The 72,089-nt window shown below is 36.4% G+C and overlaps 3 protein-coding genes and 1 long non-coding RNA gene across 18 annotated transcripts; all 4 read right to left on the reverse strand.

Moving 5' to 3' along the window:
- Nucleotides 1-11,137: 11,137 nt before the first annotated feature.
- LOC110815882 (uncharacterized) lies at nt 11,138-15,000 on the reverse strand. The gene is made up of 2 exons (XR_002539934.2): nt 12,654-15,000; nt 11,138-12,574 (listed from the first exon to the last, which is right to left on the reverse strand). It is a non-coding gene; the product is annotated as an uncharacterized LOC110815882 (long non-coding RNA).
- A 2,363-nt stretch (nt 15,001-17,363) lies between these two features.
- ATBET12 (Target SNARE coiled-coil domain protein) lies at nt 17,364-42,901 on the reverse strand. 10 transcript variants are annotated; one of them, XM_088215228.1, is made up of 10 exons: nt 42,727-42,901; nt 34,905-34,943; nt 28,942-29,012; nt 28,206-28,362; nt 21,310-21,366; nt 21,143-21,202; nt 20,982-21,020; nt 20,200-20,302; nt 17,984-20,072; nt 17,364-17,903 (listed from the first exon to the last, which is right to left on the reverse strand). In XM_088215228.1, exons 4-9 carry the CDS (start codon nt 28,242-28,244, stop codon nt 20,065-20,067), a joined length of 306 nt encoding a protein of 101 aa, XP_088071354.1. In that variant the 5' UTR covers nt 28,245-28,362; nt 28,942-29,012; nt 34,905-34,943; nt 42,727-42,901; the 3' UTR covers nt 17,364-17,903; nt 17,984-20,064. The 10 variants fall into 10 exon arrangements, with proteins under 10 accessions (XP_088071354.1, XP_088071352.1, XP_088071353.1 ...); XM_088215226.1 differs by lacking the exon at nt 28,942-29,012; XM_088215227.1 differs by lacking the exon at nt 28,942-29,012 and having other exon boundaries at nt 34,873-34,943.
- Nucleotides 42,902-45,221: 2,320 nt separating this feature from the next.
- On the reverse strand, nt 45,222-48,086 carry LOC110815908 (plant/protein (DUF668)). Its single transcript, XM_022043883.2, has one exon. The coding sequence runs from the start codon at nt 47,526-47,528 to the stop codon at nt 45,708-45,710; it is 1,821 nt and encodes a 606-aa protein (XP_021899575.2). The 5' UTR covers nt 47,529-48,086; the 3' UTR covers nt 45,222-45,707.
- Nucleotides 48,087-67,816: 19,730 nt separating this feature from the next.
- Nucleotides 67,817-70,679, reverse strand: LOC110815810 (GRIP/coiled-coil protein). 6 transcript variants are annotated; one of them, XM_022043760.2, is made up of 2 exons: nt 70,302-70,678; nt 67,817-68,185 (listed from the first exon to the last, which is right to left on the reverse strand). In XM_022043760.2, exon 1 carries the CDS (start codon nt 70,532-70,534, stop codon nt 70,304-70,306), a length of 231 nt encoding a protein of 76 aa, XP_021899452.1. In that variant the 5' UTR covers nt 70,535-70,678; the 3' UTR covers nt 67,817-68,185; nt 70,302-70,303. The 6 variants fall into 6 exon arrangements, with proteins under 6 accessions (XP_021899452.1, XP_021899455.1, XP_021899451.1 ...); XM_022043763.2 differs by lacking the exon at nt 67,817-68,185 and adding an exon at nt 68,629-68,948 and having other exon boundaries at nt 70,302-70,679; XM_022043759.2 differs by lacking the exon at nt 67,817-68,185 and adding an exon at nt 68,629-68,925 and having other exon boundaries at nt 70,302-70,677.
- Nucleotides 70,680-72,089: the final 1,410 nt, after the last annotated feature.

Consider the following 72,089-nt stretch of genomic DNA (forward strand, 5'->3'; position numbering starts at 1 on the left):
TCCCTGACCAGTGGTATCTCCGGGAGAGCAAGTCTCCTACCCTCGTTCCCTGTTAAAGACATAGATAAACGGTAATTCTTGCATATATTCATACTAACATATCCTTCAATTTAACACTCATCTATTCATTGATTTTCCCATACATAAATAGATTCTTCGTTTGGCAATTTAAACACTACCCTCTTACGAAAACAATCTACATGGGCATGGTGGGCCGCAAGCCAATCCATACCCAGTATTACATCAAAATCTTGTATGTCTAACAAAATTAAGTCTACTTTTAACTTCTTCCCCTCTATCTCTACCGCACAAGAGTCAAACATTATATCAGTACATAAAGCGTCATTAGTTGGCGTAGATATTACCAATACCCGGTCCAATCCCCGAGGCTCTATCTTTAGTCTAGATGCGAACCTAGGCGATACAAATGAATGTGTGGCACCAGTGTCAATTAGTACTCTAGCAGGAATATTCGAAATATAAAGTATACCTTGTATTACTCCTAAAGTAGCGACCGCCTCCGGAACCATCATGGCAAACACCCGCCCTTGAACCAACGACCGACCAGACTCTCTTGGCAGGGGGCAATCTCGTATGAAGTGTTGTGTGCTCCCACACCGATAACAGCTTCGACTACCATTCATACATGGCCGTCCTCCATGGTTTTTACCACACCGTGGGCACATTCCGGCCATCTAATGACCCGGAACTGCCTCCTGAACCACTCTCTGCCTCTTCTCTGTTTGACTAGAAGATGGTGGCGGTCGTCTATAACTGGAGGGTCCTTTATTATTGTCAGTCTGTTCCTTATACAGTGCCTCTATCAACTGTGCCTTCTCCAATACCATCTGATATGTAGGCAATGCAAACATAGCCACTTGGTGATACAATTCTGACCGTAACCCCTTTTCAAATCGTCGGGCCTTCTTAGTTTCATTCATCAAGACTTCGGGCGCAAACCGGCCCAAATCTATATATCTCTCGGCGTACTCCACCACAAACAACCTCCCTTGTCTAAGTTCAGTAAATTCTGCTTCCTTTCGCTGTCTCAGAAAATCTGGGAAATACTCTGCATTGAAAGCTTCTAGGAAGACTTCCCAGGTGATTGGTGGGACCAAGGCCCCCTTTTTCAATTTCCACCAGCGTTCAGCGGACCCTCTTAACATGAATGTAGCCAGCTGTACTCTCTGTTCTGTAGTCACTGTCATCACCTCGAATAACTTTTCTGTCTCCTTTATCCAATCCTCTGCCACCAGTGGGTCAGACCCCCCATTGAAAGTATGAGGGTTCAACCTTCGGTATTTATCAATATTGCTCGTATCCACCACTCCTATGGAAACCCCTTGTTGTGGCACCGATGTTGCCTCTGACCGCAATTCTCTATCTCTAATCACGGTAGCTAAGCTCTCAACCACTCTGCAAAGCCGGTTAAAGTCTTCCTGCTGTACGTCGGACTGCGCTGTATGGGTTGCCGATGGACCAGCAGCGTGTCTCGGCTGTACGAGAGGGGGCACAGTATGACACGGGGCTGGCCCTTGAAATGCAGCGAGTGGTACATGGTGAAATCCCGGGGCTCGTCGTGGGGCCCCTGGGGTGCGCTCACGACGGGGTCGGCCCCTACCCTTCTTCGTCACCTCCCTCGACTCACCTGCATAATAGTGGCACCCATTATTAGTGCTCTGATACCAACTGTAACGCCCCGTTTTTTTTTTTTTTTTTTTTTTTTTCTGTTGGGCATAATTAACAAACAACCAACTTTCATAACCAAACGGTCATGCACAAGGAAACAATAGCATAATCCCTCATTCAATGATCAAGACAATCCTACAACCATGTACAAGACACCTCATACCATACAACCATACTCAAAATCTATGTTATCATCAATTCTACATATTCCATTCAGACAAAATAAAACGAAACTCCTCATCTTGTACTCTACACACTAGGATCGGAATCTAACGGCCTCGATCCGGACTCCATTCCTACATCATCTGTAAAAAGGAAAGAGTGAGTTCCTTTAACTCAGTACAGTAAAACTCAAAATACATGCGTGAAATGCAACAGTATAAATCCTATGCCTCTACCAATCGTTCACTACTGAACTCAACCCCTTTTCAAACCGTCCACACCTTGACCCCAGTAAGCCACGCACACACGCAATACCGTTCTCACACGTCACTAACATCGGTGACTCATGCTCATTATTCCATACCTCGACCCTAATAGGCCACGCACACACACAATCCGTCCACCCCTCGCCCCCAATCAGCCACGCACACACACAATCCGTCCACACCTCGACCTCAATAGGTCACACACACACACAATCCATTCTCGCACGTCACCAACATCGGTGACTCATGCTCACTACCCCACACCTCGACCACAATAGGCCACGCACACACACCATCCGTCCACACCTCGACCCCAATAGGCCACGCACAAACACAACTCGTCCATACCTCGACCCCAATAGGCCACGCACAGACACAACTCGTCCACACCTTGACCTCAATAGGCCACACACACACACAATCCATTCTCGCACGTCACCAACATCGGTGACTCATGCTCACTACCCCATACCTCGACCACAATAGGCCACGCACACCCACCATCCGTCCACACCTCGACCCCAATAGGCCACACACACACACAACCCATCCACACCTCGACCCCAATAGGCTACGCACACACACAACCCGTCCACACCTCGACCCCAACAGGCCATACACACACACAATCCGTTCTCGTACGTCACCAACATCGGCGACTCATGCTCCCTCCACTACCTCTCGACCTTATTAGGCCACACGCACACCAAGACTTCCCGCACACGCTGGTGATGTTCCCTCGCCAACCTTTAAATTTATAGCAACTATACCAAACCATCTCCCCTCACCACACTCCCGTTATACCCCTACCAACGTCTCCCTACTCTCTCGCCTTAAACCATACTCTATAGTCCCCTCCTATGCCATCCCAATCTCCAGCAACTACGTTCTTATCCCTCGCTAAACCAACCTCTCCCTACGGTTCCATAAGCCTCTTCCCTTACCCGAAACTTTTCATACATGTCAATTTCCATTCCATCGTCCCCTCCCTCTCACAGTCCGAACTCGCATCGTCCCACTCACCACGTACATCCCTCTCACCCTCGCACAGTCCGAACTCACTGTCACACTCCCCACACTCACCCCTCTTACCGGACACTCACCGAACTCATTCCTCCTGCTCATTCCGCTCGCGACTCTCTCCGCACCCCCGCTCCTGCACACGACTCCCTTCGTCATCTCGAATTTCCCCACACACGCCAAACTGCTCACTCCCTCTTCCTCTCAGTGACCTTCCCTCGGTGCTCACACTCACCGCACACAACCTTCTCTCTCTCTCTCTCTCATAGATCTCCCGTACGCCCCACGATTCCATCATCTCTTTCTCAAGGCCTCCTCCGTGAACGTCTTCGCCATTCCATCCTACACTCCACCTCTCAGCTCCGCCCAGCTACCTACGGACTCCCTGGCCTCGGCAACCTGCAAATAGCATCACAACTCACCCAATACCTACACAACCAAAGTTTTTACTGTACCTTCTATTTCCACTTTCCTTCCTCTTGCCGATCGCACCGTTCGTTGTCCGCGGCTCTCTTCTTTCCCTTCTCGCTCATCTCTGCTCCGACTCCCCTCTCTCTCTTCTGGAACCTTCTTCCCTCTTTTCCTTCCTCCTTCCCGCTCTTTTCCTTCCCTGCTTTTCTCTTTTCTTTTTTGTTTCCTCTCTTCCCTTTCCTTCCCGACCCCCATTCATATCCTACCAGCTTACCCAAAACGACATCATTTTCCCCTTCCCAAAACGACGTTGTTCTCCCCCTCCCAAAACGACATCGTTTTTCCCTCTTCAAAACGGTGTCGTTTCTTTTAACAAATTTTTTTTTTCTTTTCCCCTTTTTCAGTTATTACAAAATGAATAATGATTTTTATAGCCATCATAAGTTGCACGCTTATCACACTGCCAAAATCTTCCAAGTAGGATGTGACTAGCATGCATGAGCACAATATTACAATGTATTTTATCAGTGTATTGCCCAATAGAGAAGAAAACTAATACCTGCTTAGTCTCTTTCATCTCTGCATAATCAGTCAACCACTACAACTTATAAGGGTGAGAACGGCGCGTGCATGTCAACCCAAGTTTATCAACTAGAATAATACTAGCAATGTTGGTGCAACTTCCCATTTATAAGGCAACGAGTGTAGAAGATATTCTCTCTCTAATTACTTTTTTCAGACTTAACTTGAACGTCTAAAACTCTCTGGATAACCAAAGCTTCCCCCTGAGCTGAATATTCAACATTTTTCTCAACATCCTCCAGTGGTGGTATGCTATCATTATATTCGCTCTCGCAATCACTAGCAATATCAATTCCACCATCATCTCTCAATAGAGTGATCTTCATATTTGGGCATTGAGAAGCGATACGTCCAGTTCCGAGACACCTAAAACATTTAATTGTACTATATTTTTTAGATTAGTTAGGTATCTTACCTTTTATATCAAGTAATGCGGACTTTTCCTTCTTCTCGTTTGTTCCCTCGTTTTCTTCTTTCTTAGGCCATTCCGAACTGTAGGTAAAGGTGACATATGATGTGTCCTGCCTTTTGTACTTGAGTTGTCTCTCGATTTTTATGGCCATGTACCATGTCTTCCACCTCCATATAGTGTTGTAATTCAACCGTGTTGGCGATCTGTTGAGACCTCCAAGGAATCTCGTCATGGTTGCTTTAGGATATTCTTCTATATTGGCCCTAATTATGGCCATCTCCATCTCTTTGTGATAGTCCTCAACGGACATAGACTCTTGCGTTAAGTGTTGTAACTTTTGATGCATCTTTCTATAGTAGTAAGAGGGTACAAATCTTTTTCACATAATTGCTTTCATCTCTCTCCAAGAGGAAATTGGTCGCTTTCTATTATGCCGTCTAGTAAGGAGTAGTTGATCCCACCACATAAGGCGTAGTCAGTGAACTCTACCGCTGCTAGTTTGATCTTTTTTTCTTCATAGTAATTATGGCAATCAAAAACTAGTTCTACCTTCCTTTCCCACTCCAAGTATGCTTCAGCATCATTCCTACCCTTAAAATGTGGTATTCTTATCTTGATGGAGCTAATATTACTATCCCTCCTTTCTTCTCTCCTTTCCACTCTATTTTCTCCCTCATCATTATAGGACCCGGCCTCATTTTCAGGATGTTAAGTTCTAGGCCGCCTTATATTAGGATCCTGTGTCTTGCTTCACTTCGACCACTACGCAAATTATCTACTTTCTGACTAAATCGTGCTAATTCTGCATACATAGCCTCCATAAGGAGCATTATGTTAGCATAGCTTTGATGCTCACTTGACATTTTAAAAAGATTTCCTACAAAAGGGTTAATTAAAAAAAGTTTTTTTTTTCACCAATTCTCTCGTATCTCACTCACTTGGTTTTTATCGTCTAATAATCTCACACACTCTTGCCTTTTACCTTTCTATCTCTCACCCTCAAGTTGAATACTGGATAGATTTTTTTAAATCAAAGTATTCTCAAATATTGTTTTAAGACATCGTAAGGAGTCCTATAGAATAATACCACACCAATACTAGAAAAAAGAGTGTAACACACAGAGGAAGAGATAGTGTGTTATCAATTACGTTAAGCTCTAAGATACAATTTAGATGCTTAGATGTATAAGGGAACTAAAACTTAGAACAATAAAAAAAACTGAGAGTAAAAAAAAATGATGGTTTATAGAAGATGTAGGGATTCGGTATTACCCCAAGGGAAAATCCAAAAAATATTCCTACCAATCTATTTATTTCCTCCGGACTTTGTTAAGTTTTTGAGTTGCTGCTAATCTTTGAATACCTCCTCAAGTAATAACAGTGCAAGTGTTAAATTCTGATAACTTATACTAAATGTGTAACGCCCCGTTTTTTTTTTCAACGGCGTACGATCAACAATCCTATGACCCAACACGTCAATTTCATACTAATTGGAAGATATGTTAAGAGCCTGTGTTATTGATGTGGGGGGAGATTGGGAGGACATGTTACCCTTAATAGAATTTACATACAATAATAGTTATCACGCCAGCATCGGAATGACTCCTTATGAAGCTTTGTATGGTCGACCCTGTAGGTCACCAGTGTGTTGGAATGAGGTGGGGGAGAGACAGTTGTTAGGACCGAAAATGGTAGAGGAAACTACGGCTAAGGTTCTGGTGATACGACATAATTTACAAGCGGCTCAGAGTAAGCAGAAGGGGTATGCCGACCATCGTAGGAGAGATTTGAGCTTTGAGGTAGGGGATCATGTGTTCCTGAAAGTATCCCCCATGAAGGGTTTATGGAGATTTGGGAAGAAAGGGAAGTTAAGTCCCCGCTTCATAGGGTCGTTTGAGATCTTAGAGAAGGTGGGGCTGGTTGCGTACCGGGTAGCGCTCCCTCCTCAGTATAGTGGGGTTCACAATGTGTTTCACATATCCCTACTACGAAAATATCACCCGATTCTGATTCCGAATCATATTTTAAGGTGGGAATCATTACAGTTAGAAAAGGACTGGTCTTATGAAGAAGAGCCAATTCGGGTGCTTAAACGACAAGAGAGACAGTTGAGAAGCAGAGTGTTACCTATGGTGAAGGTACAATGGAGGAATCATGTGGCGGAGGAAGCAACGTGGGAGCGAGAGGACGAGATGAGGCGAAATTACCCAAGATTGTTCAAAGGTAAGATAACAAATTTGAGCGACCAAATTTTTGTTTTAGGGGGGGGGGGAGTATATGTAATAACTGGGGAAAAGAAAAAAAAAAGAGAAAAAAAAAGAGAAAAAAAAAGGAGAGAGGGAAGGGAAAACGACGTCATTTTGCAAAGGGGAGGAAACGACGTCGTTTTGGAAAGGGAAAAACGGTGTCATTTTGCAAGGAGGAAAATGACACCGTTTTGAGAAAAAAAAACTGGGGTGATTCAAGTAGGAGGCGAGGGAAGGCAGGAAGGAGGAAAGGAAGGAAAAAAGGAAAAAAGGGGAGCAGAGGAGAAGGGGAGCGGGAGAGAGAAAGAGGAGAGGAAGGAAGGTTCCAGAAGGAGAGAGGAAGGAAGCGGAGCGGGGAGAAGAGGAGATTGCGGACGGTGAGAGCAGATTCGGCCGCAAGGAAGAAAAATGAAAACGGGAGGTACGGTATGAACTCTAAATTTGTGTGTTGATTTGAGTGTGAAATGGTTGGATGTGTAACGTGCGTAGTCACGGGTTACGGAGGTAGTGACGTACGAAAGGGACGGGTGAGAATGTGTAGTGAGGTGGGGGAAAGAAAGTGGACCGAGGGAGGATCACGGAGGAGAGAGGGAGAAGGTGGCGGTACGGGTAAGGGAGAGAGATAGAAGCGCGGAATGAGTGGAGGCCATGAGAAAGAAAGGAAAGGTGCAAACGAAAGAGGTAACCGCGTGAGGATCGCGGGAGGAGAGAGTGAGAAGGTGATGATACGGACGGGAAACGGTGTGGGGGTGAGTGAGGGGTGTGAGCGATGCAGAGGGAGATAGGGAGACGTTGTGGTGTGAGGACGTAGTCGGAGGGAGAGATAGGTGGAGGCAGTGGGGGAAAAGCAGGGGAAGGGATGAGTCCGTGGAGTGAGTGAGGCGAGAAGGACGGTGTGATGTGATGGTGTGGCAGGTGGTTATAGCCGAGGGAGAGATAAGGGAAAGCAGTGGAGGAACGCTGGTGGGAGGAAGAACCCGCGGGGTGAGTAAGGTGAGAAGGATGGTGTGACGCGACGTTGTGGCGGGAGATTGTAGCAGAGAGAGAGAGTTAGGGAGGGGCGGGGAGTGAAGGTTAGAGAAGGGAAAGATCCACCGGATGAGGGAGATCCTGAGACGCTTTGGGAAGTGGAGTTGGTTAGTTGGAACCTTGGGGAAAGATAGACGGAGTGAGTGGGGGAAATTAGGATATGTCGCAGGTGTGCGTGCGTGGCCTGGTATAGGTCGAGAGGTGGTTAGTGGTCGTCGATATCGGTGACGGGAGAGAAGGACCAGTGTATGTGTGAGTGGCCTGATATAGGTCGTGAGATGGCTAACGGTCACCGATGGTGGTGACGGGAGAGAATGATCAGAGTGTGTGTGAGTGGCCTGGTATAGGTCGTGAGATGGCTAACGGTCGCCGATGGTGGTGACGGGAGAGAATGATCAGAGTGTGTGTGAGTGGCCTGGTATAGGTCGTGAGATGGCTAACGGTCGCCGATGGTGGTGACGGGAGAGAATGATCAGAGTGTGTGTGAGTGGCCTGGTATAGGTCGAGAGATGGCTAACGGTCGCCGATGATGGCGACGCAAGTGAATGAAAATGGTGTGTGTGTGTGAGTGGCCTGGTATAGGTCGGGGGATGGCTAACGGTCGCCGAAGGTGGTGACGGGAGAGAATGATTGGAGTGTGCGTGTGTGGCCTGATATGGGGTCGATAGGTGACGGATGATCATCGCTGTTGGTAATGGAAATGAGTGAGATTTGTGTGCGCGTGTGGCTCACTAGGGGTCGATTGGTGGTTAAGGGTCGCCAATCTTGGCGGTGAAGGGTATCCCTGGCACGCCTGGAGTGCCGTCGGGAACGGACGCCTAGGGTAGGTAGAATAGTAGGTGCAGGAGGGAAAGTGTTGAGTTCAGTAGTGAACGATTGGTAGAGGTATAGGATTTATACTGTTGCATTTCACGCATGTATTTTGAGTTTTACTGTACTGAGTTAAAGGAACTCACTCTTTCCTGTTTACAGATGATGTAGGGACGGAGTCCGGATCGAGGCCGTTGGATTCCCATCCTAGTGTGTAGAGTATAGGATGAGGAGTTTCGTTTTATTTTGTCTGAATGGAATATGTAGAATTGATGATAGCATAGATTTTGAGTATGGTTGTATGGTATGAGGTGTCTTGTACATGGTTGTAAGATTGTCTTGATCATTGAATGAGGGATTATGCTATTGTTTCCTTGTGCATGATCGTTTGGTTATGAAAGTTGGTTGTTTGTTAATTACACCCAAAAAAAAAAAAAAAAAAAAAAAAAACGGGGCGTTACAATAAGTTATTAAAAATAAATATGATTAGACATATAAAAATAATTATAATAAAATAAAATTTTGAAAATATTTCTATTGTTATTAGTAAATTCATGTTTTATGCGAAGTAAATAAATTTTTGCTATTTACTCTATTCAAAAATTACTTAAGGATTAAAAAAGGTGTTAAACTTCAGTAGTCAATATGTTCGTACGTATGATGTTTGGATCATTAATCCTCAAAAAAAAAATTATTTTATTTTATTATAAACGTAACTCAATAGATTATCTATAAAATATATATATATGACATAATTTCATTTTTTTTATGAATGATAAATCTTTTAACTATAATTCATATAACTTTATATGATATAAGTTTTTAGTAACGATTCTCATTATGCACGTGAGGTGCTAGAGTACTGACTTTTGTTGTACATATCAAATTATTCTAACAGTTTTTATTATTAATGTAATTGCTAGTTATTCCACTGAATTAAAGGATTTAAATTAGCAACAAAAAAAAAAAAAAGAAACAAAAGTATGTAATTACCGAGCAGTCACCTCCAATATGATACATTTAAATTTTTTGGCATTGTTAAGTAATAATTCCAAAAATTATGAGGAAGTTGACTTTAGCCACTTGGTTTAGTGGATTAATTCTTACTGTCAACATGTGAAAATTAATTTTTTTTTTTAAATAAAAATAAAAAAATCAAAGGTTGAGTTATTTTTAATTGACTCAAACTAACTAGACGAGGGAATTGGTTGAATTTTTTTGAATAGACAAAGAAAGAACACTAACCACTCATATGGTTAATAAAACCTTATGTTTTATTTTTATTTTTTCAATTTTATTTAAAAAAATATACACAAAATTATTTACTCTCTCATCTTTATTCACCTAAATTCACTTCAATATATTGGCAATTGCTATCTCTCCATCCATTATCCCACGTATATATTGAACAAAGGTTTACATATAGAAGGCTCTTTTACCTACCAACAAATCCAACAAAATACCCAAATAATCAAAGAGAAAAAAAAAAAAAAAAAAAAAACCCCTTAAAAACCCACGATCAAAAGATTAAAAGATAAACAAACATCGAAGAACTTGTGAAAATTGCAAAGAGTACGGTATGCGGACATATGAATAAAGTGATTTAAATCCTAAATCTTTGGAATTTTTAATCTTTTTAGTAAATTTAAATCCTTAAATCCCAGATTATATATTTCTAAAAGCAAGAGGAATTTTTTATAAACCTGATTTTCTCAAAATCAAATTTTTAAATACATCATTAAATTTTCAAAATTTTATTTATAATTTTTATTATTTTTCTTTATATTTAAGTTAATTTTTATTAGGATTTATAATTTATGCATATCAAGAATTAATAGGTAAAATTATACATTTAAGACAAGCTTATAGTTTATTCAGATTTTGATTTAAGATCAAGTAAAATTTATACCTTATGAAAATGTTTGACTCAAATTCTCCTGAAATTAAAATTGTATGATTAAATATTCTAATAATTCTGTAAATTCAAAATTATATTGAAACTGAAAAACTATCTAACTAAAAGTTTTTTTAAGTTTAAAATTGGCGTAATTAAAAATTAACATGTCAACAATTGTTTTGTTATTGGATTAAAAATTTACATGTTTAAATTAGTTTGTCACGTCTCGATACTCAATATGAGCTGCAATTCCTGTTTATGTCATTTCATGCAATGGACTCATAAAATATATACATGCGTAGATAAAAAAAATATAGTACAACCTAATATCTCATGTGATATGTACAGTAACTATACATACAAAATATGATGTCGGAATTTAGAGTCTAACAGAACAAAATAAATTTTTTCAAAAATGTACAAAATATACAAAAATAATAATTTTTTTTACAGGTTCTACTCATCTGGCAGCGATACTGCCTCTTTATTCTCCTCTGAAAAATATCATGGTGAAATTTAGTGAGCTTCACAAACTCAATAAGTATTCCCGTTCTTTCAATCTATATAAAATTTTATGCAAAATATCCGATAAGAAACAAAAACAATAAAAATATTTCAGTACAAAATTCATTTGTTATTTTCACTATTTCATATATTCCTGATCGATTTGATGAATTATCTCGAATATTACATACAAACTTCAAATGTATATTCTCATACTCTCGAAAAAACATAGATACACTCGAATATCATTCATCATCTCAAAATATAATCACACACATACAAAAGATCACAGATACACTCGAACAGTCATTTCTATGGTTTCATTGCGCGATGCCGTTTATGTCATCATCGAGGAAAGAGAAAATAGATTCTTCCATCGCATGGATAGCACACGCACAAAAATTATATAATGGCCACACCATGTACGTTTGCTAGGTGACCCACACTCACACAAATATTTATCCACGTCTGGATTAAGTTTCAGACTCTATCCATGTGCAGGTTCACCATGTCCGCTGAACGTCAGCCACACACACACACTCCCCTCATCGATTCAGACTAAACCAGAAGGTATTCAGGATCCTTACCTTATTCACTCCTACTCTCTCATTACAAAATTCTTAATTTGGTTAAATGATCATTTCATAACCTCAAATGTTTCTTTTCCTTTCTATTTTTACTTTTTTTTTCCAATTTTTCCTTAATTGGGAATATTCTTTTTTAATTTTATATTTCATCAATCTAAATAACTCTCAGTACATTGGGTCTCTTTTCTGGTTTTGTCTACTTATAAGGTTCTAATTGTTTAAGTTTACCAATCATAATTTGGGTTTTGTTTTTCTATCAAAAATTGGGTTAATGTCCGTTTAAATTTCAAAATTAATAATTTTTATAAAATAAATGCACCTTTTGAAATTCAAAGCCGGTTGAGATTTAGAAATAATTACACTCCTACGTATCTTTTCATATCCGCCTGAATGTCCAAATTTTCTTATACACACGATATAATTTAATTAAAATACTTCGAAATACTAAAAATTAATTTAATCAAATTACGGGTTCCAACGACCACCCAACGGAATACCTGAAATTATTGGGATCTGTACCCGAAAAATCTTTCGGCTCCCTGTTTGCCGAATCAGATTTTCATTTTATGAGAAAGACTTTTCAGCTTCTCAGACGGCAAATCGGATTTTCGTTTCCTGAAGAAGACTTTTTAGCTTCCCAAACGGTAAATCTAAATCCCAAAATGGTGGATCAGGTTCCCATGCTCGGGGAAGACCCTTCAACTTCCTGAATGGGTCGGCTTTGCCCATTCTTGAGGAAATCTCCTCGGTTCCAGTGCAGGTGGGTGGCCCAACCGAGCCCATGTGGCCAGCCCGACACCAGTCCTGCCCCATTGTCGCTTAACCACCACCAAAACATGAAAAAAATCATTTTACTTTTTGGCGTGGGAGATTTGGCCTCGACTTGGCTCTCGGTTGCCTCCTCTCGATCACCCCACGGCTTCCTTGCGTACTTGCAATTGGATTGATGATTTTTACACCTAAAAAATCGGTTAGTGAAAAATAGAATAGATTGAAAGGAAAATAAGGGAAAAAAAGACAAAAATGACGAACCTTTACCTCGCTTGCCTCAGTCTCCGCTGTCACACGGCATCTCGAGTCGTTCCCTTTTCCTCCTTCTTCCTTTTAGTTCAACTTCCACACTCTTCTGCCTCTGCCCCTTTTTTCTTTTCTTCTTCCCTCGCGACGGTCGCTCTCTGGCTCCCCTTCTCTTTCCCGCTCGGTCCCTCCTTTCTTTTATTCTCTTTCCTCTTTTTTCTCTCCTTTCCCTTCTTCTTTCTGGCCTCCCTCTTCATTTCCTCTCCTTTTTTTTTCTTCTTGGCTCCCCCTTGCTCGATAGATCTCATCTCTTCCCTCTCACTTATCGACTCTCTCTTTTTCCCACTCATTTTCGGTTTCTCCTCTAAAAATGAAGAAAAACCCTAATCTCTTCCCTTATATACCCATCTCCTTGGCCGTTGGATCTCACAAACTTGATCTGGGTTGTCCATTCTCCTGATTTCCTTTTCCCCTCTCTACTTCTCCTTATTTATGTTTTTGCCTCCTTTTTTCTTACCCACTTTATTTAGCTCCCTAAAATGAATTAAAAGCCCCAAAAATGAAAATTCTTTCATTTACATCCAAACTCCATTTTTTCTTCTTTGGTGAATATTACAATTCTCTTATATTTATAAAAATTTAGTCCTCCAAATTTGATATGTCTCGACAATAGGTGAGAAAATCGAGTTCGTATCGAATCTTCAGTCTCTCAAGTAGCTTCTACTAGCGAATGATGTCGCTAGAATACCTTGACCATTAGAATAGTCTTATTCCTCAATGAATGTTTCTGTTTGTCCAATATTTCTATGAACATTTCCTTATAGGACATATATTCTTCAATAGGAACTTTTTTGTATTGGATTATATGCGATGGATCAGGATGGTATTTACGTAACATGGACACATGAAATACATCATGAACGTTAGTCAATTTTGGTGGCAATGCCAATTGATATTTAGTAAATCCAATTCTCTCCAGTATTTCAAATGGTTTAATGAAGCGAGGGCTTAATTTTTCTTTCTTCCTAAATCTCATAACGCCCTTCATTGGTGACACTTACAAGAACACATGATCCTCTATTTCAAATTCCAAACTCTTTCTACGATTACCTGCATAACTCTTCTGTTTACTTTGAGTGATTTAAAGGTTTTTCTTAATTAGGACAATCTTGGAGGTAGTTTCTTTAATTAATTCAGATCTAATTAATTTTTTGTCCCCAATTTCTTCCCAACACACAGGAGATCTACATGATCTACCATAAAGTATTTCATATGGAACTGCACTAATACTGTACTGAAACCTATTATTATAGGTGAATTCAATCAATGGTAGATGGTCGTCCCAATTTTCTCTCATCTCTAGTGCACAAGCCCTAAGCATATCTTCTAATGCCTGGATGGTTCTTTCCGTTTGGTCATCCGTTTGTAGGTGAAATAGTGTTGAATAATAAAGTGGTGCCTAAGGCTTGTTGAAGACTTGTCCAAAACCTAGAGGTGAAACGAGTATCTCGATTTGCTCGAACAATCATTTCTATAATTTCATCGCGCGATATCGTTTATGTCATCATCGAAAAATAGAAAAATGGATCCCCCCATTGTAACACCCACCAAAACCTTTTTTTTTCATTTTTTTATTAATAAATATAATTATTTATTTATTTAATTTATTTTATTATATAATATTCTATTTTAATTTAATGAAAAAAGGCGTAAAATTTATTAAGGATTAAATTAAAAATAATTTTGGAGAAAAAGAGTAAAAAATTGGGTTCGGGGGGTATTTTTAAAAGAAAAATAAGAAATTAGGAGTCAAAACATAATTTAAAAAAATTACACCACATGAGACGCCCAGTCAGCAGCCCTGCCCAACCCGGACACGCCAAGTGGCAGAGGCGCTGACGTGGAAGGCCACGCAGGGGGAGCCACGTAAGTGATCTACGTGCGCGCGATCAAACAGTTGAGGTCCGTTCCCACGTGCACAGGCAGCCCAAAGTGAATCGTGCACGGATGGCCCAGATTGGATCGCGATGAACGGTTCAAATTCACTCCCTATTTAATCACGATTGGAAGGCCCAGTTCAAAGCGATGGATGACCTAGATCAAAAGTGTATAGGTATAAATAACCTCATCCGCACCCAAACTCTAACCCTAGCCGCTAAAATTCCTCGTCGGAGAAGACAACCCAGCCGCTGGGGAGCCGACTGCCGCCACCCGTCGCCGCATCGGAACCCTTTTCGACCATTAAAAAAATTAAAAATTTCCCTTTTTGCACGAAATTCAATTTTAAACCCACCCATGACCAAATCAAAGTGAAAGAACCAGTTAATTGGCCGAAAAACGTCGATGAAGTCCGGCATCGCTGCCACGGAAAATTTCACAAACTGCCCCCGATGAGACCCTTCCCGATTCCTATTTCGCATAATTTTTTCATCGTTGTGATCACCGTTTTTTTTCTACAGGTTGACCGAAGCGAAACACCCAACCGCAACGTGAGCCGGAGGAGCCGCCGCACGGGAGAGCTCCGCCGCCGGTGAGTTTTAATTTTTCTTATTTTTTCGGCCTACCGAGGCCCTTTAGCGTGTGTATTCACAGGAATCGATGTAAAATCGGCCGAATTCGGCAAAAAACGATCCAAAAAGGCTGACCTGAGGCAGACCGCTGCCGAGCACGGCGGAGTCGCCATGCTGGATTTCTGAAATTGGCCGAACGGGACCTGAGACTGATTTTGGGTTTATTTAAAATATTTGTAGGTACTGTAAGCACGTTTCAGTTCCCGAAAAAAAATTTAGGGAACGCAGGGTCCGCCCGTAGGTGCAGTAAATAGTTTAGCTTTTCGGCATCAAATCGAGTAAGGACCCCTCATTCTATTCTCTATCATAGAATTGAAATTTAAATAAATAATAATACGGTATTTTGTACAAATTAAATAGACGTGCATAACTAATTATAGATTGCTAATGGAGCCTGAATCGGACATTGTTCTCTGTTAATTTATTTTACCATTTAAAAACATGATAGTATCTGATTTACCTATTTTATGGTTTAAATGCATGTATTATTGCGTTACCTGACCATTGTTTAATTTAAGGTTTGAGACATGATTACATTACCGGATGCATGTTTATTTATTTATGTGATTATGTTTGATTTGGTAATGGAGACTAAAGGAAAACAGGAAAGAGGTGTGATCAATAAACAGATGGAATGACAACCTTACTAGATACCCTAGGAGATGGTAGACGGACCGGGTACATGGAGAACCCTACTGTGAACGTTGTCTCATATTGGACGGGATATGGAGACTTGGTAATTTGGCGTTCATACCGAATGGGGTATGGGGACGACTCGCTTCACCCTCATATTGGACGGGGTATAGGGATGACCCGCTATACCGGACGGGGTATTGAGGTTTAATGTCTTTGCCATACCGGACAGGGTATGGGACGGCCCTGTAATTGAGATTGTTAAAGAAAATGGTTCACGTGTAGCGGGAACATCCCTATGAACCCCTATGGATACTAGTAGGCTGGTGAAATGAGAAACGGTTATGATTTGGTTTATTGTTAATAGATATGAATCTATGATATGTTCTATGTTAATGATTGTTTATAAAGTTATGATCTGTATGATATTATTGTCTTTATAGGTTGTTTTCATAAATTTCATTATGGTAAGTGAACAGTAAATAATTTTATGATTGATAAATGAATTTGCTAAATTTAGTGCTCCATTAGTTGTTTTAATTTTATACCAACTTTTACTTCTGTGCGGGTGATATAGTGTGATATCCTTACTGGGTTAGTGTAGCTCATCTTTTATTTAACCATTTCATATCAAGAAGACCTAGTTCCAGAGCCCGATCCACAGGAAGATTGCGAGTAGATACTAGATACTTTATATTTTTCATTACTTTTCTTATTTCTCGTGTTTCTTTCAGAGAATTCATTCCGAAATATTTGTTTAGGACTTTTAAGTTATTTGTGTAAGGGATGTAAATCTTAAACTTTTATGTCGCTTCCGCACTTAAATTATTATATATTTCCTTTTGAATTTCTGGGGTCGTTACAGATCGCATGGATAGTACACACACACAAATCACACAATGGTCATAACAGGTACGTTTGTTAAGTAACCCACACTCACACAAATGCCTATCTACGTCTGGATTAGATTTCAGACTCTATCCATGTGCAGGTTCACCATGCCTGCTAAACTTCAACCACACACACACACACACTCCCCTCCTCAATTCAGATTAAACGAGAAGGAATTCAGGGTTCTTATCTTATTCACTCCTACTCTTTCATTCTAAAATTTTTAATTTGGTTAAATGATCATTTCATAACCTCAATTGTTTTTTTCTTTATATTTTTACATTTTTATTTTATTTCTTTTTTTTTAATTTTTCCTTAATTGGGAATTTTCTTTTTTAATTTCATATTTTATCAGTCCAAATAACTCAGTTCAAATAATTCTCAGTACATTGAAATTGTTTTCTGGTTTTGTCTTCCTATAGGGTTCCAATTGTTTAAGTTTACTGATCATAATTTGAGTTCTGTTTTTCTATCAAAAATTGGGTTAATGTCCGTTCAAATTTCAAAATTCATAATTTTTATAAAATAAATGTACTTTTTGAAATTCAAACCCGGTTGAGATTTAGAAATACTTACACTTCTACACGTCTTTTCGGATTCGTCTGAATGTCCAAATTTTTTCGTACACACGACATAATTTAATTAAAATACTTTGAAATACTAAAAATTGATTTAATCAAATTACGGGTTCTAACCACCATATAACGTAATACCCGAAATTATCAAGATCTGTATCCGAAAAATTTTTCGACTCTGCGTTTGACGAATCAGATTTCCATTTTCTGATAAAGACTTTTCAGCTTCTCAGATAACAAATCGGATTTCTGTTTTTCGAGGAAAACTTTTCAACTTTCCAAACGGCGAATCGAAACCCCAAAATGGTGGATCAGGTTCCTGTGCTCGGGGAAGACCCTTCGGCTTCCCGAATGACTCATCTTTTCCTATTCCCGAGGAAACCTCCTCGGTTCCCGCGTAGGTGGGTGGCTCAGCCGAGCCTATGCAGCCAGTCCAATACCAGCCCCCCTCCCCACTGCCGCTCAACCACCACCAAAACATGGAAAAAATCGATTTACCTTTCAACGTGGGCGATTTAGCCTCGGCTTGACTCCCCGTTGCCTCCTCTCAGTCACCTCGCAGCTCCCTTGCATGCTTGTGATTGGAATGAAGATTTTTATGCCTAAAAAATTAGTTAGTGCAAAATAAAAATATATTGAAAAGAAAATAGGGAAAGAAAAGACGAAAAAGACGAACCTTTACCTTGCTTGCCTCGGTCTCTGCTGTCACACGGCATCTCGGGCCATTCCTTCTTCCTTATTCTTCCTTTCGATTCAGCTTCCACACTCTCCTGCCCCCGACCCTCTCTTCTTTTCTTCTTCCCTCGCGGCGACCGCTCTTTAGTTCTCTTTCTTTGTCCCGTTCAGCCACTCCTCTCTTTTCTTCTCCTTCTTCCTTTTTCTGTCCTTTCTCTTCCTCTTTTCGGCTTCTTTCTTTCTTTCCTCTCCTTCTTTCTTCCTCTCAGCTCCCCCCTGCTCGATAGATCTCCTCTCTTCCCTCTCACCCGATCCACTCTCTCATTTTCCCTCTCATTTTCGGCTTCTCCTCTCGAAATGAAGAAAAACCCTAATCTCTTTCCTTATATACCTATATCCTTAGCCATTGGATCTCACAAGCTTGATTTTGGCCATCCATTCTCTTTTAAAATCTTCTCCATCTGATCTCCTCAAGTAATCCGATCTGGGCCGTCCATTCTAATGATTTCATTTGCCGCCTTCCACTTCTCCTTATTTATATTTTTGCCTCTATTTTTCTTACATACTTTTATTTATGTTCTTAAAATTAATTAAAACTCTCAAAAATAAAAATTCTTTTTATTTACATCTGAACTCCAAATTTTATTATTTTTTCTTAGGCGGATAATACATATTTATTGTCAAACTAAAATAAAATTATTTAATTAAAAAAGTTTAGAATTGAATATTACATTTGATTCAACATGTATATATATATATATTTTTTTAAAAAAAAAAGCCAGGTCAAATACAATTGTTTCAAATGCTGATTTACATGGTACTTATTTTATCTCAAATGATTGTCGTTTTGCACCATCTTTGATTTATTGATTTAATGGGGTTGTAAGTATTAAGGGAGTCTAATCTATGTTTTCAATTAATGAGCATCTTGCCAATTTTTGTCGTTTCATTCTATTTCACCCACCAAAATCCAATTGCTTCTGCCATTAAGCTAATCAAAATCTTTTCGCATTGCCTTTCTTGGTTTACTCACGATTAATATTATTCATAGATAAAATCAACACCCTCGTGCAATACCTCTTGACTGTTTTTGTATATTTTTTAAATATAAAAACTTAATATTGTCAGAGACATGGTGTTTATTTTAGAGGGTGGTAAAAGTCAAAATCAAAATGTTGGGATGTGATTGGCTTCAGTGATTGCAAGTAAAATGCAATGAAGTGGGAAATAATGAGGGAGTCAACATCAACTCGATGGAGCATCCAAGGTGGAAACATTGCTAATGGAGTCAATTTTGATTGGACCTGCCCCAATTGATGCTCTTACCCTTTCAGCCCACAAACGTTTTTGCTCCAAAACTTCCTTTTTCATTATTTTCCTAATTTGGTATCGAAATCACCCTCCATCTTTTTTTTCATCACAAAAAACAACTACTTCACTCCCTCCGCACTCCAAATCACACTGCTTTGAAATAAGACTGATGGTACCAACCATATTAGTGGCTTATTTTGCGGATGTGAAAGCTGTTAGTTTCCAACGATAAAAAACCTAGCTACATTCCTCGTATCTTCTACCGGATCTTCTCTACTTCTCATCATGCAAGACACAAAAATGCAAACCTAATGTCTGATTCTCTGACTTTTGGGGAGGGAAACCTTATTTTTCTTTTCTAACGCGTGTTTAACTGTTCAGTGTTCTTTTTACTATTCTAGTATTATATGATGTATAAACCATTGAGATGTAATAAATATGATATTCACAAACGTTTTAGATCTGAGTCAGCTGCATTTCCTGTTGAGTTTTTGTAAGGGACAAACCAAAACCCTCCAAAGGGAGACGTACCGCCAACCTTTCAATTTTAAAAACTCTAATCAAACTCAGGACACAAACTGATTGCTTCTGCTTGGGGTTTGGTGGTAAGGCGCAAGCCATTCTCCCTCCCCCAATTAAATTAATGCTACAAAAGAACGTTTTCATAACAGTTGAAGTCACCAATATAGGCAAACAAGCCAGTCCACGTGTTCTTATATTGCAGTACAACAAAGAGTTAGGCTTTTTTACCATCTCTTTCTGGGGTAAGAACTCGCATTATACACCTGCAGTAACATGTTAACATCCCTAGTCATAGCCCGTCATTTGGCTTTCTATTTCATCTTATAGAAACATGCCTTGAGAAAATTAATTCTGCATCATACCAGACTCAATAGAGTAATAGTAGGATACCTGGAAACCATCTTTGTGCTTCTATGTATGTGACCTCCATTTCCAACACCAGACAGGCAGACAGGATCTTTAATTGTTTCAACAATAAATCTACCGAAACACCCTGCAGAATACACACTTGCTGGTATCAACAACAGAGACTTCAGGATGTGAAGGACAGCCCATATCCTTCATTCTAATATTTCTTGTACAACTAAACCAAATTAAACTGGACTACAAGACACTCAACATATCCATATCTCTGTTACTTGGAAAATGAAAAAAAAAAAAAAACATGCTATTATCTTTAAGAGTCCTCTCGATATGTAGTATGAAAGATATAAGACTCGTAAAAAACACAAGAGTTTGTACAAATGAAGCCCTAAACTGGAGGTGAACATCCATCCACTCAACTGAACATCCATTATGTCTAAATGGGATTATATACAGGTTGAAAATCCAACCATGAGGGCACATTATTTTCTTTACGACAGTGCGATAATTATACACTGCAGTCTGGGCATTAATTTCCAGCTGTGAAGCATAATTATAATTGCACTGGTTTGCATCAAATTGTTCAAAGTCTATTTGCACATATCAGTATCAACATCTGGAGATAAATAAATTCAACTAATCCCACACATTAAAATGCTTCTGTATCCCCCGAAACATAATATTTACAGATAAAATAAAATTAGGAACTAGGGGCTGGGAACGCTAGCATCCTGTGGCATCCTGTGGTAATTAGAGCATTACCTAATAAGAAAATATATAGTCAAGAACAAAACCACAAAAAAACCCACGAGTTTGCACATTCTACTATTTGATTTCTTCTCGAACACCTACAAAACAACAGCTTCATTATATTTGGTAATTTTTCCACCAGCAATGTGAATAACACAAATGAATAAACAAGTAAACAAACAAAGATAAAGACAGACGAGAATGAATCTGACTTAGGTACCATCTTGAATCGGTCCATGGTTACTGACATTACTCCTCTTGATGCATCCATGTTGTTTCCCTGGTTTTACAATGGAATCCACTTAAAACAAAGATTCTTCTGTTTCATTTTGTCACTAAATAGCTCTCTTTCAACTGAAGGTATCAAGTTAGTTGCAGAGTACGAACCATTCTGTCAAGCATTCGATTATGACTCTCAACCTCCTCATGTATGTCACCCGTTAACTGTAAAAAAGCAGTATAAAATCTCAGGAACATTTGAGAGGAAGAATAAAGATGCACGGGGAGGGAAATTTCAGGCCACAACTTCAATTCCTTTTGTTTATATCCTTCAGCTAAGCAACTAAACATCATGATATATTGTTTTTAAATAAAAAATAACATGTATATTAAAAAGGTACCAAAAAGAGGGGGTATCGCCCCGTAAATAATTTACAAAGTAGTTAGTATGTCAATGATATCCCCAAAATCTTCATCCTTTACAATATCATGACCAAGCAAACTAGACCCAAAATAATTAATCCACCTATTTCTTAATTTATACAACCTTAACTCTTTCCCATCAAAGACCCTACCATTTTTTTCTTTCCAAATAACCCAAAAAACAGACAAAGGAATCAAATTGGCAACATTACATTTGTTGATCAGCCCATTTCAAGCCCAGATTTCCCCTCTCACTTTCCCAGAAATCACCCAACTAATCCCCAAAAGCTGATAAATAATGCTCCATAAGCTCTGAGCAACAGGACACCATAGCAGCAGGTTATCACAAGATTCCTCATCACACATGCAAAGAGAGCATCTATCAATAATAACCTGTCTCCTTGCCCTTAAGTTGTCGAAAGTGAGTATTTTTTTCCTACACGCTTCCCATGCAAAGAAAGCCATCCTAGGGAGCACTTTAGTTTTCCATATTTGCTTAATAGGGGGTTCCAGACTTTCTTCCTCCTCCCCCCCAACCAGAAAGCTATAATATGATTGAACAGAAAAATTACCCCTTTTCTCAAGACTTCACAGAATCTCATCTGGTTCCTCTTGTATACGTTGCTTCTCCAATGTTATCAAAAGTTCTTCATACTCCTTGATTTCCCAGTCATTTAAATGTCTATTGACTCTAATGGACCAATCAACACAGCCATTACAAAGCCTATATGAATCAGCCACCGCCAACCTTTTCGAATATGCAATTTCAAAAATTCTGGGAAACAAATTCTGTAATCTATCCTCACCAGCCCACCTATCTTGCCAAAATCTGATTTTGTCCCCTTTACCCAATTGCCATTTGGTGCAGGAAAGGAAACTTGGCCACTGTTTCAAAATATTCTTCCACAACTCACACCCATGGGGCCTGTAGCCAGCCCCGGCCCCAACCGAATCTGGCCCACCCCACTGAAGAAACACAATTTTCCTCCAAATTTTGTCCTCCTCCATCAAAAACTTCCAAAGCCATTTTCCTTGAAGAGCCTTGTTCATGTAGACAATAGATCTTAATCCCAAACCACCCCTAAGAACCAGTTTTTTTATGTCCTCCCAACTAGCCAAGTGATACTTCCTATGCCCCTCATTATCTCCCCAAAGAAAATTATGTTGAATTGTTTCTAGTTTCTTCGCAATTTCTTTAGGGATTGTAAGAGTCGAGAAGTAGTAGATGGGGAGGTTGGCCAACGTGCTTTTTATTAAAGTGAGACCCCCACCTTTGGAAAGAAAGTTTTTCTTCCACCCAGCAAGCCTATTTTCAAATAATTCAATAACCAGATTCCATGTGCATTTGTCTTTAAATTTTGCACCCAATGGAACCCCTAGGTATTTCAAAGGGAACCTCACCGATTTGAACCCCAGGACTTTAGCAAAGTTGCTGCCATCACCATCACCACCTGTCCTGGCCAATTCAGATTTTAGCATATTAATTTTTAATCCAGAAACAGCCTGAAAACAATGGAGAATGCATAGCAGATGTAAGAGATTTCTGATATTCATATGGCAAAATATGAGGGTGTCATCGGCAAGAAACAGGTGTATAACATCAAGAACATTCAGTCTTTTCCCAACCTTAACTCCATTCAATAAGTCCAGCCTTTTAGCCCTGCACAGTAAACTATTTAAAGCCTCCATTGCAATGATAAATAGTAACGGGAAGAGAGGATCCCCCTGCCGTATCCCACAGGTCGCAGAGAAAAATTCAGATGGCCCCCCATTCACAATCACAGCAAAGGATGTAGTGGAAATGCAAGTTTTCATCCAACCCCCTCTATTTGGACCCAAAACCCGATTCTACCCAGCATGTAATCAATGAAATTACAGCTGACAAGATCATATGTTTTTTCCATATCCAATTTACATATCATTCCATCTCTTTTGTTTGCAAATAAATCATCAACCACCTTGTTAGCGGCCATAACAGCCCCCAAAATCTGTCTCCCTTCAACAAAAGCATGTTGACACTCCTAATAACCTTCCTAAGAACACTAGAGAGTCTTTTCACCAACACCTTTGCAATCAATTTGTACATACAGCCCACCAAACTGATCGGTCTGAAGTCACTGAATTCATTAGCCCCCTTTCTTTTAGGAATAAGAACAAAAAACATGGAATTAAGAGATTTTACGAACCTCCCCGATTGATGCAAATCTTAAACATCCCCATTACGTCCTCTTTAATTAAATGCCATAATTCTTGAATGAAATTCAAGTTAAAACTATACGGCCCCGGTGCTCTACTCCCATTAGAAGCTCTCAGGCTCTCCAAGGTCTCCTTCTCAGAAAAAGAAGCCTCCAAAAATTGAATGCTAGTTTCATTTAAGCGCTGGAAATTCAGCCCGTCCAGAGTAGACCACTGGACAAAATGCTCTTCATACATCTTAGCATAACAATTTTTGTCATCCTCTCTAATCTTCATTATTTCCCTTAATGACTCCGTTCCCCACCTGAATCTCACTAATGTAATTTGTTCTTCTCCTTTGCGAAGCAATAGTGTGGAAATACTTTATATTCCGATCTCCCTCTTGGATCCATTTCTCCCTAGATTTCTGCCTCCAAGAAGATTCATCCACTTTTAAAACCGATGCCAAATTCACTTTCAGTGAATTCCTTCTTGCTCTATCTATAGTCGAGAGGCCACTATCACCCTCTTTCATGTCAAGAACACTAATCTCCTCCATGATTTTGTTAAAATCCACGTCCTATTTTTCTATATCCTTTTTAATCCACTCTTTTATAACACTCTTAACAGCTTTGAGTTTATGGGCAACCCGAAAGCTGGCACAGCCCTTCACCGAAGTAGAAGTCTATACATGCTCCACCAAGGATTTAAATTTATCCTCCTTCTTCAACCACCGGTTATCCAATCTAAACAGCACAGGGCCCCATTGGATCCCATCCATCACCAAGCAAATTGGAAAGTGATTGGAAATGTGCCTCTGGAGGGTCTTTTGGCACACCCCCTCACCCCATTTGGGAAAGCAAATAAAAGGAAATCAGAAAGCAATCAACTCTGGACCTGCTTGTCAGGTTAGATCATGTCCATTGTCCCCCACCTAGAGGAATATTAATCAGATTCAATAGCTCAATGTTCTCATTGAATTCAGTGGCTTCCGCTTCCAAGGAAGAGAAATTGCTTCCACTTCGTTCCTCCCTTCTCAGAATCATATTAAAGCCCCCGCCCATGATCCTTTTCCCCCCCCATCTGTTCATGCATTCTGACAATTCTTTCCATAATAACCCCCTCTCCTCCCGATCACTCCTACAATAGACCCCAATATAATTCCATTCAGCCCCACGATTAATACATATAAATCTGCATGAGATAGTGCAATCCATAATCACAACCTCCTCACACCTAACATTGTCCTCCTTCCACAGAATCACCAACCCCCCCACCCACGCCCATTTGCAGGTACAACACTCCATTTCAAATTGTTCACAGCCCACACACTTTTAATAACCTCTACGTCAATACTTTCTATCTTGGTTTCCTGTAAGCATACAACATCCGGCTTCCATTTGCTCAAACAACCCCTAATTATCAATCTTTTACAACGATTATTAATGCCTCTAACATTTCAGGAAATAACTTTATTAATCATTTACCTCTGTCATCCAGTCCCCTTTCAACTTTGCTTTCCTTCTTTCTGCCATCATAATTTGTGAAAGATTCCAATCTTTTGAGTTCTCTGGATGTCCCACCAAAAGGTTTTTTCTTCCCTTTTATATTAACCATACCCTTTTCTTTTTCCTCCAAATTCTTCTTTTCTAAGTCAGAAAAATAAAAGTAAGGGCTTCCATACCTTCAAGGGAGACCCCGAAAACTTTACTAAACTTCTGAACATTCTGAGCCACCCACATAGAATAACCATCTTCTGTCCCTTCTACCAAATTAACATGTGCGAGGCTGATCTGTAGAATTTCTTCTATTTCCTGGCTGTACTAATGATTATGTGCCAGGGTGTCTTCCTCAACCGGCACCAACTCAAGTAGTCCGAAGTCCTCTACCTGTCTGGCCTCAGAGAAAAATTTACCTTCATTCTTGAAATCTTCTTTTGTAGATAAGACAGAGCACACATCGTCATCTTCTAACTCTTTTCGCACTAGCATCTTATACTCACCTCTTCTTTTACCTTCATCATCAACATCCATCTGCTCCGAACGACCTTCCTTTTTAGTTTCATTTTTCTCCTCACAAGATTCAAAAATCTCATTAGACAGCCCTACTTTAGTTAATCCAGAATGTTCTTCTCGAGCTGGGCTACTTTTCCTCACAATTTCTTTACCATTTTCAGTTGCACCTCAGGAGGAGTCTCCCTAGCTGGTTTTTCCATTTTTTCAGGTTTTTTGAATGGACGGTTACCCAGTTTGGACACCACAACAATAAGGTTCCACCACCCCTTCCCATCCACGCCCCTTGGGAAGAAGATCCTCTTTGCCCTTTGGTTCCCATGTACTGTCAATAAAATATAGTCTCCCCTCCTGTTTTGCCCGCTGATCAGCCACAGTTCATAATTTCTCCTCATGTAGTGTTTCACCCAAACACCTTGCTTCTTCCTCCACCAAAACTCATGTAGACCATCTAAAAACCATTCGAACTCCCCCTTGTTAAGAAATGTGGTCCTTCGGGACCCCTTCCCATTCTCATAAATTCTCAACCCCTCCGCCCTTTTGCCTTCACATATCAAGTCAAAATATCCAGTAGCATGATTGAAAAAGTGCATTTGCGATATATGCAACTAAACGTCATGATATATTCAACAGAATATCAATGTGATTCCCGAGTTAATAACTTGGTATTCTCTAGTATTTTGTAATTCAATCAGTTTGGTCAGCTGCTGATGCAATGCATTTTGCTCTGCGTTTCTGAGACTTTTAACTAATTGATTATGAGAACGGTCGACCTAAAAATCCTGCAAAGGTCATACTTCTGAGAGAGGTTTGGCGTTAAGATCTTTAGTGAAGGTGAATTTGGACTCACAGGGGAAGTGGCTCTAGAAATTCATGAATGAAAATGGTACCTTCTGGTGGATGTTGATTGAGACGAGTTTGTAACTGTGAATAAAGGGTAGTATACCAGATATATCAACCAGATCGCCCAGAAAAATAATGAGGAAAAAAATATGTATGGATAGGAGCAAATTCCAGGATTGTATCAGGTGGAGAGTTTACATGGGGGATAGAGTTAGTTTCTGGCATGATGCTTTGGTTAAGACGGGGATCACACAGAACAATTTCCCCATACCTATGATATTGTAAAACACAACAATATCTAATTATACAAGTCCTATAGAGACAATGAAGGGGAAGGGGAATGACAAATGGAAGTTATGAGAAACCTCAACAATTGGGAAGTTAATGATTTTAAGGCTCTCCTCCATACACTCGCTACTGTTATAATCAACGAGAGTAACAACCAACCTATTTGTAAACTCAATGCTAGAGGATCTTATCTGGTCAGCCTTCTATAATTATCTGACTAAAAATGAGGCTACAAACACTAGTTTTCCTTTTTAACAAATCTGAAAAATTAATACTCCACCTAGAGTTGCTTCCTTTGCATGTAAAACAAATCGTGGGTGTATCTTTACTATTGACAAGCTGATGAGAATGGGAAAAATACCATTCTTCTTTGGTGTCTGTAATCATATTCTTCTTTGGTGTCTGTTTGTGTATAAACTATAGACCTTGGTTTATGGGCTATAGGAGATCAGTTGGGTGATGGTGGTTCGGTGAGGGGCAAGATTTGGGTTTGGAAGGGTATTAGTGGAATAAAAAAACATGTGAGTCTTATTTCCCTTATTATCTTTTGGATAGTGCAGAAAGAAAGAAATAGAAGAACTTTTGAAGGATTGGAAGACAACTTTAATAGGATTGGAGATAGATGATTCCAGACCCTAAACATTTTGATTATTGGTTATCCTCTTTACACAATAGACGATTTTGAGGACCTTATTAATATTTTGATTGACATCTAAATATTTTTTGTACATGGAAACACCCTTTTGGTGCTTGTAAATGAATGAATTACAACATACTTTTTATCTCAAAAAGAAAAGAATGAAAAAACAATCCTAACTTTTCCTGTCATTATATAGTCTGAAACTCTTAAGACACGCAAAAGTAGGCACCCTTAGAGATTATGCTGACTTCGGAAAGACAAATAAGTTATTCTCACGTAGTGATCAAGTAAATGTTTACAAGAGAAGTGATAAAAATATGCTATCCTGACAGAAAAATCAAACTAAAATACAGTAAACATGCTGCTTAACAATGAAAAGTTATCCATGGATCCTAATCAATGAACAAGATTACAAGAAATTTCAGACATACTTGTTAGAACTGTGAAACATGAGAGAGTCCATACCATTCTAGAAGACTAATCTATTTGACTACACTATGTTAAGTTTAGATACTAACCAAAAAATGGACATAGCATCTTACACATGAGCCGAAGATTGTCAATTGAAGGAAAATATAATTGAACAGACGTTTGCAAGGATTATACACCATTAAGGCAGTTACCAACAGCTTACATACATATAATTGAATGATAAGATAGAAAAACTCATGGACAAAACTTACTCTCTTCAGAAGACTAACTCTGTCCTGCAAATTGTCCATCGCTTTGTCATTTTCAGGCTCACTAATTTCGTGAGAGTATGAAGAGGAGGCCCTAACTCGACCTTCCTCAAGGCCATCAAGGCCATCAAACAAAGATGTCCTAGAAGCACGATGCTCCCTACACAAAAGGATATTGAATTACAAGAAGTACACCACATAAAATGATGGTTAGCTACATGTTCAAAAGACCTAAAGAAAAAGGCTTTACAGCACAAATAAAAGTGGGGCAAAGAGCATATCTAGTTGAGTACTTATACTATATTAAAAAAAAGGGAAAAATAGAGAGAGAAAAGTTATGTAAATTTTTTAACTATAAGAGCTCAAGTTCCTTGTTACTTACCAATAACTTAAACTTCAACTTTTGAAAGTGAACGGTTCAAGTTCAACAAGTTATTTTAACAGTAATGCATCTAAGATATATAAATGGTACTAGGAACTTGCTAGCGCATGACTCTACACTGGTATAATTTTTGACCCTTAGACCATTGTTAAAATAGACCACACCTTATCTTATACAGTAATGATCGGAACAAACTTACTTAAATCATATAAACTCGAGTTAAGTAAAATAATTTAACTTTATTATTTATAAAAGAGTCGCAGAAACATTACATCCATTTAATGTTAAACATAAACATATGTACGAAACTCTAAATTTCCTTACATATATTACTAAACAAAAGTACGAAACAGCAACCTTAATATTAGAGTCTAACTTCAAAAATTTTCTTTATATCACCGCTCACTCTGCAACGGTACTTTCAGTATCTGGAGGGTGATAGAGGTGCGATAAAATATCACAATAAACGATATTATGAAATCACAACATAGTACATGCAATATATAATTTCTTTACACACAATAAAACATATATCATATAATTTTTCTAAAATAAATACGAATCAGAAGACGAAAACATAAATCAGAAAACAGATGCATGTGTATACTTCATCATTATTATGGAGGATCAATCAATTACTGTACATTATCTGTATGCACAGATATTTATCACTGGTTCTCCACGTACCCGAACACATAACAACATACATGAGTACCTTGAAATACTGTTATCCCCTGAACACGGAACGATTAGAACATGTAGATCAGATTGTTTCCCCATACATCCAAACACGGAACGGTTATGTATGGGTACACACTAATCACTTTGTCAATACACCCGAATACAGAACGGTTATGTACGGACAGATTGAAGTCTAACATAATGCAGCTGCTTTCGGAATAACTTCTTTCCATAATTAGTGATGCACACATATCAAAATCACATTTCGAAAACATAAAACGAAATGATATTTATATCGAAGTAAAAATTTAACAAATACTTACTTAACAAATACGGAAGACAAATTAAACACGTGCACATTTTTATACTGAAAACACGTAAAATATTTCAAAACTACGTAGGCTATGAATCCATAATATCCACCTACCTTAGATCCTTAGCAGTCGTAATCTTAATTCCGGCAAAATTCCGACTTTATTTACGACTTTTTCTTCTAAAAAATCCAGCAGAATTTTGAAATAATTTTTAATCACTTTTTTTACTCAAAAATATTCAATATAATATTCAAAAACTAATTTCAAAAATCAAAGAAAAACCTAACTTCAAAACTTAAGAAAAAACTTACCTTTATAATGGTCTATAACTTACTTTTGATCATGAGTCTTATTCCTCTTCTCTTTCTCTTTCTCTGCTCTCACAAATTTAGCAGAGTTTCTTCAAAAATTTTATCTAAAACCTCAAACACTCTAAAAAATTGCACACTTCATACTCCCTATTCTTCCTTCACCTCTATGCTTCTTATTATTTTTCTCTCATCCGGAATGTCTCTTCATCCCTTCTCATATCCCCTATTTATAGGAGTAGAAAGTTACGAGAAAAAGGTTGTCACCATTCCGTTATACCATTTCATGTAAAAGTTATTTATATCACTTCACCTAAAAAGTTACTATTGTTCACTATACCACTTTATTTAAAAAGTTCTCACCTTTTTCTTTTCATGCATCTTCATGTTTATTTCAGCTCTTTCATCTTTATCCATCATTTTTCTGTTTGACTTTAAACTATGTATTTAACCTTATTATATATTTTCAAACAAATATAAAAACTAAATTAAATATATCAAATATAAAAAATTAACTCGAATATATTTTCAATCTATCACATCCTCCCCCTCTCTCCTTAAAAAAAGAAATTTGGTCCTCCAAATTGGATTTACCAGTAGTCACCAACAGATGTAGGTATTTGGCCTTCATCCCCTCTTCTGGCTCCCATGTGGCTTCTTTAGTCGAATGATACTGTCACAGTATCTTTAATAAGGAGATTACCTTGGACCGTAATATCCTTTTTTTGCGATCCACTATCTGCACAGGAAGCTCAATGTATGATAAGTTACTCTGAAGTGCAAGAGTTTCGTATCGGAATACATGTGATGGATATGGGTGATATTTCTTCAACATCGATATATGAAAAACATTGTGTATGTTGGCTAACTCAGGTGGCAATGCTAAGTGGTAGGCGACAGCTCCTATTCTATCCAATACTTCAAAAGGTCCAATAAATCTTAAACTGAGTTTTCCTTTCTTCCCAAATCTCATGATCCCTTTAATTGGTGCGATTTTCAAAATACATGGTCGCCTATTTCGAATTTTAAATCTCTTTTTCAATTGTCAATATAATTTTTTTGTCTACTTTAAGCTATCAGAAGATGTTTCCTGATCAATTTCGCATTCTCTGTAGTTTCTTCCACTAACTCAGGTCCAACAAATTTTCGTTTCCCCAACTTCTTCCCAACTAATAGGTGATCTGCAGGGTCTTCCGTACAAAGCCTCACATAGTATCATTTGAATGCTGAACTGATAACTATTGTTATACATGAACTCAATAAGAGGTAAATGATCGTCTCAATTATCTCGCAACTCAATGACGCATGCTCATAGTATATCTTTTAGAGTTTGAATTGTCCGTTCTAATTGACCATCCGTCTGAAGATGGAAAGTCATACTAAAAGATAGCTTAAGCCCCATAACATTCTGTAAATTGGTCCAAAATCTTGAAGTAAAGCGGGAATCTCGATCAGAGACAATTGTTACTGAAATGCCATGCAATCTCACAATCTCTTTGATATAGACTGGCCAACTTGTTCAGTGGGGTCATTCATTCTAATTGCCAAAAAATGAGCAGACTTCGTTAATCTATCAACGATAACCTAAATAGTATCATGTTGAAATCTTATTTTAGGTAGACCCACCACGAAATATATGATAATATGTTCCCATTTCGACTATGCTACCGGTAAGGGTTGAAGTAATCCTGTTGGTCTTTGACGTTCAACCTTCACTTATTGGTAGGTGAAACATTTGGAAACGAACTCTTCTATATCCTTCTTCATCCCACTCCATCAGTATTTGATTCTCAAATTCTAATACATTTTAGTGTTGCCAAGACGCATGGCAAATTTAAAACAGTGCGCTTCTTCTAATATCTCATTTTTTAAACTATTATTATTCTGCATACATGCTCTGTTTCCAAATCTCAATACACCATCTTTCGATAGTCTGAATTCTGGTCTAAATTTCTTACTGACATCTTCCGTATCAAAATAGGTTGTACTTTTACATTGGCTAGGTATCCTCCTAATCTCTTATATCGGACATTCAAATTTAATTTCTGGAACTCCTCTACGAGCCTCCACTCTGAGGCCATTAAGTAGACAATAATGCAAGTACTCTTCCTTCTATATTGCATTAGCACACATCCCAATTCTTACTTTGAAGCATCACTGTAGATAGAGAATCTACCAGTACTGTTAGAAATAGTCAATATTGAGGTTGTCAACCACTTCTTCAATTCTTGAAAACTTTGTTCACACTTATCAGGCCACTCAAACTTTTGTCATTTCTAATGAGCTGAGTTAGTGGAGTAGCAATCGTTGAAAAATTTTCAATAAACTTCCTATAGTATCCAGCTAGACCGAGGAAATTTCGGACTTCAGTTACCTTTGTAGGCATTTTCCAGTTTATACTGCTTCCACTTTAATTGAATCTACTGATATTCTGTCCTTTGAAACTATATGTCTGAGGAAGGCAACTTCCTTTAACCAAAACTCACACTTCTTAAATTTGACAAACAACTTCTTTTTCCTAAGTATCCCAAACACTATTACCAAATGTTCCGCTTGTTCAGTCTCGCTCCATGAATAAATCAGTATATCATTAATAAAAACGATGACAAACTTATCCAAAAATAGCTGGAAAACTCTGTTCATCAAATCCATAAATGTTGCAGGAGCATTAGACTGAAAGGTATGACTAAAAATTCGTAATGGTCATATCTGGTTCTGAAGGCAATCTTGGAACATCCTCTTTCTTAATCTTTAGTTGATAGTATCCAAGACATAGATTAACCTTTGAGAATACTTGGACTCCTTAAAATTGGTCAAATAAATCATCGATACGAGGCAACGAATACTTATTCTTTATGATAACTTGGTTTAGTTGCCTATAGTTGATACAGAGTCACATGGTACCATCTTTCTTCTTCACAAATAGTGCTAGAGTTCCCTATGGTGATACACTTGGTCTGATGAAACCCTTATCTAATAATTCCTGCAATTGTTTCTTGAGTTCCTCTAATTCAGCTTTCGCCATTTGATACAGAGTCTTAGAGATTGGGCTCATACCAGGAATTAAGTCAATAAAGAACTCAATCTCTTAGTCTGCAGGTAGACCTAGAAGATCTTCTGGGAAAACATCGGAAAATTCCTTCACAAGTGGTACTTGTTGTAGATTGACTTCTCTACTTTTATTCTCCACTACGTAAGCCAAATACCTTATACATCCCTTCTCAAGTAATTGAGCTTGAATGCAAGATACGAGACATGGATGTTGGGGCTTCCTAATCTCTTTGAATTTGAAGGCTTTGTCATTGGAAATATTAAAAGTCACTGTCTTTCTATGACAATCTATATTGGCATGGTACGCAGCCAACCAGTCTATTTCTAATATAACGTCAAAATCATTCATATCTAAGAGTATGAGATCTACTGGTAATTCTCTATTGGCAATCTCCACAATACATACTCGGCATACTCAACTAGTGGTCAAATCCTTATTAGCTGGGCTAGAAACTACTTAAACATAATCTAACTGTGACTGTTCAATATTTGAATGTTGCGCAAACTCATGTGATGTAAAAGAATATGCAGATCCTGGGTCTATTAAGACCTTAGCAAAGGTATTAGAGATAGTGAGCATAGCTTGGATCACATTTTGGGAGGCTTCGACATCTCTCTCTGTAAGGGCATATACTCTTCCTTGAGTTCTTGACCTAATCTGCTCTTTGTTGATAGAAAACTCTTTGATCCGATGTTGAGTACTACCACATCTAAAACATCCATTTATCAGCTTATATCAGGGTCTGCTATCATGGTTCTTTCTACAATGGGGGCATATCTGCTCTAACCCTTGTGCATGGACTATGAGATCAGTCCTCTACCTTTATCAGATTGTTGTAGCTCATAAACTTTCCTCTTATTATTTGGTATAAATAGTCAAACTCGCTGGATCTGTTGTTGGACTAGACTTATAGTCTCTTCTACAATCTAGGTTCGTTCGCAATACTTCTTGATAATCATTAATCTTCAGAACGAAGATTTTATCCCAAATCTCCTTACATAGGCCTCTCTGAAACTTCCTGACTCTTAGGCTTTCATCTGCTACTAAGTTGGGTGCGAATCGAACCAGGTCTAAAAACTTTTTTACATATTCTGTCACCCTCATATTCCTTTACTTTAATTGTAGGAACTCCATTTGCTTTTATTCTCAAACAAGGTTAGAAAAATTCTTCTCGTAGAATGCCGCTCCAAAAGCTTCCCAAAGTATTGGTGTCCTCAACGATCCCTTCTTTAGGCGCCACCAATGTTCTGCAACTCCCTTGAACATGAATGTGGCTAATTGTACTTTTTGCTCTGAAGTAGAACTAAAAACATCAAATATCTTCTCCAACTCCATGATCCACTGTTCAGCTAAGATTAGGTCGGTTGCTCCAGCAAATGATGGTGGGTTCATCCCCTTAAATCTTTCAATGAATTTTCCATTATTTCCCTCCATCGGGTAGGTGTTACTAGTACTAGCATTATTACTGTTAGTAGAACTTTAGCTATAGATTACGTGTTGACTTACCACTGTAACCAAGCCTTCGACTATATGCATGAGTCTATCTAGACTCTACTCGATCTGGTCTTCCGGAACCTGATGTGCCTACTCTTTCGGTATCCTTGTCATTTCCTACATTCATGAAATTGAAATTTAAAGACAATTTCCCTATGTTTCACAACTCTGTCTAAGTCTCATGTAACCCTAAGCCTCGTATTCAACAGATGTCCTAAAACCGTGCTCTGATACCACTTGTAACGGACCACATCTCGTCTTATAAGGTAATGACCGAGGCATACTTAATTAAATCACATAAACTCGAGTGAAGTAAAATAACTTAACTTTATTAATCATAAAAGAATCGCAAACATCCTTTAAATGTAAAACATAAACATATGTACGAGTTTCTAAATTTCCTTACTAATATTATTAAACAAAAGTACGAAACAGCAACCTTAATATCAGAGTCTAGTTTTAGAAATTTACTCCGTATCACCGCTCACTCTACAGTGGTACCTTCAGTATCTGGAGGATGATAGGGGTGAAATAAAATATCTCAATAAGCTATATTATGAAATCACAACATAATACATGCAATATATAGTTTCTTTACACATAACAAAACATATATCATATAATCTTTCCAAACCAGATACGAATCAGAAGACGAAAGCACAAATTAGAAAACATATGCATGTTGTATATTTCATCACTATTATGGAGGATGAATCAGTTACCGCATATTATGTATAGACACAGATACTTATCACTGATTCCCCATATACCCGAACACGGAACAGATACATGAGTATCTTGAAATACTGCTACCCCTCGAACACGGAACGGTTAAGGCACGCAAATCAGACTGTTTTTCCATACACCGGAATACGAAACGGTTATGTATGAGTACACACTTATCACTTCACCAATACACTCGAATACGGAACGGTTATGTACGGTAAGATTGAAGTTTAACATAATGCAAGTACTTTCGGAATAATTTCTTTTCATAATGAGTGATGCACACATATTAAAATCACATTTCAAAAACACAAAGTAAAATAACACTTATATCAAAGTAAAACTTCAATAAATACTTACTTAACAAATACGAAAAACAAATTAAACATGTGCACATTTTTATACTAAAAATACGTAAAATACTTCAAAACTACGTAGGTTATGAATCCATAATATCCACTTACCATAGGTTCTTAACAGTCGTAATCTTAATTCTGACAAAGTTCTGACTTTATTTATAACTTTTTTCTCTAAAAAATCAGGCAAAATTTTGCAATAATTTTGGTCACTTTTTTCACTCAAAAATATCTAACACAATATTCAAAAACTAATTTCAAAAATTAAAGAGAAACTGAATTCCAAAACTTAAGAAAAAACTTACCTTTCTAACGATTTATAACTTCCTTTTGATCGTGAATCTTATTCCTCTTCTCTTCTTCTTTCTCTGCTCTCACAAATTTAGTAAAGTTTTCCCAAAATTTTTATCTAAAATCTTAAAATATTCTAAAAAGTCATACATTTCGTACTCTCTCTTCTTCTTTCACCTCTATGTTTCTCACTATTTTTCTCTCATCCAGAATGTATCTTTCTCCCTTCTCCTATCCTTTATTTATAGGAGTGAGGAGTTACGAAAAAAAAGTTGTCACCATTCCGTCATATCATTTCATATAAAAGTTGTCATTTTTCATTATATCACTTCACCTAAAAAATTATCATTCTTCACTATATCATTTCATTTAAAAAGTTCTCACATTTTATTTTCATGCCTCTTCATGCTCATTCCAGCTATTTCATTCTTATCCATCTTTTTTTTATTTGACTCTAAACCATGTGTTTGACTTTATTATATATTTGCAAACACATATAATGATTAAATTAAATATATCAAATATAAAAAATTAACTCGAAGATATTTTCAAACTATCACAATTATAATGTATATAACCTTGACTAAGACCATGAGAATTTGAATAATCGAGTTTGTGATACTCAATTTCACATTATAAAACATATAATTGCCGAATTATATATAAGGAATTGTATTTAGCTATTGTTAACTTAAGGTTTAGCTTTTGAACATGATGGCACATAACAGCAGCTATGTCATTTATGAATTTACTTTTACTTCAGTAGTTAACTATATAGGATTTAAATTATGTTTCTAACTTATGATTAGGTTTTGCTACTCTTAATATTCCAACAAAAGAAAAGGTTAGTAGCAAAATTAGTACATATACTTTGAGAAATTCTTCTTTTTTCTTTGAAATAAATGCTTTGAGAAATTCTCATCTAGTTCTATTTGGGAAATATTATTTAGGACTTTATAACATTTACAATCTCACCTTTGAGTTCATTATAGTTAATAGAAAGTAGTATGAAAATTGTATCAATATCTCGGTTAAGTGATTCAATCAATTTTAAGTGTGACACTTAAGAATTCTAAGTATGATATTTAAGTTATTCCCAATACCTATGTAGGTAAATTATCTCGAATTGTTTCTGAAAGATTTTTTTTTTGAAAGAGTAAATTACTCCTAATTTATCTTGCAACAATTGATATCAGAATCAATAAATTCTTTTGACACCCAAATTTAGGAAGGATCACTTCGTAAGATACAAAACAATTATCATGGTAGAATATTGATTTTACTGGCTAACCATAAAAAGAAGGCTAAGGCAACTGCTAGATGTTAAGTTTATCAAGTTTACAACGGGATCAAGCATATTATTGGCTTCTTTGCACCCTTCCCTATTTTCCATGAACCTTTGATGTATATAAGCATGGACTTTTTACTTAGTTCGCCAAATACAACTAAAAGTCAAGGATCAATTTTATAGAACTGAATCATTTTGCCCAAAATGATGGCTCATTATATATCATGTTCCAAGACCATGGACGCTTCTAACATGACCAATTGCCAAACTCTTTTTGAAAGAAGCAGTTCTCATGCAAGGCTTACCATTATCAGTTGTCTCAAATCATGATGTAAAATTTCTAATCAACTTTTCTCATACCTTGTGGAGTTGGACATAAACTAAGTATTTTACACCATTTCATCCACAAATTGATGGAGAAACTTGGGGTCGTAAATAGGAGTTTACGAGACTTCCTGCGCTATTGTGTTTGAGAAGACATTGGACCCTGGGACCTTGTTATTCCCAATGCTCTGTTTGCCTGCATTAGTTTTGATTCTAAGCTTATTTGAGTACTTCATGGATATAAGACCAAGAAAGCCCAGTAATTTGGTTCCCTTGCTTGTGGATGCTCATCTTAAGTATCGAAGCAAAAGCTTATGCTATATATGTCCATGAGACACATGTTGAAGTTACACGACATTTTGTTTTAAGCAATGAAGAAACAAGGCCTTTGTTGACTTTTTTTAAAGCAAAAAAGAAGAGATGTATTAACACCACATCAACGAGATGCAACATAATTACAGTAAGTTTTACAAATCAATCAAATGTTGATAAGATCTATTAAATCCCTTGCAAAAATATGAGAGTGGCCCTTAGTTAAAAACCAAAGGGTTTAGAAGAAACGACCAATGAACTTTGTCTGAGTTTCATGCTGTGTCAAACATGAATTGGTTGTGTACTTTGGACTCTGTTACATGGAATTTTCAACCCATGACAATGAACTTTATGGTCCATGGAAGTCGGGTTCATTGAAAGAGCTTTCAGCCTAATGGCCTCCTCCACTATTGTATCTTCTAAAGATCGTTCTATGGCATTGCAACAAATATTAGCAGAGTTCGATCTCATTTTTCAAGAGCCAAAAGCACTACATCCAGTTCGTGCATGTGATCATCACATCACTCCATTGTCGGATATTCTACTTGTAGTTGTGAAATCCTATCGTTATCCACATTTTCTAAAAGACAAAATCAAAACAAAAATAGTGTGACTCTATGTTACAAGGGACTGACTCGGCCTAGCCAATCTCCATTTTCATCAACAGTGTTGCTAGTTAAGAAAGCTTACAAAATTGGCCTTTCCACATGGATTTATGCCCTTAGTTCTCATACAGTAAAAGATAACTTCCCTCTTTAAGTAATCGAAGAATTACTTAAAGAACTTCATGGAGCCGCCTTGTTCCAAAAACTGGACCTTCATTCCGGATGTCACCAAATTAGAGTGGCACCCCAAGATATGGAGAAACTTCTCTCTGAATGCATCATGGTTACTTTCAATTTCTATTAATCCCTTTTGGCCTTACAAATGTTCCTTCTACTTTTTAGCCATTAATGAATCATACGTTTCATAAGCATTTGAGGAAATTTGTTATGGTTTCTTTGATAGTCTCATCTATAGTAAGTCTTGGATGGAACATCTACAAAATCTTCATATAGTTTTTGCTAATCTCCCATAACATCTCTTGTATTTGAAATCTTAATGTATCATGGCAAAAACTTCTCTCGCTTATTTATGGACATGTTATTTCTCAAAAGAGAGTTATTGATAATGAGAAAATTGCAGCCATGCAACAATGGCCTTCACCTCAATCCATTAAAGCCTTATGGGGATTCTTAGGTCTCACTGCAATTACCGCAAATTAGTTAAAGAATATGGTGTCATCCAATATGCTCAAGAAAAACTATTATGTATCATCCAATGATAGCCTTAATGCTTTTGAGAAACTGAAAACAGCTTACAAAATTGGCCTTTCCACATGGATTTATGCCCTTAGTTCTCATACAGTAAAAGATAACTTCCCTCTTTAAGTAATCGAAGAATTACTTAAAGAACTTCATGGAGCCGCCTTGTTCCAAAAACTGGACCTTCATTCCGGATGTCACCAAATTAGAGTGGCACCCCAAGATATGGAGAAACTTCTCTCTGAATGCATCATGGTTACTTTCAATTTCTATTAATCCCTTTTGGCCTTACAAATGTTCCTTCTACTTTTTAGCCATTAATGAATCATACGTTTCATAAGCATTTGAGGAAATTTGTTATGGTTTCTTTGATAGTCTCATCTATAGTAAGTCTTGGATGGAACATCTACAAAATCTTCATATAGTTTTTGCTAATCTCCCATAACATCTCTTGTATTTGAAATCTTAATGTATCATGGCAAAAACTTCTCTCGCTTATTTATGGACATGTTATTTCTCAAAAGGGAGTTACTGATAATGAGAAAATTGCAGCCATGCAACAATGGCCTTCACCTCAATCCATTAAAGCCTTATGGGGATTCTTAGGTCTCACTGCAATTACCGCAAATTAGTTAAAGAATATGGTGTCATCCAATATGCTCAAGAAAAACTATTATGTATCATCCAATGATAGCCTTAATGCTTTTGAGAAACTGAAAACAGCTATGACTACTACATAGGTTCTAGCTGTGTCAGATTTTTATCAGACTCTTATCATTGAGTGTGATGCTTCCAATAGATGTTTTGCTTTTGCTCTGCAACAAAATGGTCACCCAATTACTCTTTGAAGTCAACCATTAGCATCAAGAGATGTTGGAATACCCGGTTATGAGAAGGAGTTGATTAGGTTAGTCAAAATCACCTGCCATTGGCGTCCATAACTACAAAGACAACAGTTCCATATTCAACAAACCATTACAGCCTCAAACTCAGCAATACAAAGCCATTAAGAAAAATATGGTGGTTGATGCATTGTCACGTCAGTTTGAATTCGCTTCTGAATGCCTTGCCATTTCACTTCCTTCTATTGATTACTCTGAAGGATCCCGTGAGGAAGGTAAAAAATAAAATTCTCCCTCCCTTCAACAACTGGCCACAAGAATTCAATAGGTTGATTTGAATCAGAATTAATAGGTGCAAGATGGATTAATCTTATATAAGAACTGGATTTTTCTTAACCTAGATTCTTCTTTCTGTGAGTTGCCGATGACTGTCATTAATCAATTCCACAACAAGTATCAAAGACGCTCAAACACATTTTTATTGATTTCTATTGGAAAGGCATGAAGGTGAAGGTTAGAGATTTTGTTTGTTCTTGTATTAATTGCCAACTGAATAAAGTGGAAAATTTGCAACCACCTGGATTATTACAACAATTACCAATTCCTTCTGAAATTTGGGCCGACACCTCAGTTGACTTGGTCAAAGGACTTCCCACTTCTTGCGGCAAAAATGTACCTTTGGTGGTCGTGAACCGTTTTTCAAATATGCTTACTTTATATGAATCTCACACCCTTGTACTGCTATCACATTAGCTCGACTCTTCTTTGATCACATTTTCCACTTACATAAGACTAACAAAATCAATTGTTAGTGATTGGGATGTCATTTTTACTACTGTCTTCTGGAAAGAACTTTTCCGCATAAGTGGAACTAAGCTTGTTTTAAATTCAGTTTATCATCCCCACTCTGATAGTCAATCTGAGGGTAGTGAATTTTGGTGATATATCTTTGTTATTTTTTTAACATAGATGTATCTTTGTTGTTGTTGTTGTTTTTTTTTTTTTTTGAAAGAAATGTATCTTTGTTGTTTTACAAGACATCATCCTACTAAATGGGCTAAATAGATTGCTTGCACTGTATATGCTCACAATACCAGTTTCTATTCTTCTTTTGAGGCTACTCCTTTTGAACATCTATAGCCGGCCAGCCCATAGACTTCTTTCTTATTGTCCTGACTTATCTAAATTGGAAGCAGTTGATTGTGAATTAAAGAATCATGATACGGTGTTGGACATTCTAAAGAATCAATTAGTTCAAGCTCAATAAAGGATAAAAATGTGTATGATGCCCATCACTGGAAGTACAATTTCAAATGGCAGATTCAGAGCTTCCTAAACATCAATCCTGTCGCCAGTTTCTCCTGGCCAAAAGAGGGTACAGAAGCTGGCTCCAAAGTTTAATGAGCATTTCAAGGTGCCCCAACACACTGATGAAGTGCTACAAGCTGGAACTGCTGCCAAGTTCCAAGTTACATCCGATTATTCATGTCTCCTCACCCAAATCCTTTCAAGGAAAAAAGGATATTTCTCCGACTCTTCCAACTATTGAACAAGGCCTTCCTATTCCAACTCCATAAGCGTTAGCTTCTTGCTACCACAAAGGCCAACATGAGGTTCTTATTTATTTGGAATGACTTCAACCGGCGGAAGCTTCATAGGAACTTGCCGATTACATGGCTATGCACTATCCAAAATTTTGCTTGAGGATAAGTTCCATTTTAAGGAAAGAAGTGATGTTAGGAACAAAAGTGGAAAAATAACACCTTTTGATAAGGTGTACCAAAGAAGAAAGAAGAAATCATGTAACTAGTAGAAAAGTGTATGTGCTGTGTATTGTGTGTGTGTTTATGTGAATATTATGTATTGATTTATTAAGTAGGTGTATGGACTGCAGTAGGTTTGATATTTCCATTAAGTAGGATAGATATTAGTAGGAGAAAAATAGGGAGAAAACAGAGGGAAAGTTGGTTGTCTGGAATTAACTTCTAGAATAACTACTTCTTTTTCATGATGTACAAAAGCCATATATTATTGTCATTCAGTTTATACAGAAAAGTTACTGTAAAGTGCTTTGGTACTTCCTTACTTGAAAGATAGTACAATTCTCTCTAAACGAGCCCTTGAACTAGAATTGAAAATGAGGAAAGGAAGGAAAACTCAAAAACAAAAATAAAGATCTGTTAGAAGGAACCATAACACTGTCCTACGCTAGAAACACTTCCTAGACCTCTTCCCTCCTCTCCCTCTTCTTTACTCAAATTTTTCTCAAACAATCGCAAGAAAGAATATTCCTTCATCATTGGCATAGTATATGCTCAATCAGGCAATTCAACTATTCATAAGACATTCTCAACCAAAACTTGCAATGTAAAATGACTCGTTCAAAATAAATATTGCATAGCGTCCTTTTTATGAAAGGACATTCGCATATCATTCTTAATTATCCTTATAATTCCGGCAACATCACTTGTTGATTAGAACATAACGATAATACAAAACCAACTAAGTAATTGCACTTCACCATTACAATTGAGCTTCATCTTTTCACACGTGTTAACCCAAGATCATGGCTCTGCTCACGTATCATAGATCAACGGCAATACTAAGCATTAAAACCTTAATCCAGATATATTAAGAGGAGAAAGTAGAATCCGAAAAAAAAGATGCAACCGTTCTAGTTACTTTAGATTGATGTACAGAAGATGAAAAACAGCAGAACATATTCATTCTACAATGAAGAAGATTAATATTTTAAAAGATCCATTTATCGAAGAAATCAAAATATGATTTAGAATACGGGGATCAAGTGAATCCGTTAAATGGAAAATTCCAAGGAACGGATAAACGAACCTTCTATAACTCATGGCCTATAGGGTACGCCGTCCCTTTGTTCGTGTTAGCCGGGAAGAAAATGGATCTCACCCGAGAAATTGAGACGATGGAGAGAGGGAGAGAGAGAGAGAGAGAGAGAAAGAGAGAGAGAAACAGGTTGGGTTGTGTTCGGTTGACAGAAAAATTTCCGGTAGCTCTTATTTTGGGCCTAAGCTTGGAATGCGAGCCCAGTGACAGATAATGCATTCTAGTGGTGAAGTTGCAACAGATACTGTTCAGGATTCAAACGATGCCGTTTCTGGGTAAACTAAGCATCTGTTTTTCTTTTTTACTGTTTATTCCGTTAGGAGAGTTGATTATGTAATTAATAAAAAATGTGAACTTACAAACATATATATCTATATAATTGGAGGAATTATAGCACAAAATATCTTCCGAGAATAAAAGGTAACTCCAAGTGATTCTTTTTCCGGTGGTAAATTATGCTTAATACCACGTGATTGGTAAATCATGCATGAAGTAAATATGCATATGCATTTTTAATGTTAATATTCACGTATATGAATTATATATGTATACAAATGATACCATGTGGTTGGTAAATCTTGTACGGATATAAGTATGTATACGCTTTTTTAATGTTAATATTTATAAATCAAAGTGTAGTTAATAAAATTCAAAAAAATATATATTACAATATTATTGATGCTGAATGAAGCATGTATGTAGCACTTGATTACTTTTTTTAATTAATTTTTTTACTTTTAATTCTTATATTAATTTTGTTGTGCACAATTAAAATATAACATATTATATTTGTTTTTAAAGTAAAAACTTTTAAAAGTGGGAGTTGAATTCCATTATTAAAAATTCAAAAGGTAGATGATAGCAACTCAAACATGGCAGATTATATTTTAATTATACATAATGAAACTAGTATAAAAATTAAAATTAAAATTAGAAATCAATTAAAAATAAAATCAAAATTTAAGGATCATAGTAAAAAAAAAAATTTCAAATTCAATAGTGGATTTATTTTTTTATACCTTATATAGATACACGTATACACACACACACATTTATATCTATATTAGCAGAAATTAGAGCAATGAATGTTTTATTTATGAGGTTTTGGTGTTAGTAGGGGGAAGCATGAATTTTAGGTCATATATAAAATGTGATAGAGAAAGGTAGCAGAAGGGAAGGGGAGAGTTGATGAAATTTATTAAGAGAAAAAAAAAAAAAAAAAAAAAAAAAAAAAAGAAATTAATGAGACCAACATTCGACACTAAATGCATTTTCTCTACCACCTGCTTAATTGAATGCCCTTTCATGTGGTCATCATCTACATCTATCATTAATTCATTCCATTACCCATTCTTTCGTCTTGCTGAGGCGAGTGTGAAGTCAGAAAACATATCTACATATATATATATATATATATATGTATACTGAAAATGAGTAGATATCAGTGAATTAAGGCGTATATTGCTGCTGTATTATAACCAACATAAATATTAATTGATTACTACGAGCAAGCTTCACAGAATACATCATTACCCACACCACCATATTTCATGCCTATGCGTACTTTAGGAGACATCCGACTCTTTTTTTCATATCCACCACTAGACTGGGGACTAGATTCACTACTCACAAGCGCACTTAAAGTTATATAAAAACAAATACATGCAATATATATGTATATATATATATGCACACACCTATATGTATGCAATTCCTTTCCATTTGATATTTTTCTTTCGCATATATCTTGATTGTTTTTCTTTTCATACACGACCTGATGCAGATTTCATCATCCATCATAACAAAAGACTTGACAACATACATATATATATTATATGTATGTATCTTTTTTACAACGTAAACATCTCCAATTACTAGTTATAAATAGGAAGCAAAGAAATGAATAACCTCAAAATGAAAGCAAGCAACCACTGATTATCATCATCACAAACAACTTGATTCCTCTCCTACTGAGTATCACAAATTCTAAAAAGTAAGAGCACAAGATAATGCCTAAGAGGAAGGACTGACTGTGCATAAAAATTATATACACTTGATGCAGAAAATAATAAATAATCCCAATTCCATACATAAACAAAGGGGAAAGATTAAAATTTCCAATTGATGTTTTTCCACATATATCTTAAATGTTTGTCTTTCTTTCATTAGATGATGCATATGTCATAATCCCGCATCACATATAGGGAAAAATCAACGTCACTTGAAGACTAATCAAGTACAGGGACATGCAATATCATGTTTAACCACTGAACCTGTGATTTGAATGGTAGCCTCTGGACAATTATGGTATGAGGAAAAACCTATACTGAGACTGGAAAAGATCTATATACTATTTTGACTATTAACACAAGTATATAGCATGTAAAATCATCAATTAGCAGTTATAAACAGGTAGGTAGCTTGTTCCAACTCATTCATATACGTGAATAAATCTTAAGGAAAAGCTGACTTTACACAAAACTATATACATGTTCTCCAGAAGATACTTCTGATTTCATAAAATAATTGGAATTAGAGCAAATTTCAGATTGATCCCTTGTGATTTCATGCTTTCTAATTTAAGAACATCTCATTTTTTCTTTGACAACTCACTACCCCGTGGTTCAGATATTCTTTGTTTACTTCTCTTTGAATCTTCTGTAGCCATGAGCTAGTGAGTTTAACTAACATTTAAAATACAAGATAGTGAGTGGCCAAAAAAAAAAATTCAAAACTCCTCAAACCACAAGTGATCAAACTGAAATTTGCCCTCTGATTATATACATTAGAAGTTAGAACTTCGCATACCTTGAACCCAAATACATAATCGAGTACTCCCATATGCAATAATATATCTATTGTGTGCAAAGCTCAGGTATTCACATGCCGTGGATTTTCCATCTTCATAAATGTATCAAAAGTCCATTGAAAATGATCTAACCTCAACCCACTATTCAAGTCCAACAATTTCATCAGTTAAGATAAGAGGCTCCACATTGCAGCTGCCACTCCATGCAGTCCTCGAAATCAAAACTGCTCGCACAGTCCAGCAATGCATTTTGCTGATGCTCATAACGACATATGTAATTTAACCCAACAAGAAGATCAGAGATGGCTGCCTCTGTTTTCTCCCTGTCAGCGAAGTATATTGTCTGGAGGAGAAGAATATTGGTTCGTGTCACGATCTGCTGTTGCTCAAAATTGCGCTCGCTTTGCCATCTGATCATGTTATGCGCCAGAGGTGCCAGCCAGCTAAGTATACCTTCAAGAGTCTCCTTCCAATCGTGGGCGAGAGGGGCATCATATATTGCCAGATTCTTGACATACGACTTGAGCTTAGTCCTCAAAGACATTCTTAAGCTAGTTGGTAACATCTGGTACAAATCATCTCTGGCTTCTTCCCCAACTAAATGAGGGTAGCGAAGCAGCTTCTCTATAACAATTATGACATTTGCATAATGCAAGGCTAGAGCAGAGCCTCCAATAGTGGAAGGAGAAGCATACATAGTTAACCTACTTCTGGGTCCAAACCGGGCGTTGCCCATGACACCTTGTCTTTGATCTCCACTTCCAAAGTCACCAATTTGGGAGCGATTGAAACAAGAAGAATGACGTCGGGTTCCACCATTTGCAATAGTACTGCAAGAGCTCGAAATTTGGCTGCTTCTGTCATCACGAACAACAGCATCATCGTCATCATCATCGTCATCATCAAACTTTGAAACCGAACTGCTCAAGCTGAGGCAATCCGTGAAAAGTCTCCCGGGATTAGTCCCACAAGAAAAGTTGAAATCCTCTGCACGAAACAATGTTGTTGCTTCGCCTCTTCGTGGATCAGTGGGATGCTTAAAACTCGTTACTCTTTTCACCGCCACAGCTCTTTCAATATGTCCCGAGTGAAACCCGTTACTATTCTTGCTAAGGGTTCTGTTCAGCGGCCCTGAAACCACCTGCCCATTACGACGCTCATCAATCTGACTGGAGAGCCGCCCACATCCATCCTTCATAGGAGGAGAACACACACCAACCAGCCCAAGACTGTACCTCCTCAAAGCAGAATCTCCAAAAACCAGACAAATCCTTGCAAAAATCGTGCATACGGTCCTCGCCAACAACTCAACGACCTTATCAAATGTCTGGTTCCAGAGGGAAATTTCTTTAAGATGCCTCACATCCTGCTTCTGCCACAACAACTTCTGCTCAAAAGCCCTGCGAGTCTCCTCGTGCTGATTCTGCTGGAACTTCTTGGTAGCTTGTTCCAACTCATTAAACACTTCCATTTCACTGTACAAATTGAAGGTGGTATTCACGTACCTCTCCAGCTTCCTCACCATACCTTCCATATCCTTTACCAAACATTCCAAATCCTTCACATCAATAACCCCACTTACTATATCCCCGTACACATGCTCGAACCCCTGCAACGCGGGTTCACTACACTTTCTGCCTAACCTGGAGACAGCGCTGGCGACACGATTGAGGTCATCGAGTTTCTCAGCAAGCGCGAGGTCTAGAAGGAAATTCTCGTCAGAAGAAACCAAGTTCTTCACTCCCTCCGAATTCAAGATCTTGGTCTTGAGGTTCGAGATCTCTGAGTCGGCGAGGGATTTATGCAGGTGGACTGTTTTGGACATGAGGTTAGCCACCTCAAAGGATAGAATGCCGATTATCTGTTTAGGTTTTAGGGTTTTGAGGTTCTTTTTCTTGTTGGAAGAGGGTTCGAGAAGGAGAGCGTGCTTGAGATTTTCACTTACCTGGTTACCCATTTTCACTATCCAAGCCTTAGCGACCATTGCGGCTCACTTCCCCAACTAAAAAAAAAAAGAGAAATAGATGTGTTTGAGATCTCAAATTCACAGATTGTGGTTCTCAGCTGCCACAGCTGATGGAAGTGAAATGTATTTGCAGATCTAAGAGAAACGCCCCGGTGATGGGAGGCAGCTTTGGCGTGAACAAAGTAAGTGGTCATAAACTAGAGTGTGTAATGATTGCGAAAAGAAGCCATTTGAGAGACAATTGAGTTAAGGCGTGTAGAGAGAGGAAGAAAAAGGAGAAAGAATGGGAGCAGGGCAGGGAAGGGCAGGGCGCCTGGCATTCTTGGAGTGATGAGTGTTTGAAAAAAGGGAATCCCTTCTTGTTTTCAATTGAACAAAGTGGAATGGTTTGAACCCTTTGAAAAATATATTGTATTTTTGTCTCCTACTGGCGTTAGATCTTTTTTTATTTGAACTGGGTTTAGAATTAGGGTTGACAGTAGAAATTCCGGAATAGGAGGAGTGAGATTAGAGATTAGGGTAGAAAGTAGGAGGTACCAACTTGAACCAGAAACAAAATTAGTCAACGAATACCCATTTGTTCATTTTTCAAAATTTGATGGGTTGGTTAAAATTAACGTGTTTTGACTTATATATATATATATATATATATATGTGTATATTAGGTGATAGCCACTCCCCTTTGTTTACATTTAGAATATGATTGGTCACCTTTTTTTTACCTTCTTTTTGTTTTATTTATCATTCACATCATAATTAATTACCAACTTTTATACTATCAAATTCCAAAAAAACTTTTAATGCTATCAATTATCTTTTTAAGTAACATATACATTTAAATACAAAATGATATTTATGTTAATCGTTATTCAGAAATCTGAATTCACTTTAAAATAATTTTTATAAAATAAAATGCTTTTTTGGAATAAAATAAAATGTTTATTATCCTATTGAAAATTTATTTTTTTTTTAAATTTCTAAATATATATTTTTTTTTCACTATTTTTATCAAAATAACTTATTATTTTAATAGGAATATTCATATTTTGATTTAAATCGAAAAGTTGAATCGGATCATACTATTTGATCTATTTTTCGATTTATAAATAAGAGAATGAAAATTTTTGGTATATTTTAATTCAATTTTTAATTTAAATAGAAATTAATTGAATTATTAAAAAATGTTATTTTTTTTCTAAATTTAGAAAAAATACTCAATTTTTAAAAAAAAAAATAAATTATTTTCAAACAGAAAATATCATTGAATGATATTTTTACTATAAATGAATATTTTTTTTTTAATCTTGTTTATTCTTTGTTTTGATCTAATTTTGAACTAGTAAATATTCTAATATTTTAATGTAGCAAAAATAAGACACATCATTATCATAACTTCTAATTTTGAGTGTAATGACTTTTGATAATTAAAAGAAAAGTTGTCAAAGTGAAACAAGAGTGGGAGTTGGTTTATTGAGACAAAAGCAAGGCAGCTAAGTACTCCCATTCACACATCTCAAAACAATCACATGCTGACAAGCTAGATCTAACACACAACTATACCAAATCAAACGTATTCATTTCAATAATTGTTAAACAAATTTTTAAGTACAATTAAAATTGTTCTATTTTAATATTTCATTAAGTACGAAATTATAGTTAAATTACTAGAAATTATTTGTTTGGTTCTAAATACATTCTTTTTATTACTAGAATTACAATATTCTGACATAGGCAATATTGCAATTTCTTAAATTTAAACATTTATTTGTTTTAGAAAGCATAAATATAACGTGTGCTAGAAACTAATTGCAATATTGTTTAAATCTGTTAAATTAGGATAGTTTAATAATTGAAATTCATGGATGATTATGTATGTAGTTTTTTTAATTTTACGAAATTAAAAAAGAATGAGAAATGAAAGCAAAATATTTTGAGATAAGATTTCTAAAAATGAATTTATTAAGAGATTGTTTCAATTGTCAATTTAATGTTTTTAAGTTAATAAAGTAAAAGATAGTTATTAGGATTAGGGTTACATCATTAAATCATTAATCAACTCAAACTTTGTTAAAAATTAAAATAGTAACTAATTTACATGATAATGTGCATAAATCTTTATACTTCTAAAAGTAAGCCAAAAACACATTCATTTATTACATAGTTTTACTCATGTAGTACATAGATAATTTTTTTTTTTAAAACTATTTTTAAGGAATAATTAGGATCATTTTAACTATTAATATTTTAGATTTTATTTTTAAAAAATTACAAATTTAGTAGAAATTATTTTTTATATATAATTTTTAAAAATTTAATATTTTATTTTTAAACTATTAAAAAATTATAATACATTTTAAAGTCAAATTAAAACAAACATTGGAGCTCGATCAACTGTAAAAACAAAAGTATTATCAACTTTTGTGAATTTAAAATTTTTTAAAGAAGTAGAAAAAAAAAAGGTTTCTTGGAGATGAGTTTTGTGTTATTAAGAGGTATTTTTTAATAATTAATATAATGACATGAAAGGAAAAAAAGAAGAAATCTTTATGAATAATATCAAACAAACTTACAATAATTTTTAATAGAATTTTTTCAAATTAAAAAATAAAATTTTTCATTATAAAATAATAAAACTAAAAAGATAGGTGATGACTCAAAAGGGCATATGGAGGACCATTTTTATAATTTTGTATTTATTTCTCTTATTCTTTTTTTTCTTTAATGTTCTCACCTTTTAAGGAGAGAATATTGGCCTTATAATTTTTTTTTCTTTCCTCATTCTTTTGGATATTCTACCAATTAATAAATAGAATGAATTGATTAACTACCTAACAAGCTAAAACTCCTCCTTAAGATGGAGCAAATATGTTTTTAATTCTTATCTTGGATAAGAGATGAAGTATATATTGAGAAAATAGAGCTTTAGTGAGGATATATACACGTTGATAACAAAAGTGAACAGAAAGAATGTAACATCCCAACCCTTTCTTTTTATTTTATTTTTATTATTGTAATTATTATATGAATATAATTATTGTTTCTGTAATTTTATATTGAATTTAATTTAGTTTAATTTATTTTAATAAAAATAATAATAATAAAATGGATAAAAATTATTTAGGGATTTAATTAAAAATAATTTTAAGAAAAATGAGTGAAAAATTGGGTTCTGTGGATATTTTTGAAAGAAAAATTGAAAACCGAATGTCAAAACGCAATTTAAAAAAATTGCGCCACGTCAGCTGCTCGATCAGCAGCCCCGGCCAACCAGGACGTGCCGCGTGGCAGAGACGCTGATGCGGGAGGCCACGAAGAAGGGAGCCACTTGGGCGATCTGCGTGCGTGCAATCGAACGGCTGAGATCCGTTCCCGTGTGCACGGACGGCCCAGATCAAAAACGCGCACGGATTGCCCAGATTGCATCGCGCATGGACGGCCCAGATTAAATCGCGCACGGACGGTCCAGATTGAATCGCGATGAACGGTTCAGATTCATTTTCTATTTAAATGCGATCGGACGGTCCAGATTAAATTCGATGGACGTCTCAGATTAAAAGCGGATAGTTATAAATAATCTTATTCGCACCCAAATCCAAACCCTAGCCACCAGAGCCCCTTGCCAGAAAAGACAGCCCAGCTACCGGGGAACCGACCGTCGCCCGCTACCGCCACACCGGAGCAATTTTCGGCCGCCAAACGAGGTAAAAATTCTATCCTTTGCTCAGAATTTGATTTAAAACCCATCTATAGTCAAATCGGAGCGAAAGCACCGGCCAATTGGCTGGAAAACGCCGCCGAAGCCCAACGGCGTCATCGCGGGGTGTCTTGATTTTTGCCTCCGATGAGGCCTTTCCCGATTCCCATTCGACGTAATTTTTCCACCTTTGTGATCACTGCTTCCTCATCTACAGATTAACCGGAGCAAAACACCAAACCACGACATGAGCTGGAGGAGCCGCTGCACTAGAGAGCCCCACCGCCGGTAAGTTTTAGTTTTTTGTATTTTTTGGGCCCACCGAGGGCCCTAAGGTGTTTTCTCACAGGAACCGATGTAAGTTTGGCTGAATTCGACCGAAAACGGCTGAAAACAGCCAACTCGAGGCGAATCGCCCTGCGAGCGGCAGAGCCGTCTCCGGAGCACGGCGGAGCCGTTGTGCCAGAATTTTGAAATTGGCTGAATAAGCCTTGGGTCTGATTTTTATTTGGGACATGTGTAGGTACCATAAGCGCGTTTCAGTTCCCGAGGAAAAATTCATGGAACCTAGGGACCGCCCGTAGGCGCAATGAAAATTAAGAGTTCTATGTCAAATATGGTAAGAACCCCTCACCCTATTTTCTATCATGGAATTGAAGTATGAATAAATGATAATATTGTATTTTGCACAAATTAAATAGATATGCATAATTAATTATGATTGCTAATGGAGCACGAACCAGATATATTTCTCTGTGAATTCCTGTTTGATTTATTTTACGGTTTAAATGCGTTATGGTATCTGGTTTATTTATTCTATGATTTTGAATGCATGAGTCACTACTTACTTCACTATTGTTTGATTTTAGAAATCTAATATATGCTTGCTTTGTTGGATGCACGTTACTTGTTTAAGTATTCATGTTTGAATTGGTAACAAAGACTAAGAAAAAATAAGAAATGGGTGTGATTTGACAAATGGATAAGATGACAGCCTCATTAGATATCCTGGGAGATGGTGGACGGACCGGCTTTATAGGGAACCCTACCGTGAACGTTGTCTTATACCGGATGGGGTATGAAGACTTTAATATTTTGGCGTCCATACCGGATGGGATATGGGGACGACTCGCTTTACCCTCATACCAGACGGGGTATTGAGGTTAATTGTTTTGGTGCTCATACCGGACGGGGTATGGGGACGGATCTGAAATTAAGTTTGTTAAGGAGAATGGTTCACGTGTAGCGAGGACACCTATGGATTCCCATGGATACTAGTAGGCTGATAAGAAGGGGTAATTGTTGTTTGATGATTTGAATAAAAGTATGATATGTGCTATGTTACTGATTATATATGAATTCATGATATTTATGATGTTATTGTTTCCATAAGTTATTTTTATAAATCTCACTGTGGTAAGTGGACGGTAAATGGTTTGATTATTGATAAATGAATTTGTTTAAATCTACTGCTCCATTGGTTGTTTTAATTTTCTACGAACCTTTGCTTCTATGACAGTGATTAGTGTGATGTCCTTATTGGACTAGTGTAGCTCATTCCTTATTTAACCATTTCAGATCAGGAGGACCTGGTTCCCGAGCCTGATCCACAAGAAGACGGCGAGTAGATGCTAGATACCTTATAGTTTCTTTTATTTTTCTTAATTCTCGTATTCCTTTTAGAGAACTTATTTCGTGATATTATTTAGTACCTTTAAGTTATTGTGTAAGAGATATTAACCTTAATCTTTTATTTCGCTTTCACAGTCAGATTATTATATATATTTTCTTTTGAATTTCCGGGGCCATTACAAAGAAGGTTGATGTGTCATGTGAGAATCTAATACTAAACAAAGTAATAATCAATTTCAATATATTTAGTTCGTTCGTCAAAAACCAAATTGGAAGCTGTATGAATAGAGGCTTAGTTGTTATAAAAATCAATGCAGGCTATCAAACATTAATATGGAAATCATGAAGTACTTGTTTAATATACAACAATTCATTAGTCATTAGAGCTAGAACACGATACTCAGCTGAAGATTTAGAAACTACGAACGATTTTTTGGCTCTCTAGAATATATTAGAATTTCCAAAAATATACAATGCCTAGAGACAGATTTGCTGAAGTTTGGACAAGTTGCCCAATCAGCACCATAAAGGCCTTCAATTGCAAAGAACTCAAAAAAGGAAAGAAAATACCTTATCTAGGTGTGGTTTTAAGATATCAAAGTAATTTATGTGCTACTTACAGATGAGGAAAACTTGGTTGGGAGATAAACTAGTTAGCTTATGTACAACAAAAAAATCTAAGGTATAGAGATAATTATATACAACAACCTATTTTTGAGTCTTCGACAAAAAAGAGCATCAAATAATAATTTATCTTTATTAAGACTTAATTGAGACTTATAATCTATAAGACTGAGAGTTAGTTTAGATGACAAGAAACTAATATCTTTCAACATTTGTAAAGTATAATATCTTTGAGATATAAAAGTACCAATAAAAGATTTGACAATTTACAATCCTAAAAAATATTTAAGTTTCCTAAATCTTTTATGTAACATCCCGAGCTCAAAATTTAGACTTGGAATGACATAAATTAATTTTAATAATAATAATAATAATAATGTTTAATTTTAATTTTTTTAGAATTTTTTTTAGATATATGCATTTTAGATATTTTTAGAAACAATTTTAAAAGGAAGGGGCCAAACTGGAAATGAGGAAAGATCCATTTAAAAAGAAAAATTGAAAGTAAGGGCCAAATCACAAAAAGGAGAAAAGCGGCCACGTAAGATGGCTATGTCAGCAGCACGATCAATCGTTGCACATTGCGTGGCAGACACACCAACATGTGTTCCACGCGGGTAATCTACGTGTCAAATGGTCCAATGGCCCGTGTTCACTCTTGCGCACACGAACAACCCAAATCTACTCTCCCATTAGGCGCAATTAGACGGTCCACACACCTTCGACTGAACGGTCCATATCCATTTTTTTATTAAGTGCGATCGGACGACTGAGGAGGCACCATGCAGATCCAGATGGACGACCCAGATTGAGAGGAGGAAAGTATTTAAACTCCTTTTCCACCGAAATCTTAACCCTAGTCGCACACTTGCTCACCGGAGAAGAAGAAAAAGGGCGGCCGAAGGAAAAACCAGCCACCGTCACTGCTGTACAAGAGACACAAGTCGACGCCGGTAAACGCGATTTTCTCCTGCTCATCCCATTTTTCCATTCTAAGCTACCCAAAACACTTCTTGATGTAGAAAAACTCGAGAAAAAGTTGTAAACAGAGGTGGAGCTCGGCTGAGCCGCTGCACCCAAAACTGAAAAATGCTTCAATGAACCTGAAGTCCTTTCTTGTTCCTTTTGTTTCTCGACCCTAGGCCGCCTAACTTGTTTTTTGGTGCAGGGTGTAACGGCCCGAAAACTTGAAAGAAAATAAATTATAAGTTGATTGCGGAAGTGAAATAATAAATTAGGGTTTACATTCTTTACACAATAATTCAGGATACTCAATAGGGGTACGTGAATGATATTTCTAAAAGAACAACTAATAATCAAAGAAATAAATAAAAAGTAAACAAACTGAACGTTCTACTCGCAACCCTCTTGTGGATCGGGCTCTGAATCTTGGTCCTCTTGATATGAAATAATTAATGAAAGAGTGAGTTACACTAGCCCAGTAAGAATATCACGCTACTCACCGACACAGAAATAAAGGTTTACAGAAATCATAAAAATAACTAATAGAGCTCTTAGTTTTAGTAAATTCGTTTTTAATGAATAAAATCATTTACCGTATACTTACCGTAGTGAGATTTGCAAAACCAACCTATAGAGATAATAACATAAACAATACTATAATCTCATATTCAATCAGTCGGAATAACAATTTTCTCATTTATCAGCCTACTGGTATCCATGGAGGTCCATAGGGATATTCCTACAATGTGTGAACCTTTATCTAACCTTTTCAACTAATGAGTCGTCCCCATACCTCGTTTGGTATGAGTGCCAAAAGATATCATTCCTCAATGCTTCATCCGGTATGAGGGTGAAACAGACAATCCCTATACCCCGTCCGGTATGAGTGCCAAAATACAAATCCTCATGAGGCAACGTTTACGATAAGGTTCCCTATGTACCCGGTCTTTCCACCATCTCATAGAATATATAGTAAGGCTACCATTCATCCATTCACTAAATCAAATAATGTCTCGTTTACCTTCAATTTTCAGTTTTTCAATTAACTGTAAATCAAGTAAAACAAGCAATACATTTATCGAGAAAACACAATCGAATTATCATACTAATTTTAGTGTATTATCATGCATTCAAAATAGTAAAATCAATCAATCAGTTAAACATGACAAATAGCAATAAATAATAAATTTCAGCTCCATTAATAACCTTTAATTATCGATATTTCTAAATTACGCAAAATATTATATTATCTATAATTAAACTTCAATTCCATAATAGGGAATAAGGTGAGGGATTTTTACTCAAATTGATGTCCAAAATACTAAACTTTAAGCTGCGCCTACTAGCGGTCCCTGAGTTCTCTGAATTTTTCTTCGGAGATTAAAACACATTTCAAATACCTAGAAATACCCCAAAAAATCTAAAATTAGTTTTAGAAACCCTTTTTGGCCAATTCTAAAATTCTAGCACAGCAACTCAGCCGTGCTTCGGTGACGGCACAGCCGCCTGCGGTGGTGGTTTGCCTTGAGTTTGCCATTTTCAGCCAGTTTCGGTCTATTTTGGCCCCATCCCTATAAGAAAACACGTTGAGGGGCTTCGTTTAGCCCAAAAAAGTCGAAAAATTGAAGCTTACCAGCGGCAGAGTTTTCTACTGCGGTGGCTCCACCGGCTCACCTTCGCGATTGGGTGTTTTGCTTCGATCAACCTATAGAAAAAGAAATGGTGATTACAATGGTGAGAAAATTACATGAAACAAGAATCGGGAAGGGCTTCATCGGAGGTAATTTTTATTTTTTTCCGTGGTAGCACCGCCGGACTTTTTTCGCAGTTTTCGGCTCATCTGTCGGTTCTTTTACTCTGATTTGGCCATGAGGGTGTTCAAAATTGAATTTTGAGCTAATGAGAAAAATTTTACTTCTTTTGGTAGTCGGAAGTGGCTCCGGCGCAGCGGCAGGCGATGGTCGGCTCCCTTCCCAGCGACTAGCTCTTCTTCTCCGGCGGGGGGGCTCTGGTTGCTAGGGTTAGGATTTGTTGTGAAGATGGGTATTTATATCCGTCTCCTTTTAATTTGGGTCATCCATCGCATTTGATCTAGACTGTTCGATCGTATTTAAATAGGAAATAAATCTGGACCATTCATCGCGATTTGATTTAGGTCATCTGATCGCGTTTAAATAGGAAGTGGATCTGAGCTATTCATCGTGTTTAATCATGACTGTTCGATCACGTCTGAGGAGGGAATGAATTCAAACCGTCCATGGGTGTAGGAACAAATTTGGATCGTCTGATCGTGGCCACGCGAATCGCCAGTATGGCCTCCTGTGTGGCACCGCGTCAGCGTGACTTGCCATGTGGCGCGCTCTGGTTTGTTGAGGCTATTGACTAGGCATCCTATGTAGCACATTTTTCTTAAATTGTATTTTGACCATCAGTTTCTAATTTTTTTTTTAAAAAACACCATCAGAACCCAAATTTTCACCATTTTCTCCCAAAATTATTTTCAATTTCATCTTCCACCTATTTTTTTTCCCTAATTTTATATTAAATAATAATTTATAAAATTAAAAATTAAATTTTATACATAAATTTTAAATTTTACAAATTAATTTTGGGTATTACACAGGGTGACCAAAAAAGCCACAAGCTGCGAAGGAGGAGTGGGGGAGCCCGGCTGAGCTGCTGCGTCGGAGATTGAAAACACTGATAAGTCCTAATTTTCTTCTTTTTTCCATTGACAGACACCTTCTAACCATGAATTGAATAGGTTTTCATCCAGAAATGGTCGAAATAGGCTTGAGTGAGAGGAGCCGTCGTAGAAGGAGGAACTGACGATGAAGCACAGCGCCACCGTCATGTCAGAATCCTAAACCTGCCCCCGGTGAGATTTTTTTCCCTTTTGGGCCTTTTTTACGTATTTCTATTTTATTTTGACATAAATTTTGATTTTAGCAAAAAAACTCAAGAAATTCAGAAACTAGAAATCACCAGGAATCGTAGTAAAAAAGGTGGTGTTTCGGACACCGACCCAGAGTAAGAATCTCTCAGTCATTTTTCTGTTACGGTTAAATTGAAGTTAAACTATTAATAAATGCAAATTTTAGTTAACTGGTCATTTTTAATGAAGTAAGTACACTAGCCAATGGAGCAAGTAACCGGTCAGTCTATACATATTCTGAGTTTTAATTGCAGTATTTATTTCTTCAGTCGTTTATTATATCTAATCATTGTTCTGCTTACTTTAATTTATTCGTTTTAAATTTATGACTAACGTGGTAAGTTTTCTCGATCTATATTGTCCAGTCACTCTATTGTGAGTATAACATGTTTCTATTAGTATGATACATTCTTAATTCATGTACCTATCTTAAAATGTGCACTCACATGGTTGTGATATAGATGTACGGGCCCCTTAGGGATAAATAGTAGATAATAAAGAGCACATGCATGAATACATTGTGTCAAATAAATAGGGCTTACCAGGTGCCTTAGAAAAGAGTATACGAACTTGGTACGTAGAGTAAACCTTACTATGGATGTTATTCTCAATCGAACAAGCTTGAGAAATCCCATACCGGAAGGGGTTGGGAATTATTTGATTATGCTCATGCCGGATGGGGTATTGAGGCAGTTGTGTATTTGCTACCCATTATCGGACGGGGTATAAGAACTGACCATTTGATTAATAGAATGAATTTTTTGTCCACATATAGTGGAGACCCCTATGGACCCCCAGCAGCACCGATAGGTAAGTTGAAATGATAAAGGTTAATTGTTGTTAGTCTTTTAGAATGCGTAGTGTAGATTATTATTCTGATTCTTAAATGACATTTAGGAACTTACAAGTGAGTTAAGAAAATTAACGTTTTAAGTGAAATTAGTTTATTTAAAAATAAGCTCGATTAGTTGTTTTCCGATTTCTACAAATCTTTAATTTTTCGTATCAGTGATAAGGCGTCAATATTCTTACTGACCTAGTGTATCTCACTCATTTATTATTAACTATTTTATATCATGATGACCAATATCTGAATCCTGAATAGTAAGAAAACTAGCTAGAGGGTTGTCTCTCTATTTTTCTAATTTCGAATAGAGGTTGATCACATTAGTTTTTCTTATTATCCTTTTTCATTTATGTTCTTTAAAGATATTCTTGTAGGTCTATTGGACATTTTAAGCAAACTATGCAAAGAATGTAACTCTAGACTCTAAACTATTTTAAAAAATTAATAAATTTTAGTATTATTTTATTTTTCTATTTATGGGCCTTTATAGTTGGTATGAAAGCCGCGTTTCTTGGAACCATTCCTTACACGTAGGGTTAGAGTAATTCAATGCAACACGAATCTAAAACTTTTGTTATGAAATATAAGTAAAAGAACATGATGAAAGGAAGGGCCCCGCTAAATAAAGCAACCCAGGAGGGATTGCTTTGGGAGGATATTGATCAGCTCTTTAAGATGTTTGAGAGACTCATCTCTACCCAGTAGACCAGGGAGGAGAGAAGGGAGTTGTTTGATCCCCCTCCACCATTGCTACAGTATAAGCCATCTCCACACTGAGAGGATCCATTACCACTATGGTACAACCCTGCTCCTCCACAGTATCATCAAGTACCTCCACAGTACAATCTAATACCTCTACTATACAACCAGGTGCCACCATAAGGCCACTTGGTTCCTCCTCAGCATAATTTAGTTCCCCTTCAGTAGGACTTAGCTTCGACTATGATGGATCCATGCCACATTGAAATGTATAAGAGACTCAATCCATATATTTTTGTAGTGGCATCCACATTTGAAGAAACTAAATACTGGTTAGTAGAGACAGAGAAGGTCTTTGCGACCCTTGGAGTAACTCCCGAACATAAGGTTGTTCTTACCACTTACATACTCGTAGGTGAGGCAGGGAATTAGTGATAACTGAAGCAGGCTACCCTATCCACTCAAGTTACCTAGGAACAGTTTCTGACAGTTTTCAATGTTAAGTATCTTCTAGAATACCTCCGACATCTGAAGGATATGAAGTTTACACACCTGATCTAGGAAGATTTATCAGTATCAGAATATGCTCAGAAATTTCTAAAGCTAGGCCGGTACTCTCATAAGAGCATGACAGATAAAGGCAAAAAGGTAAAAACGTTTGAGTGGGGTCTTCGTTATGAGATCAGACAATAGTTATATGTCTTCGAGTTTAACAATTATTCAATAGTCTTGGCTAAGACACAGTTGATAAAGAGGAATCTCTATATTTTTCCACCAGCAATGGGCAACTCCAGACCCCTGGTTTTGCATCGCAGGGCAGCACCTACTGCACTGAATTAGTAGAACAAGAGACCAAGGGTCGCAACTCAAGCTCTTTTCCAGGCCCCCGTAACAGGACGCGACAAGGTTTGTCAACATTGTGGTAAGAATCACGGAGACCGACTTACACTCGCCTCAGTAACACTTGCCACATATGCAGGAGTACCTAACACTATGCAAGAGAGTGTCTATGGAATCAAAATCACACCAGACCCATAGTTTAGGATAGAGTCTATACACTCACCCAGCAGGATGCTGAAACCAACCCAAATGTGATACAGGGTATGTATACTATCTGCAATTACCTTGCATATGTTTTGATTAATACTGGTGCTTCACATTCGTTTGTTTCAGATGCTTTTACTCAAAATTTAAATATGTTACCTAAGAGCCTTGATTCTGTATTATTTATGTCTATATGTGGGAACGAGACATTACTGGAAAATGTTATATACAAAGCTTGTATTATAAAAATAACAGGTAGGAAATTGAGTATAGATCTGATAGCACTTAACATGGGAAATTTTAATGTAATTATGAGAGTAAATTGGTTAGTTGCGTATCACGCTACTGCGGACTATTTTTATAAGAAGCTTGTATTCAATATTCCTAACAAAGAGTCTTTCATGAAATAGTAAAAATTTTAGATATTGTTCACATGTAGTAACTATATTATTTTTTAAACGCTTTTAACTCAGCTATTCCTTTTACGCTAGGCAAACCTAAGAAAGAGATATTTGTATTCAAGATATTCCTGTTATCTGATATTTTTCAGACGTATTCCTTGATGAACTAGTAGAACTGCCAGTAGATCGAGAAGTCAAATTTGATATAAATCTTTAGCTTGACACCCAATCCTTATACCAAATGAATCATGTCGAGATGGAAGAATTGATGAGAAAGATCAAGGAGTTACAAAATAATGGGTTCATTTGATATAACATATCCTATTGGGGTGCCGAAGTCATGTTCACAAGAAAAATTGATGGGTCTTTGAGGTTGTGTATTGACTACAAAAAACTGAACATGGTCACAATCAAGAAGAAATACCCCCTCCATAGACTTGACGATCTTTTCGATCAATTATAGGATGCTCAAATTTTTTTCAAGATTGACTTGCGTTCGGGATACAATCAAGTAAAAATCAAGGCAGAAGACATTCTTAAGACGACCTTTATGACCCAGTATGGGTACTATGAGTTCCTAGTCATGTCATTCGGACTGACTAATGTACCTGCAATTTTTATGGATTTGATGAATAAAGTTTTTAAGTTGTTCTTGGACTAGTTTATCATTGTATTCATTGATGATATCCTGGTATACTTTAAGAGCAGATAGAAACACGCTCAACATTTTATTCAGGTCTTACAAGTTCTCAGGAAAAAAAAACTATAAATGAAATTGAGCAAGTGTGGGTTTTGGCTTAAGCAAACTTCCTTCCTATAATACATAATATCAAAAGATGGAGTGTCAGTAAATTTTGACAAGATTGATGCAGTGATGGATTAGAAGCAATTGACTTCGGTCAAGGAAATTCGAACCTTATTTGATATGGCAGGTTATTACTGCAGGTTTATATAAGGATTCTCAAGTATAACCCCCCCGACATGACTTACGAAGAAAAATATTAAGTTCGAGTAGAATGAGAAATGTGAAAAGAGCTTTACAAAACTTAAGTAATGACTGACTACCACACCAGTCTTGGCTTTACCGTATGGAACGAGTGGGTATGTAGTATACAATGATGCGTCCCACCAAGGACTGGGTTGTGTTCTGATGCAGCACGGAAATGTCATAACTTATGGTTACAGATAGTTGAAAACTCATAAAAAAAATTAGTTTACCCACAACTTGGAGCTTACCGCTATTATTCACGCCTTGAAGACTTGTCGCTATTACTTATATGAAAAAACACGAAACATAAGAGCTTAAGATATATATTCACTCAGAAGGACCTCAACGTGCATCAAAGACGTTGAATAGATCTCTTCAAGGATTACGATTGTAAAATCTTGTATTACTTGAGCAAGGGTAATATGGTAGCCGACGCCCATAGCAGGAAAAATGCAGGTATGTTAGGTCACATAATAGTTTTTTAGTGTAGGATGACAAAGACTATTTAGCATATACAACTCCAAAACTGTATAATACATTCTTAATTAATGTACCTATATTAAAATATGCACTCATATAGTTATGATATAGATTTACGGGCCCCTTACGGCTAAATAGTAGATAATAAAGAGCATATACATAAATACATTATGTTAAATAAATAGGGCTTATCGGATGCTTTGGGAAAGAGTGTACAGACTTGGTGCATAAGGTAAACCCTACCGTGGACGTTATCCTTAGTCGAATGGGGCTAAAAAGTCCCCTACTGGAAGGGGTTGAGAATTATTTGATTATGCTTATACCTAACAGGGTATTAAGGCGGTTGTATGTTTAACATCCATTATCAAACGAGGTATGGGGACGATCGTTTGATTAATAGAATGAATGTTTGGTCCATGTATAGTGGGGACCCCTATGGACCCCCACCAGCACTAATAGACAAGTTGAAATGATAAAAGTTAATTGTTCTTGGTCTTTTAGAATGCATAGTATAGATTACTATTTTGATTCTTAAATGACATTTAGGAACTTACAAGTGAGTTAAAAAAAATTACGTTTTCAGTGAAACGAGTTTATTTAAAAATGAGTTACATTGATTGTTTTACAATTTTTACAAACCTTTGATTTTTTGTATCAATGGTAAGGCGTCAATATTTTTAATGAGATAGTGTACCTTATCTTTTTATTATTAAGCATTTCAGATCAAGACGACCAAGACCCGGATCCTGAACAACAAGAAAACTAGCTAGAAGGTTGCCTCTCCGTTTCTCTAATTTCGAACAGAAGTTGATCACATTAGTTTTCCTTATTACTCTTTTGTATTTATGTTCTTTAAGAGCATTCCTGTAGCCTTATTGAAGGTTTTAAACAAACTATACCAAGAATGTAACCCTAGGCTCTAAACTACTTCCGCAAATTAATAAATGTTAGTATTATTTTATTTTCCTAATTTTGGGCTTTTACATTTTACCTTGAACTGGGCATGCATAAATTATTTGAGAGAGTTGATGATATCTACAAGGGGATGAACGATTACAATATCATCAACATAAACTAATAAATTAAAAAATGAAGAGCCTGTACTTTTTATTAATAATGAGAAATCTAACATGGATTAATGAAATCCAAACTGAAGCAGAGTATCAGTAAATTTTGAATATTATTGTCTTGATACTTGTTTAAGACCATAAATGGACTTGGGAGGACTATGAACATATGAACAAGAATTTATATGTTATCCCTTGCTGTGATAGCTAAGAGGAAATTCTATTTAGACTTTTTCATGTAAGTCTCCATTCAAAAAGGCATTACTAACATCAAGTTGAGCTAAATGCCCATATTGATTTGTTATTAATGTTAACAATAATTTATAATTACTAGCTTAGCAACTCGAGAAAATGTCTCATTGAAGCTAACTCCCTCCTATTACTTGTAGCTTTTTGCAATCGAACATGCTTTATATCATTCCATGGAACCATTAGATATATGCTTAATTTTGTACATCTATCTGCATCGAATGACATGTTTTCTAAGTGATAATTGAACTCTATACGTATACGATTTTATTCCATAGCTTCCATTTCAATTTTCATGACTTCTCTCTAATGTTGATGTTTGACAACTTTATGATAAAATCGTGGCTTAATATAAGAAGAGACAGCCATCACAAAGATTTTACAAAAATGAGACAACTTTTTTTATAAGATAGAGATTTGACTAACTGATGTACCATTTTGAAGTGAAAATAGTATGCAAAGAATTATTATAGTGAAAGATTTTGAGATATGACAAAGGTTTTGTTGTTTTTGATGATCTTCGAGGAGTAAATTATGATTTGAAGCTTGAGATTGTCACTGTTGATGACATCTAATTAGCTTAAGATAATTTCTAAGCATTACATTCAGGAACAACTAAAGATAATGATAAAATAAGGTTTAAAAATATATTTAGGACTTCAACTTTTGGATTGAGATGATGAAAAGGAAACTGATTTTCATGAAATATAACATTCCAAAAAGGAATATCTATTTATTCTACAAATCAAATATCTTGTACTTCTTGATTCTAACTAATTAACCAAGAAACATAACAAGTTTGGTTCTAGGATCAAGTTTACATCAATAAACAGTTAAAGTAGAAGTAAACATAAGCCATCCAAATACTTGGAGAAATGAATAATTAAAAACTTTTTTGTAAAGTCACTCATTAGGGAACTTATTTTGAAGCAAATGAGAAGGAGGTTTATTGTTTAGAAACATTGCATAAGCTATACACTTTTTCCAAAATGGTATACGTATTTTGGACTGAAAATACATGGCTCTAGCAACATTTAATAGATATTAATGTTCTTTTTCTACTATAGAATATTGTTATGGAGGTTTAATACAAGAAAGTTGATGCAAGACCCTATCTCATTAAGAAAATCAGTAAGTGATAATTCAAGTGTATTGTTTAATCTCAATACTTTGATATGATAATAAATTATCTTATAACTATTTTGTAGAAAAGTGAAATTACAGTAATAGTGTTAGATTTAAAACATTTACAATTATCAATAATTGTAAAAAAAAAATATTTGTGTCCATTATAAGATGATTTAAAGAATGCTCTCAATATGTCATAATGTATAAAATCGAATTGATTGTGAGATATTATTGTGCTATTAAAAAAGTTTAACACTTTTTTTCTTGGTAAATGATAGATGTGATAAAGATAGTATCTTTATCTATACACCAAAAATTGAAGAATTGTAATTTGGGTTTCAGCAATTCAAATATAGGAAAAGATAAATGTTCTAATCTCTTATATCATATTTAAACTGTGATTTTATTGATAATGATATGATCCGCTGCTATTTGTGGTCGCTTTTGAAAGTGTAAAACATAGAGATCATTCCACTTATTAACCTTACCAATCATCTTCTTGTCGTAAGGCTCCTAAGTCATATAATGAACTAGAGAAAAGATAATAATTGTCATATTTTGAATCATTTATAAAAGTCCCTACATATATTAAACTGTTTTGAAAGTAATTTAATCGATAAATTGGTGTTTTGCATATAAACATCAATACAATTCATATTAAATATTTATATATATATAAATATTTAATATGAATTGTATTGATGTTTATATGCAAAACACCAATTTATCGATAGTCTAACATTAGTTTAAAGAAGTAATGAGAAGAAGATGAGAGGAGTATTTATCTTAAAGAAGATTCATATGCAGGTAGATGACAAATTATAATTAAACAAACCGATTCTGCTAATAAGTTTTTTAAAAAATTAATTATTAATGAAAATTACAAATGTTAATATATTTATACAAAATATTTAATATAAAGTTTATATATATATAAATATCTAAGAAAAATATTTTAACCAGATATATTGCACTTTAGTGAATAAAATAAGACCTCATATCATTAACTATAAATGTTGAAAAATATAACTAGTTATCCATACCCAGTGTAAATGTAATGACTGGAAAAAAAAAAAAAAGAGGTGAGGGAAATGACGCCGTTTTAAAAAAGGAAAAACGGCGTCGTTTTGCAGAGGGGAGAAAACGACGTCGTTTTGAAAAGAAAAAAATGATGTCGTTCTGCAAGGGGGAAAACGACGCCGTTTTGAGGAAAAACTGGGGTGATATAAATAGGGGGCGGGCGAAGGAAGGAAAGAGGAAAGAAAAAGAAGAAAAAAAAGGAAAAAAGAACAGAGGAAGAAGGGGAGCGGGAAAGAGAAACAGGAGAGGAAGGAAGGTTCCAGAAGGAGAGAGAAAGGAAGCGGAGCGTAGAGGAGGAGGCTGCAGACAGTGATAGCGCGATCGGCCGAAAGAAGGAAGATGGAAATGGGAGGTACGGTAACAAACTTCAAATACACGTGTTGATTTGAGTTTGAAATGTTTGGATGTGTGGTGTGCGTGGTGACGACATACGAAAGTAATGGTGTATGGAGGAGGCCGTGTAGGGTGAGTGTGTGCAATAAGGTAGGTGGAAGGAAGTTGGCCGCGTGAGAATCGGGGGAGGAGAGAGGGAGAAGGTGACAGTACGGGCGAAAGCTGAGAGAGAGATAGGAGTGTGGAGTGAGTGGAGGTCGAAAGAGAGGAAGATGTGTGTGAACTGTGTGAGAGTGAGCGGGTTGTGTGAGCAACGTGGGAGGAGAGAGGAAGATGTGTGAGGTTAGTGAGTTGTGGGAGAGGGAACGGGTGGTGTGAGTAACGCGGGAGGAGATAGAAAGATGTTGTGGCGGGAGGATATGGTCCGAGAGAGAGATAGGGAGAGGTAGTGAGTGAACGTTGGGGAAGGGAAGGATCTGCAGGGTGAGTGAGGTGCTTGAGGGAGTGGAGTGGGGTAGCTAGAGCTTTGGGAGAGAGTAGGACTGGGGGGGGGGAGGAGAGAGAGAAAGCGTAGGCAGCATAAGTAGAGTTCGTGGCGGCGGGGGAAAGACGGTGTGAGTAGGGACACTCAGAGTATGTCGCAGGTAGTGGGCGAAGAGGGGCAGTGGGAGAGAATGAGTAGCGTGTGTGTGTGTGGCCGATAGGGGTCGATAGGTGGACGAGGGTCGCCGATGTTAGTGATGAAAGTGAATGAAAGTGGTGTGCGTGCATGGCCTGGTATAGGTCGAGAGGTGGCTAATGGTTGCCGATGTCGGTGACGGGAGAGAATGATCAGAGTGTGTGTGCGTGGCCTGGTATAGGTCGAGAGGTGGTTAATGGTCGCTGATGCTGGTGACGGGAGAGAATGATTAAAGTGTGTGTGCGGGCCTGGTACAGGTCGAGAGGTGGTTAATGGTCGCCGATGCTGGTGACAGGAGAGAATGATCAAAGTGTGTGTGTGTGTGTGGCCTGGTATAGATCGAGAGGTGGCTAATGATCGCCGATGTTGGTGACGGGAGAGAATGATCAGTGTGTGGTCTGGTATAAGTCGAGAGGTGGCGAATGGTCACCGATGTTGGTGACGGGAGAGAATGATTAAAGTGTGTGTGGGTGGCCTGATAAGGGTCGGTAGGTGGATGATGGTCGCCGATGTTGGTGATGAAAATGAAGGAAAATAGTGTGTGTGCGTGGCCCAATAGGTATCGATAGGTGGTTAATGGTCGTCGATCTTGGTGGTGAGTGGTATCACTGGCATGCCTAGGGTGTCGTCGGGGGACGGAAACCTTGGGTAGGTGGGATTGTGGGATACAAGGGGGGGACTAGGGTTCGGTAGTGAACCGTTGGTAGGAACTTGGGGTTTATATTGTTGCATCTCACACCTGTATTTTAATTTGTACCGTATTGAGCTAAATGGACTCACTCTTTCCTCTTTACAGATGATGTAAGGACGGAGTCCGGATCGAAGTTGTTAGCGTCCGAACCTAGTGTGTAGAGTAACAGGATAAAGATTATCGTTTCTTTTGACCAAATAGAATGTGTAAATTGATGGTAGCATAGCCATTGAGTACGGTTGTATTATGTGCGATGTCTTGTGCATGATTGTAGATTTACCTTGATCATTGAATAAGAGATTGTGATAGTGTTTCTTTGTATTTAACCGATTGACTATGAAATTAGTTGCTTTATTAATTACACCCAACGTGAAAGGAAGAAAAAAAAAAAGGGGGCGTTACAATAAATACCCTTGTAAATGAATAACTTCATCTACAAGGATAAAATTAAGATATTGAATCTAAGTAAAATTATGTAAAAAAAGAGGCCAATATTTTTTGAGCTTTTCTATTATATTGCAATTCGGTGCCTTAGTTTTGCTAGTCCACAAAACTAGGCTATTTTCTAATGTTATGAATTATCTGCTTCATGGATTTTTGGAGAACATTAAATAAAAAGCAAGATAAGTATTATTCATACTCTATAGACGTGTAATTTTTCTCACAATAGTCTTGTAAAAATGCTAAAGGTTCCTCGGATGTGCATATCATCATTAATTAAAATGGTTATGCATATATACAATTTTTCTCTATTTGTGTATTTTTAAAGTAATTAAACAAAGAAATATATTTTATGTAATTATAGTAATTATATACTTCAACAAACGGAAAAGAAGGGTGCTTTGTTTTAGCCATGTAGTAATAATAATAATAATAATAATAATAAGCTGTCGCTTTCTTGTCGGATTTAACGCCCAATAAATTAAATATAAACCTGATAAAATTCAACTCAACGGCTTTCTTCCATTCTTCTTCACCCACTCCATCTATTGGCTTTTTCCACGTGACTTTCTTTATTATAATTCACTGCTTTCAGCGTATACCGCAAGGTTCCCTTCAATCATGCAGCCCATTTTGATTTTCTTTTTTTCCTTTTGAAAAAAAGTTTTTGGCCGACGCGATTATGGATCTTGGCTACGACCTGGAAAACCAAGATTCATAAATTATATATTATTTGTTTTTTAAATTGAGATTTGAATCGAATTTTATTGTAATATATACTTTTACAGTCAAGTATTTAGAAGAAATTTCACCGAAATACTATAATTGACATTTTTGTTCCACTAATGGGTAACTAATTCCAGTTTTTATATTACTTCATATGAATTCCTAAAATTTGATTTTTTATATTTTCAACTATTTGAGTTCAATTTGTGCGATCCAACTTAATTAGTTTATATTCAACTTCAATATTATACAATTCATGGGTGTAGGCTCCGCTGAAGTACTATCGAGTATTTCATGTCACATTCTTCCAAAAAAAAAAAAGTAGTTCATAACATAAGAATGCGCCAATTGGGTCCTTGAATGGGATGATGAAATTAGGTAGTCTACAGTAGAAGAAAGTAGAATGGATATTACTACTTGGTTTCCAAATATGGATTTTTTTTATTATTTTCAAAATGGTTGCTTTTAATATAGTTAGTCACAAAATTATGTACATTCCCATCTTGAATTGTTTGCAGCAACTACCACGGAGACCTTGGTTCAATCCAAAAAGTTTTTATACATAACTTGATAAAGCATATTTGATTGCAAATTTTCAAAAACACATCATTCCTGCATAAATTATCTTGCAGCTACCATCATAACGGATGCCAATGGAGGACAAACTTCTGAACTGCAGCCTCCTTCAAAACTAGCTAGGTTTCTTCAAGGTCCCTAAACAATTCAAGAAATTATAGCTACTAATATTCAGTTCTCGAGTTCATGCACATCAAGTTTATGCTCAAAATCGGCATTATTTTTTGGGAACCTCCCCACTAAAACTAATATCTACCTTGATAAAGAACTAGATACTCAGTTACAGATTATATCTAAACATCAATTACTTGCATATAATATTTTGGTTTTATCAGTGCCATTTTTCTTCTATGTTACCTCTCAAGTAATTTCATGGAGTAATCCTTTCTTATTGTCCAATGTTTTCAAGACTGCTATATTATCCTCAGCAGGTAATTAGTATCTTTTTCACTCTCTAAAAGTAAGGTTTTTGAGTTTTTTCTATGTTAGACTGCTTTCTTCTGTTATTTCATTTGTTAACAGTTCCGAGTCTGCTAACTTTATCACCAGTAAAGTTCTCTATTTGGATAGCATTTATTGCCATGTTGATGTGAATTTGGTTGGTTAAGTCTGTATTGAGTTTTTCTCTATTTGAAGCATCTCTTACTCCACCATGAACGGAAAACAGTAATTACTTGACATTAGAATACTTTTCTTTCACCGAATTGCATGAATAAAAACAGTATGTGATTCTAAAGTTAAAAAGAAATACTTGCATAGTGATTTCAAATTCAAGAAGAAATACTTAAAATTCCCTGACTATATCTTCTGGCAATTCAACCGAGTTCAGGAACTTCAGGCCATGAGCGTACTACTAACTGTTCAAGACAGACGTTACATCTGTCCAGAATTTTCTTCCGGTCAAAAGGTTGGACGGACTGTTTTTCAGCATCCAATTGGATTAAGAAATATCTAATTGGTACAAACTGCAGACTTCATCAAAGCAAGCAGGAGGAGGATGGAGTCGTTCCTCAGTAAATCTCATTCTTAATACTTTTTCAATATGAAAAGAAAGAGCAAAAAATGAAAAATGAAAAATTATGGTGGCAATGGAAGTAGTTGTCAGTTGTAATCTTATCGTTTCAACTTGCTTCTAAGTCCAGTCAAATTTTGATCCCTACTGAAGAGTATAATTTCACCAGCTAACAAGTGTTATTTCATTTTCCTAATAACATTGAAGTAAAGCTTATGCTAATAGACTTCGCCTCATGATTCTCAAGTTCTATAACCACAACCCTAACCTTGAAGTTGAAGCCAGACATGATAATGAAGATCAATCTGTTCTCTACACGGATTTCTAGGATTTATTCGATCAAATTAGACGAATATCAGTTAATCGTTGTTGGATTTACACATATCTTCAGCGTGAACATCAATCGTCCTATTTGTCTAAATTCTGACAATTCAATATATCGAAACAAAGATAGCAAACGGAAATTAAGAAACAAAGGAAAAACAATAAAGTATTCTGATACCTCTAGTGAGGCCAAAAATCAGGCCCACCGGGCTTCTTCACCAGAATTTGATTGTACTCCGGCCTCGCCGTGAGTTGCTTGAAGGTGAAGAAAGCGACGACGACAACACAGAAGAAGACGATCTCGAACTCTGCCATTTGCAAGAAGGCCACCAGGCGGCCCAGCTTGGAATCGTTCCTTCGCCTGTTGAGTCGACTTGTTCCGGCTCGCCTCCCTATCATCTTCAGATCCATCCGAGTGCCAAACGCAGATCTATCTCCTTTTCTCTCTTCAGGATTTCTTTCAATACGAACACCCCTGTTCTCTCAGGATCTGTTTCGTCTTGTTTAATTTTTACTTGAATCTTTTATCTGAGGAAGTTCTCAAACAAGTCGGCCGGTCTTAATTTTCTGTTTTTTTTTTTTAAATAAGAAAAAAGATAACGGCCCACTGTGATTTGGACCCAGCCGAGTATTCTAGAAAATGTTTTCAACCAATCACGCCTAATTTAGCCCATTAAGTCCGTAGAATGAAAATTATTGATATTTGATGTATGGAAAATACATAGATACATATACATATACATATACATATACATATACATATATATGTATGTATCTATTACATTTGGTCACTTGTTTTCAGGAGAGCTCACAAAATTATTTTCTTAAATTAGCAAGAAAAACCTTATTTTCATTGATGTTTTGTTAGGAAATGGTGGAGTTTTTTTTAAATACTAAAATACTAAACAATATATATATATATATATATATTTGCACTTTCTATGGACAAACCCATTAAAATTTGGTGACTTATTCTAAAAAGAGCTTATGAAATTATTTTCTTTTAAAAAATTAAGTTGCGTGACATGTATTCAAACTAGTTATAAGATATAAAAGTTAAACAAGTAGTCAAATTAAATTATGATTTATTCGGCCATAAAAAATAGTCATTTATTGTTTTTATACAAAAAAATAATAATATGTATTAAATATAATTAAATAATAAATAAATAATAAAAATAAAAGTGATTAAATTTCAGTTTTGAAAAAAGAAATTATTCGAGAACATATTGAAGAATCTAAATGAAATTAGATCAAATATAGTGTTTCGTACAATCTTTAGTCCAAACATTAAGAAATTGAAAAGACCGATCTATTTTTGTTTCATACTAAAATGATTAAAAAAAAAAAGTTTGTTTTTTATTCAAACTTAGATGAACAGGTTTGGACCAAAAATACATAAAATAAAAGATGATTTGTATTGTTAGTTTAATTTGTATTAATTTTTATCAAACTACAAAATTTCAACTTGGTTTAGTATTTTTTTTTAGCTTGGTTCAGTTTTGACTGTAATTAACATTTTTTTTTTTTACCTTTAATCCAAGCCCCTACCTTAATCTATCCTCAATTTGGTCTATTATGCTTCAATCTTGACCGCGACCACCTATATATACATATATATATATAATATTAACTTAACTAAAATGTCCCACATATTACTAGTCCCATATGAATGATAACTTGTACAATTAAAAAAAAAAAAAGGCTTTAAAATGTACAAATTGATTGTATTGGAACTTCAATCTATTTTTTTTATAATTATTTTTAAAATTTAGTATATAACTTTACTTACCTTGTCAAAATATAACGCGTTGGTCGTTGGGTTACCCATGAACACCCATGAAACCAAGATAAATTTTAAGTTGCATGATAGGTTTTTGTTTTATTGTTCTTTCAGAACAACTTCTCATGAGTTACTTGTCGTAGAGAAGTGAAATTGTCACATATATATATATATATATATGTG

This window comes from Carica papaya, chromosome 3 (genome assembly GCF_054855325.1).
Source record: "Carica papaya isolate Zhongbai chromosome 3, ASM5485532v1, whole genome shotgun sequence".
NCBI classification, from domain to species: Eukaryota; Viridiplantae; Streptophyta; class Magnoliopsida; order Brassicales; family Caricaceae; genus Carica; species Carica papaya.

Bases quoted from the DNA above. Each gene is read 5' to 3' on its own strand.
- ATBET12 (XM_088215224.1), bottom strand. The intron at 21,367-28,205 runs GTAAGTTTTGTC...GCTTTTTTACAG, and splicing joins GAGTTAGTCTTCTGAAGAGA to TTAACGGGTGACATACATGA. The intron at 21,203-21,309 runs GTTCGTACTCTG...TTGTAAAACCAG, and splicing joins ATCGAATGCTTGACAGAATG to GGAAACAACATGGATGCATC.
- LOC110815810 (XM_022043760.2), bottom strand. From the start codon at position 70,534: ATGGATCTGAAGATGATAGGGAGGCGAGCCGGAACAAGTCGACTCAAC.
- LOC110815908 (XM_022043883.2), bottom strand. From the start codon at position 47,528: ATGGTCGCTAAGGCTTGGATAGTGAAAATGGGTAACCAGGTAAGTGAA.